The sequence below is a fragment of the Haemaphysalis longicornis genome, unplaced genomic scaffold (assembly GCF_048455015.1).
Source record: "Haemaphysalis longicornis isolate Haplotype H1 unplaced genomic scaffold, Haemaphysalis longicornis Haplotype H1 scaffold_5, whole genome shotgun sequence".
In the NCBI taxonomy this organism is placed as follows: domain Eukaryota; kingdom Metazoa; phylum Arthropoda; class Arachnida; order Ixodida; family Ixodidae; genus Haemaphysalis; species Haemaphysalis longicornis.
In genome coordinates, this window is record NW_027526385.1 from 26,655,404 (window position 1) to 26,716,496 (window position 61,093).

A 61,093-nucleotide genomic window follows, 5' to 3' on the forward strand; every position below is an offset into this window, starting at 1 on the left:
ATTTGATTTCGTCGCTGGCTGCGGCATGTACATTCACATATCTGGTGCCAATGTGTAGGCGTGGTGTTTTCTGGCGTTCACCCAAATGCATCTTTTGGCTGTGCTTGTACTGAAAGGCGAAACATTTCAACAAAATTGAAACCGAAGCAAAGCCTGCCGCGTGTGGTGACGCACCGTGTCTCTTAATCTTTGGCAAGTGGATGTTGCCCATGTAAAATTCGCAAACTCTACAAACTTTCCACATACAATCTCACTCCTGACACTCTTTTCCGTTATCCCTCTGTGGTGCGGAGAAAAAAGCAGACTGCGTTTGGTGTGGCCAGGACGACCAAACGTTTACACTTTAGGTCATTTTCATTGATCCTGCGAACGCCAAGAGTACGCCAAGAACTACAACAGTACTCTCCTATACAGACAATAAAGCTTCACTATGGAAACGTGTAACTTTATTGGGCTCTCTGCTTTGACCTTGATGATGAAGACTACGACGACGACGACGACGACGATGATGATGACGATGATAATGACGATGACGATGAGAAGATCAGAGCATCTCTTCCACATTTTTAAGTTCGAATGCACTTCTTAAGCGAGCCTGAAGCGTCCGTCGCCGTCCGCATAGCAACAGCTGCGGGTGCGCGCGCTCCTCGTCTTCCTTGGCAACGGGGGGAGATGGGCGCGCGCTGCCTGGCCTCTGACATGGCACATACCCACGTGGGGGATTGGCCAGGAATCTCCTCGTCTTCCTTGGCAACGGGGGTAGATGGGCGCGCGCTGCCTGGCCGCTGACATGGCACATACCCACGTAGGGGAATTGGCCAGGAATCGGGCGTGAGAAGGGCTAATGCACCCGCTTAAAGGAGTACTGACACGAAATTTCACAGCTGAGATCCGCTCTAGCAATCAAGTACAACGACAACACAAATAGGTGTCTGTGAATAAATGCATCTTTCTTTCTTTGCAGTTGTGTGTGTGTGTGTGATCTCTCTTTCGCGAACATTACCGAACCGCGCAAATACAACTCGTGCATTCGCACTTTCACATTCTTCCCCTCGGGGAAATGCGGGGAATTTTTTTGTTGGATACAAATCTCTAACCCGCACGCAGCTGTGCATTTTTTGACGCGTACACTTAAAGGGACACTAAATGCTGAATTAGAATTTCTTTTAACTGAAAGATCTTACGTTTCCTAATTCACTCGGCTTTTTTTCGGCGAGCGACGATGGCTTATTAGGTTCAGAGCACTTTGGGGGCCCGCCTTGCCGCAGCTCGTTCCCTTTCACAATGTATAGCCACTGCCGGAATCAGGCGTCACAGCGACATACCGGGACAAAGTAGAGCCCCACGGCTTTACGTCGTAATAGACCCAAACCGATGCTTTGAAAAAGAAGCGGTTTATATTCTCATAACCAAGAGAAATGTCTGAACCGCTGGCGCTTGTCATACATTTCCCTGTTTACCAATAAGAAAATTTCCCCGCATTTCCCCGAGGGGAAGAATGTGAATTGTGCGAATGCAGGAGTTGAATTTGCGCGGTTCGGTAATGTTCGCGAAAGAGAGATCACACACACACACACACACAACTACAAAGAAAGAAAGATGCATTTATTCACAGACACCTATTTGTGTTGTCGTTGTACGTGATTGCTAGAGCGGATCTCAGCTTTGAAATTTCGTGTCAGTACTCCTTTAAGCGGGTGCATTAGCCCTTCTCACGCCCGATTCCTGGCCAATCCCCCACGTGGGTATGTGCCATGTCAGCGGCCAGGCAGCACGCGCCCATCTCCCCCCGTTGCCAAGGAAGACGAGGAGATTCCTGGCCAATCCCCCGCGTGGGTATGTGCCATGTCAGCGGCCAGGCAGCGCGCACCCATCTCCCCCCGTTGCCAAGGAAGACGAGGAGCGCGCGCACCCGCAGCTGTTGCTATGTGGACGGACGGCGGTCAACGGAATTCAGGGTCGCTTATAAAGTGCATTCGCACTTAAAAGAAAAGTGCAGGTACATTCGAGGCAAAATCTCTTTATATAACTCGTAGCTCCGGCGTCGATTTAGTTAGGAACGCCCGTTGGGTTGGTTTTAAAGGTAATAAGCGCAACAAGTGGTTGCCAAAAACGATGTGTTCGAAACTGCGCTGAAAGGGGGCGGCACGTGCGGCTCGCGCTGTTCCAGCAGGGGGTGCGTGGGCACTGCGAAAAACGGGAAATTTGAATTTCATTGCACAAACCCCCGCTCAATTTATCGAGAGTGGAGTGAGACCGGGATGCGAAAAGTGTTGTTGGTGGTAGCAGCAGGCGGACAAAAAAAGCGCCACAGCTCATTAAGGCGAATCACTGCTCTGCACTTGCAATAGCTTTCACGTTGAGTGGAACGGCTTTAATTTTTTGTTGAGAATAAGTAAATAAAGCTGATATTCTTCTCTCCCGCTTTCCTTTCATCTATTAGTGACAGTCACTGTGTCAGAAAATGGGAGCGAGGCACAAGTGTGTTCTAGAGCGTAAACGGTTCACGCTAGGCACTCTTGCGCTGGCGACCGTAGCTTTGACTTCGGTAAGCCATGACCGGCTCCCTAGAAAGTTTCTCTGGCAGATAAAGCTGGCTTGGGCTTTTATTGTTTGTCACCGACGGAACGAGAACTGCTTTTAAATGCTTGAGCGGCCGGTCTGCTCACCGAACCCGGACACCCAGATCCCATCAAGCCGGTTGCGAGCGACGGCTCTTCTGAAGCGAGAAGCGCCCTTTCGAACATCACGCAAGCACGGCTGCCGGGCCAGCGTTGCTCTGGCGGGCACCTTCACCTCACCTGGTCAGGCGATCACAGCCATCTCATAGTATTTACAGCTGCACATCGTGTTGCGCCAGATTAGACCGTCTGATTTCCACATGACGCGGCTTCCACATTACGGCAGGAACGCCTGCTTTCAGCCCTGCGCACAAGACCCCGCTACCAGTCAGTTCTGCTCAAGTGAGCGGTGGCGGCGGCCGCAGCGGGAGCCACTCAGATGAGAAGCAGCCTACTGTGTCTGCAGCCTCGGCGCCCGGAAGCTGCTGGCACACCCATGCGCCGCTGCCACTCGCCGCCTCAGCCACTGGGCAGCGGCTCCTACACGCGTGACGGGTGGTCTTACCGCACGACGTTAGGACTAAAGATGGCGGATGGGCGCGCAACTCTGCTGCCCTAGAAGAGGTATATACAGGAACAGTAGTAATTCTGTTTCTGGTGCGAATCTGGCGTAAAATAAACACTCTTCCCGGCAGCTGTATCCAGTAGTCGCCGTTGCCCGTGCTTCCCTTTTCTCTGGCTCAAAGTCGATGCGAGCTCGGCGATAGCCGCCATGTAAATAGCGTAAAATACATCGTCCGCATCTCATGGTTCATCTCCTGCGCCACGTAACATGTTTGGTGGAGTGTGCGGGTTTCTTTCCGTCCTGGCCCAGGCATCGCTCCGTCTCGGCACCGGCGCAAACATCGAGGGTCCCCGCCGTGATGAGCACATGACGATGGCCCGCCCCGTGACTCCAGCCCATGAGAAGCCGATCAGGAACCGAGAACTGACGAGATGTGACCAGCCAAGACGTGCCGCCCATGCCGTGTCCCCAGCCTTTTCGTCCGGCACGGTTCCCAGCACCCTCGCCGGTTCGTCGTGGCCTAGTAAGCGTCGATGTTCGGGGACCAGTCGACATCGGAGACCGCCACCGTCATTCGCCGTGGAAAGGACATCAGTGTTTATACGCATCAAATCTCTTCCTCACCGCACCCATTCATTGACGGTGACCGAGCGCGACCGGGACGGTCGTCTTTGGCCGGGGGGGGGGGGGGGAAGGGGGGGTGATGTTGCGAACAAGTGGACAATTCCCGAGGTCCCATCATTGACGACGACGAGGGAGTGGCTGTCGTGCAGCCTGGGCGAGCTCAGTGATAGCAGCCATGTAAATAGTGTGTAATACATCGTCCGCATCTCATGTCCTCCAAAACGTAACAATATTATATCATGGAGGAAATAAAAGCTTTCTTTCCTCCATGTATTATTTCCTCCACACCCACACACCGTCACGCACGCGATAGTATAACTCTTCACAATAGTGACAATTTGTGTCGGATCCGCGAGGCGTATCGGAACTTTTCGCACACCGTTGTTCTTCGACCTACTCGACCTCTTCCGACAGCTGCACCGAAATGACCTTCCAGTATCATGGGCCGGTATTGCAAATCCCGAGTATTACCGAGAATGGTGTCGCGTCCGTTATCAGCACATTCCCTTTTAAAAAGTCGGCGGGTTGCGACAGCAGTCCTTGCTTCAGTGCGAAAGGCTATTGCGTTTTCTTTCCACCTCTGCTCTTTCACATCACACGCATGTCCCTTGTTAAGCAACATTTTCCAATATACTGGAAATTAGGCGCTATCTTTGCACAAGTTCGGAAGAGCCACTACCGCCTGAAGCAATAGGTCAATGCCCATATCGTCCTCCCTTGTCAAAGTATTCGAAAAAGTCATGCATCGTCACCGTCAGCAGCTATGCGTGTATTAATACATTCTAACCAACCCGGCTTCATGCCGGGAAGGTCAATAGCATCGAATCTCGCATGTTTTTTAAAATGACATCGGCCCACCAGTGCTCTCTCGCCAACAGGTAGGTACAGTATAATTCGACTGTAGCAAGGCCTTCGCCACTGTTAACCATGCTTTCCTGTTTCGAAAATTGTCTGCACACGGCCTATCCAGTGAGTTATATCAGTGGGTCGGCAGTTATTTAAAAGCAGGTCTAATTGCGCTTCTTATAAAGGCATCACCTGCCAGCCTTTCGCGCTAATATCAGGGGTACCTTAAGACTCAGCACCCTGCCCTCTTCTCTTTAACATTTTTGGTAATGACGTACACCCCGTTATTTGGCACTGTTCGCTCTCACTATGCGGATGATATGAAGCTCTATCGCGCAGTTTCTGCACCGGATGATCGCGTCCTGCTCCGAAATGACATCAACGCAGTTTCGCCATGGTGCGGCAACAACTATTTAAAGCTTAATCTCTCCAAAACTATCGTGATATGAAATACTCGTAAGAATGCATCGCTCATTTTTCCATACTCGCTGCTTGGTGAACCTGCAAAACGCGCTACTGTAGCGCGTGATTTGGGTGTAATGATGGCTGTAAAACCACTATTCCACTCACATGTGAACTACCTGACCAACTCCTGTCTCCGAACGCTTGGCGTGATTTTCCCGGCCACCAGTGAATTCACCACCGATCATGCTTTGTTTCACTCTACCACGCCGTAATTATACCAAAGCTCAAAAATGCCAGTGCAACTTTAAATAGCATAACACCTTCGTCGTTCCTTCGACTAGAAAAGATTCAGAAGCGCTTTACCAGAACCGTATTTTATCGCAGCTTAACAGCGAGCGGTGAGCCTTTAGGTGCATTGTCGGCTTCTCACGCTTCTCAATCTTGATGAGCTATTTAAAAGGCGCTCTAGGCGTGACCGGGTTTTTTTTTAACTGTATATATCCCAAGTCTGTCTGCCCTTGCCTTGAAAGCTCTGTTCACCTGCGAGTGCAAAGCAGACCACTGCGGCTCCATGGCTGCTTCCATGTTGACTGAACACTGAGTCTGGTACCACCCAGCTGATGCCAAAAGGGTATGTTTTTTACCTTCTTTTTTTAAGTGCGAATGCACTTCTTAAGCGAGCCTGAAGCGTCCGCCGCCGTCCGCATAGCAACAGCTGCGGGTGCGCGCGCTCCTCGTCTTCCTTGGCGCACGGAGGGAGATGGGCGCGCGCTGCCTGGCCGCTGACATGGCACATACCCACGTGGGGGATTGGCCAGGAATCTCCTCGTCTTCCTTGGCAAAGGGGGGAGATGGGCGCGCGCTGCCTGGCCGCTGACATGGCACATACCCACGTGGGGGATTGGCCAGGAATCGGGCGTGAGAAGGGCTAATGCACCCGCTTAAAGGAGTACTGACACGAAATTTCAAAGCTGAGATCCGCTCTAGCAATCAAGTACAACGACAACACAAATAGGTGTCTGTGAATAAATGCATCTTCCTTTCTTTGTAGTTGTGTGTGTGTGTGTGTGATCTCTCTTTCGCGAACATTACCAAACAGCGCAAATTCAACTCGTGCATTCGCACTTTCACATTCTTCCCCTCGGGGAAATGCGGGGAATTTTTTTTTTGCAATGACAAAAAACAATACCAGGAACGTGGCTCCAATTGAAAACAGTAGTCAGCATTGACGAGCGCAAGGTTCATTCAGCGCAAGCTTCGTTCGGAAACGCTGATTACTCTGTTTCCAGTTGGCGCCTCGTGGCTGGCCTTGAAGAAACATTTCGAGTGTAGCAGGCGGTGTGATAAGCAAAAAACAAACTCGGGGGTGGCCGTCTGCTCTCGGAACAGCCTAGCAGACGACAGCACCAGCGGCCTTTCCTTAGTGTTCATGCGGCTACTCTCGCCGAGTTTGCCATATCAGTCCACCATACGGCGCTGATCGACCGAACGGTCGACGCTCCTGTGATATGGGTAAAAAATTGGGCGGGTGTACGGTAATGTTTGCACAACGACGAAGAGGGTGTAGGTTGAAATTTCTATTCTCGGATCAGGACGGTATTAAAGGTACTGATCGGTACAATCACTATGCATTCTCACGACCGCTATGAATTTTATGCGAGCACTCGCACATCGCACTGTGAGTGAAGCGATGCTGGCGAAGTTGGAAATAAACTTTGCGCCACCTGACAAACCGCACCGTCACTAAGAGTTTTTTTCGTTACGCTGGCTCCGCTTTCGCCGGCTTCTATGGGCAGGTCCCTATCCATTAGGTCGTGCCCAAAACAAACTTCGGTGCCGCGCGGGTCACACTTCCCGAAGTTGTGAGTGTAAACGAGGTCTCCTCAAAAACTTCTACATTTAAACCTTGATATAACGAAGCTTACAAAAATGTGCATTTTTTTTCTACATCCAGGTTTTCGTTACACGCAGGTTTCGAGTTAAGGCTCGCGTGAATGATGTACAAACGTAGCCAAGCTGCCGGACATGAGGGCCGGTGAACTCACCCTTCAAGGGTTTATTTCACTGTGGAAAACTGAATTTCTCCTGCTGCTCTCACAAATTTAGTCACTACACAGCACTCCAAAGATACATGGTCATTTATTGATTTGATTGATGGTGGGGTTTAACGCGCCGACGCAACGCAGGCGATGAGGCGCGCCGTAGTGGAGGGCTCCGGATTAATTTTGACCACCTGGGGATCTTTGACGTGCACCGAAATCTCGTACACACGGGCGTTTTTGCTTTTCGCCTCCATCAGAAAAGCGGCCGCCGCGGCCGGGAATCGAACCCGCGACCTCGTGCTCAGCAGCGCAACGCTTTAGCCACTGAGCCACCGCGGCGGGTAACAAGGTCATTTACCCCATGACTTAGGCACTCTTGCTTTTGACACTGTTCGGTGCGTTAACGCATTTCAGGGACAAAACTTACGCTTAAAGAACGCGTTCCCGCGAGCTTGATGCTCTTTTCCGCACTCGAAATTTGTGAAGGGGGGCTAGCTGGCCTACGGTACCGGGCAGCAACGTTCATTTTACTCGCCGGCGAAGACGGCCTTTAAAAGAGCGAGCTTGCCTTTGAAAGACAAACTTTTCGGTTTCTGAGAGCAGACATATTCACCGACAAACCGACACCACAGATAGAGGATCGTGACGCGTGACTTTACGTCCATGGGCAAGCCTAGCACCTAACCGACACCGCGCTCACACGTGGAAACGCACGGTAGTTGGCGGGGTGTGCAAAAATTCGCTATATTAGTACACTTCACAGTCAAATTTTCAGAAAAGGGGCAAAAAACAATAGCTGTTCAGCGTAGCGACATCATAACATCAAGGTTACCTGTCGCAACGCCTTCGTTACATACAGGTCGCGAAAATATGGGTTTCAATGGAGCTTGATGTGGGCAATAGAAGATCTTCGTTAAATCCAGGTTTAACTGCACAGCTTTTCCCCCCATAAGCCTCCCCTTTCTGCAACCAGAAACCACAATCGGGAAGATGCGTCGACCGATGAGGAGGCTTACGAAGTCCTCGCGATAACGTCTGAATTGGTGCGTGCACTAGTACAACCTATCACTCGCAGAAGGACAAGTGCTGGCGAGCTATGTGGTTTCAATATGTGAAACCTCCAGAATAACCAGGACCAAGCAGCTTGTGATGAAACCGAACCCATCTGCCACAGTGGCGAGCTACCCGCAATCTGAAAGTTCTCGATCGTTAAACCACGGCTGAACCCCGGCAAGTGACCTCACCTTCTGTTTGATTGAGTGATTGTAGGGTTTAAAGCGCCGACGCAACACACGTGATGAAGCGCGCCGTAGTGGAGGGCTCCGGATAAATTTTGTCCACCTGGGGATTTTTAACGTCGACCGAAGTCTCGTACACACCGGCGTTTCTGCTTTTCACCTCCATAAGAAAAGCGGCCGCCGCGGCCGGTAATCGGACCCGCGTCCGTTCTTTTCCTCTGCGCAACGTCGTCCAATCGCGTTGGGATCGTGCTTGACTAAAATTATCGAGTGCATGGCAAACTTGCACTGTAAAAACTGGCCGTCACTTTTACGGCCAAGTGACCGTTATTTTTGACAAGCAGTCGACGTAAATTGTGAAGACCGTCGTTTCGCCGTCAACTCGATGGGAGAGGGGATAGAACAAGGAGCGAAAGGTAACAAACAAACTGTTTTCGGTAATACAGCACTCTGATTGGCCGCCCCAGGCGGCTCTCGCCGGTGGGGCCTTTTGCTTTTTCTCTTGTTCGACACCGGCTTGTCGAAGAATGCTTCCTTTGTAGGGGACCCTTCCGGGAGGCACCGCTGCCTGTTGCCTGAGTGGGGGTCTTTCCAAGGACGCTTCATGTGTCTCCCGTCGCGGCGACCGCCGCCGTCCGCGCGATCGAGGGGAGGATGGAGGAAGGGACATTTTCCTCTGTTTTCGGAAAGCGTCTGGGTTGATCTTTCCCATGTCGGGGGCGCACACATACTTCTTTGAGACTGCAACGGAGCAAACGTCTCTTTTCTGGTCTCCTTCAGCAAGCAGCCATGCACACGGGGCTGCAGCAACAGAGAAAGTGCATCTCATAGCGGTAAGTGAACGATTTACCGCATCAAGAGATTTCTCGTGCGTCGCCTTCTTGTGCAAAGTACGTATAATTGTTACTCGCGATCGTTGCGTCGCTCCTTCAACTGCGACGGTGCGAAAGTGCAGTAATTTTGTCGCCATGCAGGCTCGAACATGGGTGGACTCGAGCGGGTCTTCATATCAGTCGACGGACACGACAGCGTCACCACAACTAATGAAGCAGGCAGTGCAACCCGTCATCGTGGATTCTTCATGTTCAACGTTTGTTACCCACACGGCCTCCCTCACTCTCACGATGGAGTTTGCAAAGGTAAACGAGTGTGGAACAACTTCATCTCGATAACGGTTAAGATTTTATTAACTTTGTCATCGCTGCGGCCACGTACTAAAGAAAACTGCTGTGACCTTTTGGCAGCTTCCTTTGTTCTGTGGTTACACAGCACGACGTGGCTTATTGAAATGTGTTTTATATTTTTATCTCTTTACGCCATAGTTTTATGCACATACTATGTATACCAAACTTTTTCCAATTAATTTTGCACAGTATTCTTGAATCGCTGGCTTCCTAAAGCTGTTTCGATTGGATTAACATATTGTCATATTTGTTTGCATTGTCCACCACCTGTTTTTGTGTAGGTTGACCCCTTTTTGTTGTCTATGATATGCAATTTTGTCCAAATACCACTAATATCAGGTTGCACCTAATCACAGTACAAATTGTTCTATTTTTCAGGTGCTGTGGTTCATGGCTTTTCAGGAAATCAACAGGAAAGCCGCAAGTCTGCTGTGCATTCCTGCATCCATGCTGCTATGTACCATTCTGCAGCAATAAATACATGAGCACTGAAGCTAATTGTTGTAGCTTCTTTTATCAGTTACGGTCCTCTGCATGTGAAGATTGGGCAGTTCACCCGAAGACTACATTTTATTTACATTTGACGTCTAAATGACGGCTTGCTGTGAAACACTCAGGCCGTCATATTGACGGCCAATTAGTATTTCATATTGACAAGGACACGTCAAAATGACACAATGAAAAGATGTCAGCCCGTTATTTTGACGACTAATTTGTATTTAAGGATGACAAGGAAGACGTCAAAATGACCAAAAGCGCCGTCATTTGGTATTGACGACCACTCGTCACTTTGACAGCAAACCGCTTGGAAATAGAGCTGCCAGAACTTTTCCGTCATTTTGACCAAATTTTTTTTACAGTGTGGTGTCTGGAGGAACGCCGGCTGCTCGCACCGACACAGTTCTTACAATCTAGACTGTGCACGCAAGACGTGCTTGACAAACATTCTAACTAGCCTTGTGCCGTGGTTGGTTTTGAGAAACAAAATTCGTTAAACTTGGTTCCGCCCAATACTGTTCTAACCAAGACCCGAGAGCTCCACATATGCGGGAGGCTTTATAGCATTTTAGCAGCGGTCTTGCAATGCCGCACCTATCAAACCGTTTATTCCTGTCGACCAGCACTCCACACAAAAAATCATAGTGACTTGATCAAGGCTCACTTTTTGCGCCAACCTCTTCAACATTTTTATGCACCGTATTCATTGAAACTTGTAACAGAAGCTTGGCTTAACTATCCCATTTCTGCCGACCACATCACTGTGCAGACAAAAGCTACACCTGGGTCTGAGCCGCGCCGAAGTGAAGGGCGCCGAATTCGATTCGGCAACCTTGGGGCCTTTATCAGGTGCCAAATCGCGGCTTACAAACGTTTCCGATTTGCGCCGACCTCTGGAAAGCAGCAGCGGTGGCCGGGAACGAACCGGCGTCCTTGAGCTCAGCAGCCCAACGCGTCCCATGCACCACCACCACGGCGGGTTCAACGCTTATTACTGGCGATTTCTCTGCTTTATGTCCCGATCATAGATGAGCGCACCGCCCATACGATAATGATTGTTACTGAATAACAAGACGCCTCTACGCACGAATTCACTTCCCGCATCGAATTCGCTTGCCGTCCTGAAGTCCTACAGTTCAAGCAGCTGGTATGGCGCCGTGAAGTCAAGGTCAGATTTTCAGCGAATTAGTATAATTGACGGAAGACAGAAGGCAAGTTTCTATTAAGTTATAAAAAGCGCGAAGTTGGTGTGAGGCGTGTAATTAGGCATTATTTACACCAGTAATAAGAAGAGTGAGGAAAATAATCAATGGCCATGTGGGGTAACGCCTTATGCTTCACACAATTTCTTGAAATAGCCTCAAATACGCACCAGATGCTTTAAGTTAGCACGTGTGAAGACGATATCGATTCAGTGAGGAAAAACAGCGAGCATTACTTAATTACAGCCATTGTATACCAATAATTTCGCTTTCGACGCCACAAAACAAACGCACAGATGCGACTAGAAAACTTGGCTCCGGTAAGTTAATAAGACACGCCTATCCGAGTCATAATTCACCCATTATTTACAGATAAAATACCTCATGTAGAAGATACGGTCTAGATATTTTCCCCATACATCCTGGGGCAAATGCCAAAGTACGCAGGACATCCCAATGCGGGTGCTGATAAGCCTATCGTTCTGCTTTATGAGCCGTAAGTTTTGCGGCGGTAGCACGGAGAAGTCAATGCTTTCGTGCGTTTGTATTCGGATATCAATGTGACGCCTCGCCGTTGACGCTGAATTTCGCACTTCCGCAAGGCGTTAGGCGTAGATGCCGAAAATTCCGAGCTGTGATTAAGTCTTCAAGAGGCGATATTGGGGGGTTCGCTTGGAATTTGAGAGGATATCCTCTTACGGTATATTCGCGAGCAGGATTGACGTAAGGCTAGTAACGAAGTCCTCTGGGAAGCCAACGAAACAATATTTTAGTCTCAAGCCGCGCTATAATGCTGTAATTTTCACTTTCGGGTGCGGCTTTTTTTCTCTCGCGTCGAACACACGGGAAGGGGATGTGGTCCTTCCTTTAGGGCTCCCTATTGCAGTGTTGCCATATTAAACTGGATGAGGCTCGCGGTAGGAAAGGACCCCTACTGTCTGTATAGTTCATTCATACTACGTACCCTCGTTCTGGCATTTTTCCCTGGCTGTTTCTATGCGCTCGTGAGGGACTGACTGTAGCATTAAGGCGTCTCTTGGTGGCTTCAAATTCGTGCGCGAGCTCTGGTATCTGGGGTCGAGCATTGACGTAAAAATACCTAGAACTTAGCCGCTGTGGGCACGCTCATTTCCGTGCTGGGTTCTCCTTTTGGAAGTACGGCGGAGGCTAATTATTTATGCATAAGCATTTCTACGTGCACGTGGCGAGCAAAGCCTTCGGTCCATGTGTAACGCTCGACGTGTCTCGCTTTCTCCGCATACCAAAATGCTGTTTAATGAACCACCCCAAGGCTGCAATATTATCATGTAAGACCACTTACAAGGCGCTAAAAACGAATTCCAACCTATCCGTTTCACAGTAATAAAGCCTACCTACAGCTTTCGTCTAGTACGCTGCCCTCAAAAGAATAAGAAAAATATTTTAACTAGAACAGAAACAAAGAGAAATACGAGAAACATCCTGCGAATGCAGGAGTCCTGTAACACCATGTATCCCCAGACACAGGCATGATTTCAGAACTAAAGGCATTTAGTGGATATAACAATGTAAATGCGGATCATTAGTAAACATTCCAAGCGAAAGAAATTCCCAGTGCGCTCGCTTAAATTGGGAAATTCGCAAAACAATGTTCGGGTAACATTTTACTCAGGAAGCTTCTTACAAAATCTATAAACGGCTTTAAGCACCTTGCAATACTGGAAAGTTGTAACTTTGCGCATCACCCCCTGACATCTGTCCTACAAAATTGCAACTGAAAAATGAAACGAGACTTGAACTTACGTTATGCAAACTTTACCACACACCTCCTTAATCCCTCTCCTCCCATTACTTCGGAATACTAAAATAAAGGCCACGTTCACCTACCCGAGGACGCAGATAAAACATTTTTATGCAGGTTGCATGTCGCCTTGAAACACTTTCATTCCGCATTTGCCCCAAAAGCCTCGACTTTACCCACATACCTTATACTTTGCCCGTGCAGCACACACAACAAACCTGCAATACCCTGCGTTGAAGCTTGGTGCTTCATCTAGCACATGGAGTGCACATAAATTGTACATGGCTGACATTCCCGGCATATTTGTTTCTTTAAACACATCCAGTTCTTGTGACACAATATGTACGGATTGCAGCTTCTTGGCATCAAACGATAATTTGGGGTGAAAACGCGACCAGGTAATTTTCTATGAAGTCAAGGGTATGACAGAAGCCCGTCTGGTCGGCATGCATTTTGAAGAAGAAAGACCAGGACGCCGACCACGAGTTCTTTAGAGTTTAAAAGAAATAAGCGTAAATTTAGCTTTTAAGTACATGCAGCAGCATGTACAGCCGATAAAACGCTTGTCTATAACAGCGATTTCAACTTCAACCAGCTCCATCCGAAAACTGCCGAAACATACTCGTTCCAAACATGTCGGATGCAAAAGCGAAGGGCTGAGACTTCAGAATTCCGCAGTAGTTTTATTCAAATCCCGCTCCGGCGGGGCAGGATAGGGCTGAGAGTACGTACGCTGTGTTATAGACAAGCCTTTTACCGGCTGTACATGCAGCAACCCTTACATGAACGCAATTGCCTGAGAAGCATTCCTGCCGCGTTCATTTCGCCCAGGACAAGCAGAAAACATACCACGCTCTTCAAACTAGTATGCTTCTGTATCAACCATAGTATGCTCCACATTTCCACGGCATTTCAACAATTTGCTACAAAGCCGTTTCACAGCAAAAATGGGAAATACTCCAGGCGCTTCGTATAATGCCGCAGAAAGTCCGAAAACATGCAAGCAAGAATTTCTCGCAAACCACGTAACTAACCCACCAAGTGTGCTACCTTCACCGGACTTCACGAACATTGATACCTGCCGTACACCCTGTAAATCTGTACTTGCTGTGCGGTTTATTTTCATAGCCCATCGGATAACGTATACGTACAACGCTTTCCGACGCCCATTCATGCCGCTATAAGATTCTCCGTGAAAACAGGCAGGAGCCGTGAAGGGGCCGTACCAGTAAAGTGGTCCACGGAAATAGCGCGGCTCGCTACGCCAAGGAGCGTATGAACAGTTAAAGAGTAATGTCAACCACCGTCCGCCGAAGTTAACACCGGTAAATACATTCCACGGTTCCGGGACAGTGCCGGCATGGCGAATCTAGCAGTTTTGCGAAGCATTTTTTGACTGCTTATCACGTTTCAGAAACCTGCCAATGTGGCTAACCGGCCCCTCGTCGCTCGCATACCCCACGTAGCGCCCGAATACGTAAGAAGACTCTCCTTTCCAAATTCTACCTATGCAAACAATGCTCTATACCTGTAGACAATCGCTCAAGCAAAATTTAACGCGTACTTTTTGTTTAGTTTGGGAGCGTTTAGGTGCTAAATACACCAACAGATAGACAAGAATTTCATCGCCCAAATAGGCCATGAAGAATACTCTTTTTTCATACAAGGCCACAACAAGAGCGTCTTGTGGGTGCCTCCGGTCGGGCCTCCCTTAGTCAGTTAAAAGCCTCAAAATTTCAGTTTTTTCTGCAGGTACTTATGTCGAACTACCACGGGTGATTTGTCTATTTTCTGGTGTTATCATTGCTAATTTTTCATCTTGTTTGAGAAAAGAAATCACACAGGAAAGAGCAGATCATTGGTAGGAAGTTTATTTTGCGAAGCAGGTCCAAAGTAGGTCTACTGTTAATAGCAGGATGTTTTTGTTTTCACCCGCAATATTTACGCAGTTTGGTTTTGTACGGTAATACCGATGCAAACGAATGCGTACAAACGGTTGTATAAAACTTGCAATTATTTGTAAACTTATCTTGTATGCGCCAGTTCTGTGTACCCATAATCTGATAAGGAACTGTTGCTGTTTCAAATCAATCACAGGAGCACCTCGAACCTTAGCAAGAGCTGATCTTTCCTAACGTAACCATCACGTTCCAGGACTGTCGAGTCAAACTTGGTACCAAGAAAGCATGCCGGTTCATTGCTGCTCCTTATTGGTCTACAAAAATGCTTCTTGTAAGCCCCATCCCAAACTGCCTGGCCTTCACGATGGAGTTCTTGCCGCGTCTCGGGGTGGATGATGCTGAGCTTCAAAGTTTTCGTAAATGGCCAGTCAAGAAAGTCGTCGTCTCTACCCTGATGCAACTGAAAGGCCAGAAATATGACCACGTTGTCACCCTCTTTTACGAAATTAATTCCCCAAGAGATTAGGTAACGCCGTAGGTATACTCTGTCGCTCCACCTATAACACGAACCATCTTTCATTGCCTTTGCTTTGAGCTCCGCAAGACCAGTAATAACCCTCTGATGCGTTTTTGGATCACTTGCAACCGGTGCCACTGCTGAGGCTACGCTGGTTCTCAAAGATTCAATTTTTTCAGCATAAAAGACTTTCATTTCAGCTAATTTGTGACCTAGGACTGATCCAAACTGCTCTGTTAGTGCTTCCTTCAAATGGTTATTGTTGTGGCAAATTTCACTAAGTCTGTCACTCACAGAGTCACTCTTCAGTGACAGTTGAGCGAGCTTGGCGTCCAGTTCGCGCACTCTCTGTTCAACCTTCTTCTCAAATAATTCCAAATGTGTCCTTTCGTTGGCATTAGCCCTCTGTTGTGGTTCAGGCGCCGCATCAAATGCAAGCGCTGTACATTGAGATTTCAGATGTGCACACACGTCGCGGCTCAGCACCGCCGCTGAGCAGTTGGAGCAGCGGGTCACGTGGTACTGGCAATCCTTGCGAACGTGCTCGGCGATCTGCGAAGATGGGAGGACGACAAGGCAGCCGTTGGCTTCGTTCCAGCAGTGCACCTACACGAGGGATGGAAAAGGAGGCAGCGAGAAAACATTAACAGCGAGCGGTGAGCCTTTAGGTGCATTGTCGGCTTCTCACGCTTCTCAATCTTGATGAGCTATTTAAAAGGCGCTCTAGGCGTGACCGGGTTTTTTTTTAACTGTATATATCCCAAGTCTGTCTGCCCTTGCCTTGAAAGCTCTGTTCACCTGCGAGTGCAAAGCAGACCACTGCGGCTCCATGGCTGCTTCCATGTTGACTGAACACTGAGTCTGGTACCACCCAGCTGATGCCAAAAGGGTATGTTTTTTACCTTCTTTTTTTAAGTGCGAATGCACTTCTTAAGCGAGCCTGAAGCGTCCGCCGCCGTCCGCATAGCAACAGCTGCGGGTGCGCGCGCTCCTCGTCTTCCTTGGCGCACGGAGGGAGATGGGCGCGCGCTGCCTGGCCGCTGACATGGCACATACCCACGTGGGGGATTGGCCAGGAATCTCCTCGTCTTCCTTGGCAAAGGGGGGAGATGGGCGCGCGCTGCCTGGCCGCTGACATGGCACATACCCACGTGGGGGATTGGCCAGGAATCGGGCGTGAGAAGGGCTAATGCACCCGCTTAAAGGAGTACTGACACGAAATTTCAAAGCTGAGATCCGCTCTAGCAATCAAGTACAACGACAACACAAATAGGTGTCTGTGAATAAATGCATCTTCCTTTCTTTGTAGTTGTGTGTGTGTGTGTGTGATCTCTCTTTCGCGAACATTACCAAACAGCGCAAATTCAACTCGTGCATTCGCACTTTCACATTCTTCCCCTCGGGGAAATGCGGGGAATTTTTTTTGCAATGACAAAAAACTATACCAGGAACGTGGCTCCAATTGAAAACAGTAGTCAGCATTGACGAGCGCAAGGTTCATTCAGCGCAAGCTTCGTTCGGAAACGCTGATTACTCTGTTTCCAGTTGGCGCCTCGTGGCTGGCCTTGAAGAAACATTTCGAGTGTAGCAGGCGGTGTGATAAGCAAAAAACAAACTCGGGGGTGGCCGTCTGCTCTCGGAACAGCCTAGCAGACGACAGCACCAGCGGCCTTTCCTTAGTGTTCATGCGGCTACTCTCGCCGAGTTTGCCATATCAGTCCACCATACGGCGCTGATCGACCGAACGGTCGACGCTCCTGTGATATGGGTAAAAAATTGGGCGGGTGTACGGTAATGTTTGCACAACGACGAAGAGGGTGTAGGTTGAAATTTCTATTCTCGGATCAGGACGGTATTAAAGGTACTGATCGGTACAATCACTATGCATTCTCACGACCGCTATGAATTTTATGCGAGCACTCGCACATCGCACTGTGAGTGAAGCGATGCTGGCGAAGTTGGAAATAAACTTTGCGCCACCTGACAAACCGCACCGTCACTAAAGAGTTTTTTTCGTTACGCTGGCTCCGCTTTCGCCGGCTTCTATGGGCAGGTCCCTATCCATTAGGTCGTGCCCAAAACAAACTTCGGTGCCGCGCGGGTCACACTTCCCGAAGTTGTGAGTGTAAACGAGGTCTCCTCAAAAACTTCTACATTTAAACCTTGATATAACGAAGCTTACAAAAATGTGCATTTTTTTTCTACATCCAGGTTTTCGTTACACGCAGGTTTCGAGTTAAGGCTCGCGTGAATGATGTACAAACGTAGCCAAGCTGCCGGACATGAGGGCCGGTGAACTCACCCTTCAAGGGTTTATTTCACTGTGGAAAACTGAATTTCTCCTGCTGCTCTCACGAATTTAGTCACTACACAGCACTCCAAAGATACATGGTCATTTATTGATTTGATTGATGGTGGGGTTTAACGCGCCGACGCAACGCAGGCGATGAGGCGCGCCGTAGTGGAGGGCTCCGGATTAATTTTGACCACCTGGGGATCTTTGACGTGCACCGAAATCTCGTACACACGGGCGTTTTTGCTTTTCGCCTCCATCAGAAAAGCGGCCGCCGCGGCCGGGAATCGAACCCGCGACCTCGTGCTCAGCAGCGCAACGCTTTAGCCACTGAGCCACCGCGGCGGGTAACAAGGTCATTTACCCCATGACTTAGGCACTCTTGCTTTTGACACTGTTCGGTGCGTTAACGCATTTCAGGGACAAAACTTACGCTTAAAGAACGCGTTCCCGCGAGCTTGATGCTCTTTTCCGCACTCGAAATTTGTGAAGGGGGGCTAGCTGGCCTACGGTACCGGGCAGCAACGTTCATTTTACTCGCCGGCGAAGACGGCCTTTAAAAGAGCGAGCTTGCCTTTGAAAGACAAACTTTTCGGTTTCTGAGAGCAGACATATTCACCGACAAACCGACACCACAGATAGAGGATCGTGACGCGTGACTTTACGTCCATGGGCAAGCCTAGCACCTAACCGACACCGCGCTCACACGTGGAAACGCACGGTAGTTGGCGGGGTGTGCAAAAATTCGCTATATTAGTACACTTCACAGTCAAATTTTCAGAAAAGGGGCAAAAAACAATAGCTGTTCAGCGTAGCGACATCATAACATCAAGGTTACCTGTCGCAACGCCTTCGTTACATACAGGTCGCGAAAATATGGGTTTCAATGGAGCTTGATGTGGGCAATAGAAGATCTTCGTTAAATCCAGGTTTAACTGCACAGCTTTTCCCCCCATAAGCCTCCCCTTTCTGCAACCAGAAACCACAATCGGGAAGATGCGTCGACCGATGAGGAGGCTTACGAAGTCCTCGCGATAACGTCTGAATTGGTGCGTGCACTAGTACAACCTATCACTCGCAGAAGGACAAGTGCTGGCGAGCTATGTGGTTTCAATATGTGAAACCTCCAGAATAACCAGGACCAAGCAGCTTGTGATGAAACCGAACCCATCTGCCACAGTGGCGAGCTACCCGCAATCTGAAAGTTCTCGATCGTTAAACCACGGCTGAACCCCGGCAAGTGACCTCACCTTCTGTTTGATTGAGTGATTGTAGGGTTTAAAGCGCCGACGCAACACACGTGATGAGGCGCGCCGTAGTGGAGGGCTCCGGATAAATTTTGTCCACCTGGGGATTTTTAACGTCGACCGAAGTCTCGTACACACCGGCGTTTCTGCTTTTCACCTCCATAAGAAAAGCGGCCGCCGCGGCCGGTAATCGAACCCGCGTCCGTTCTTTTCCTCTGCGCAACGTCGTCCAATCGCGTTGGGATCGTGCTTGACTAAAATTATCGAGTGCATGGCAAACTTGGTGTCTGGAGGAACGCCGGCTGCTCGCACCGACACAGTTCTTACAATCTAGACTGTGCACGCAAGACGTGCTTGACAAACATTCTAACTAGCCTTGTGCCGTGGTTGGTTTTGAGAAACAAAATTCGTTAAACTTGGTTCCGCCCAATACTGTTCTAACCAAGACCCGAGAGCTCCACATATGCGGGAGGCTTTATAGCATTTTAGCAGCGGTCTTGCAATGCCGCACCTATCAAACCGTTTATTCCTGTCGACCAGCACTCCACACAAAAAATCATAGTGACTTGATCAAGGCTCACTTTTTGCGCCAACCTCTTCAACATTTTTATGCACCGTATTCATTGAAACTTGTAACAGAAGCTTGGCTTAACTATCCCATTTCTGCCGACCACATCACGGTGCAGACAAAAGCTACACCTGGGTCTGAGCCGCGCCGAAGTGAAGGGCGCCGAATTCGATTCGGCAACCTTGGGGCCTTTATCAGGCGCCAAATCGCGGCTTACAAACGTTTCCGATTTCGCCGACCTCTGGAAAGCAGCAGCGGTGGCCGGGAACGAACCGGCGTCCTTGAGCTCAGCAGCCCAACGCGTCACATGCACCACCACCGCGGCGGGTTCAACGCTTATTACTGGCGATTTCTCTGCTTCATGTCCCGATCATAGATGAGCGCACCGCCCATACGATAATGATTGTTACTGAATAACAAGACGCCTCTACGCACGAATTCACTTCCCGCATCGAATTCGCTTGCCGTCCTGAAGTCCTACAGTTCAAGCAGCTGGTATGGCGCCGTGAAGTCAAGGTCAGATTTTCAGCGAATTAGTATAATTGACGGAAGACAGAAGGCAAGTTTCTATTAAGTTATAAAAAGCGCGAAGTTGGTGTGAGGCGTGTAATTAGGCATTATTTACACCAGTAATAAGAAGAGTGAGGAAAATAATCAATGGCCATGTGGGGTAACGCCTTATGCTTCACACAATTTCTTGAAAAAGCCTCAAATACGCACCAGATGCTTTAAGTTAGCACGTGTGAAGACGATATCGATTCAGTGAGGAAAAACAGCGAGCATTACTTAATTACAGCCATTGTATACCAATAATTTCGCTTTCGACGCCACAAAACAAACGCACAGATGCGACTAGAAAACTTGGCTCCGGTAAGTTAATAAGACACGCCTATCCGAGTCATAATTCACCCATTATTTACAGATAAAATACCTCATGTAGAAGATACGGTCTAGATATTTTCCCCATACATCCTGGGGCAAATGCCAAAGTACGCAGGACATCCCAATGCGGGTGCTGATAAGCCTATCGTTCTGCTTTATGAGCCGTAAGTTTTGCGGCGGTAGCACGGAGAAGTCAATGCTTTCGTGCGTTTGTATTCGGATATCAATGTGACGCCTCGCCGTTGACGCTGAATTTCGCACTTCCGCAAGGCGTTAGGCGTAGATGCCGAAAATTCCGAGCTGTGATTAAGTCTTCAAGAGGCGATATTGGGGGGTTCGCTTGGAATTTGAGAGGATATCCTCTTACGGTATATTCCCGAGCAGGATTGACGTAAGGCTAGTAACGAAGTCCTCTGGGAAGCCAACGAAACAATATTTTAGTCTCAAGCCGCGCGATAATGCTGTAATTTTCACTTTCGGGTGCGGCTTTTTTTCTCTCGCGTCGAACACACGGGAAGGGGATGTGGTCCTTCCTTTAGGGCTCCCTATTGCAGTGTTGCCATATTAAACTGGATGAGGCTCGCGGTAGGAAAGGACCCCTACTGTCTGTATAGTTCATTCATACTACGTACCCTCGTTCTGGCATTTTTCCCTGGCTGTTTCTATGCGCTCGTGAGGGACTGACTGTAGCATTAAGGCGTCTCTTGGTGGCTTCAAATTCGTGCGCGAGCTCTGGTATCTGGGGTCGAGCATTGACGTAAAAATACCTAGAACTTAGCCGCTGTGGGCACGCTCATTTCCGTGCTGGGTTCTCCTTTTGGAAGTACGGCGGAGGCTAATTATTTATGCATAAGCATTTCTACGTGCACGTGGCGAGCAAAGCCTTCGGTCCATGTGTAACGCTCGACGTGTCTCGCTTTCTCCGCATACCAAAATGCTGTTTAATGAACCACCCCAAGGCTGCAATATTATCATGTAAGACCACTTACAAGGCGCTAAAAACGAATTCCAACCTATCCGTTTCACAGTAATAAAGCCTACCTACAGCTTTCGTCTAGTACGCTGCCCTCAAAAGAATAAGAAAAATATTTTAACTAGAACAGAAACAAAGAGAAATACGAGAAACATCCTGCGAATGCAGGAGTCCTGTAACACCATGTATCCCCAGACACAGGCATGATTTCAGAACTAAAGGCATTTAGTGGATATAACAATGTAAATGCGGATCATTAGTAAACATTCCAAGCGAAAGAAATTCCCAGTGCGCTCGCTTAAATTGGGAAATTCGCAAAACAATGTTCGGGTAACATTTTACTCAGGAAGCTTCTTACAAAATCTATAAACGGCTTTAAGCACCTTGCAATACTGGAAAGTTGTAACTTTGCGCATCACCCCCTGACATCTGTCCTACAAAATTGCAACTGAAAAATGAAACGAGACTTGAACTTACGTTATGCAAACTTTACCACACACCTCCTTAATCCCTCTCCTCCCATTACTTCGGAATACTAAAATAAAGGCCACGTTCACCTACCCGAGGACGCAGATAAAACATTTTTATGCAGGTTGCATGTCGCCTTGAAACACTTTCATTCCGCATTTGCCCCAAAAGCCTCGACTTTACCCACATACCTTATACTTTGCCCGTGCAGCACACACAACAAACCTGCAATACCCTGCGTTGAAGCTTGGTGCTTCATCTAGCACATGGAGTGCACATAAATTGTACATGGCTGACATTCCCGGCATATTTGTTTCTTTAAACACATCCAGTTCTTGTGACACAATATGTACGGATTGCAGCTTCTTGGCATCAAACGATAATTTGGGGTGAAAACGCGACCAGGTAATTTTCTATGAAGTCAAGGGTATGACAGAAGCCCGTCTGGTCGGCATGCATTTTGAAGAAGAAAGACCAGGACGCCGACCACGAGTTCTTTAGAGTTTAAAAGAAATAAGCGTAAATTTAGCTTTTAAGTACATGCAGCAGCATGTACAGCCGATAAAACGCTTGTCTATAACAGCGATTTCAACTTCAACCAGCTCCATCCGAAAACTGCCGAAACATACTCGTTCCAAACATGTCGGATGCAAAAGCGAAGGGCTGAGACTTCAGAATTCCGCAGTAGTTTTATTCAAATCCCGCTCCGGCGGGGCAGGATAGGGCTGAGAGTACGTACGCTGTGTTATAGACAAGCCTTTTACCGGCTGTACATGCAGCAACCCTTACATGAACGCAATTGCCTGAGAAGCATTCCTGCCGCGTTCATTTCGCCCAGGACAAGCAGAAAACATACCACGCTCTTCAAACTAGTATGCTTCTGTATCAACCATAGTATGCTCCACATTTCCACGGCATTTCAACAATTTGCTACAAAGCCGTTTCACAGCAAAAATGGGAAATACTCCAGGCGCTTCGTATAATGCCGCAGAAAGTCCGAAAACATGCAAGCAAGAATTTCTCGCAAACCACGTAACTAACCCACCAAGTGTGCTACCTTCACCGGACTTCACGAACATTGATACCTGCCGTACACCCTGTAAATCTGTACTTGCTGTGTGGTTTATTTTCATAGCCCATCGGATAACGTATACGTACAACGCTTTCCGACGCCCATTCATGCCGCTATAAGATTCTCCGTGAAAACAGGCAGGAGCCGTGAAGGGGCCGTACCAGTAAAGTGGTCCACGGAAATAGCGCGGCTCGCTACGCCAAGGAGCGTATGAACAGTTAAAGAGTAATGTCAACCACCGTCCGCCGAAGTTAACACCGGTAAATACATTCCACGGTTCCGGGACAGTGCCGGCATGGCGAATCTAGCAGTTTTGCGAAGCATTTTTTGACTGCTTATCACGTTTCAGAAACCTGCCAATGTGGCTAACCGGCCCCTCGTCGCTCGCATACCCCACGTAGCGCCCGAATACGTAAGAAGACTCTCCTTTCCAAATTCTACCTATGCAAACAATGCTCTATACCTGTAGACAATCGCTCAAGCAAAATTTAACGCGTACTTTTTGTTTAGTTTGGGAGCGTTTAGGTGCTAAATACACCAACAGATAGACAAGAATTTCATCGCCCAAATAGGCCATGAAGAATACTCTTTTTTCATACAAGGCCACAACAAGAGCGTCTTGTGGGTGCCTCCGGTCGGGCCTCCCTTAGTCAGTTAAAAGCCTCAAAATTTCAGTTTTTTCTGCAGGTACTTATGTCGAACTACCACGGGTGATTTGTCTATTTTCTGGTGTTATCATTGCTAATTTTTCATCTTGTTTGAGAAAAGAAATCACACAGGAAAGAGCAGATCATTGGTAGGAAGTTTATTTTGCGAAGCAGGTCCAAAGTAGGTCTACTGTTAATAGCAGGATGTTTTTGTTTTCACCCGCAATATTTACGCAGTTTGGTTTTGTACGGTAATACCGATGCAAACGAATGCGTACAAACGGTTGTATAAAACTTGCAATTATTTGTAAACTTATCTTGTATGCGCCAGTTCTGTGTACCCATAATCTGATAAGGAACTGTTGCTGTTTCAAATCAATCACAGGAGCACCTCGAACCTTAGCAAGAGCTGATCTTTCCTAACGTAACCATCACGTTCCAGGACTGTCGAGTCAAACTTGGTACCAAGAAAGCATGCCGGTTCATTGCTGCTCCTTATTGGTCTACAAAAATGCTTCTTGTAAGCCCCATCCCAAACTGCCTGGCCTTCACGATGGAGTTCTTGCCGCGTCTCGGGGTGGATGATGCTGAGCTTCAAAGTTTTCGTAAATGGCCAGTCAAGAAAGTCGTCGTCTCTACCCTGATGCAACTGAAAGGCCAGAAATATGACCACGTTGTCACCCTCTTTTACGAAATTAATTCCCCAAGAGATTAGGTAACGCCGTAGGTATACTCTGTCGCTCCACCTATAACACGAACCATCTTTCATTGCCTTTGCTTTGAGCTCCGCAAGACCAGTAATAACCCTCTGATGCGTTTTTGGATCACTTGCAACCGGTGCCACTGCTGAGGCTACGCTGGTTCTCAAAGATTCAATTTTTTCAGCATAAAAGACTTTCATTTCAGCTAATTTGTGACCTAGGACTGATCCAAACTGCTCTGTTAGTGCTTCCTTCAAATGGTTATTGTTGTGGCAAATTTCACTAAGTCTGTCACTCACAGAGTCACTCTTCAGTGACAGTTGAGCGAGCTTGGCGTCCAGTTCGCGCACTCTCTGTTCAACCTTCTTCTCAAATAATTCCAAATGTGTCCTTTCGTTGGCATTAGCCCTCTGTTGTGGTTCAGGCGCCGCATCAAATGCAAGCGCTGTACATTGAGATTTCAGATGTGCACACACGTCGCGGCTCAGCACCGCCGCTGAGCAGTTGGAGCAGCGGGTCACGTGGTACTGGCAATCCTTGCGAACGTGCTCGGCGATCTGCGAAGATGGGAGGACGACAAGGCAGCCGTTGGCTTCGTTCCAGCAGTGCACCTACACGAGGGATGGAAAAGGAGGCAGCGAGAAAACATTAACAGCGAGCGGTGAGCCTTTAGGTGCATTGTCGGCTTCTCACGCTTCTCAATCTTGATGAGCTATTTAAAAGGCGCTCTAGGCGTGACCGGGTTTTTTTTTAACTGTATATATCCCAAGTCTGTCTGCCCTTGCCTTGAAAGCTCTGTTCACCTGCGAGTGCAAAGCAGACCACTGCGGCTCCATGGCTGCTTCCATGTTGACTGAACACTGAGTCTGGTACCACCCAGCTGATGCCAAAAGGGTATGTTTTTTACCTTCTTTTTTTAAGTGCGAATGCACTTCTTAAGCGAGCCTGAAGCGTCCGCCGCCGTCCGCATAGCAACAGCTGCGGGTGCGCGCGCTCCTCGTCTTCCTTGGCGCACGGAGGGAGATGGGCGCGCGCTGCCTGGCCGCTGACATGGCACATACCCACGTGGGGGATTGGCCAGGAATCTCCTCGTCTTCCTTGGCAAAGGGGGGAGATGGGCGCGCGCTGCCTGGCCGCTGACATGGCACATACCCACGTGGGGGATTGGCCAGGAATCGGGCGTGAGAAGGGCTAATGCACCCGCTTAAAGGAGTACTGACACGAAATTTCAAAGCTGAGATCCGCTCTAGCAATCAAGTACAACGACAACACAAATAGGTGTCTGTGAATAAATGCATCTTCCTTTCTTTGTAGTTGTGTGTGTGTGTGTGTGATCTCTCTTTCGCGAACATTACCAAACAGCGCAAATTCAACTCGTGCATTCGCACTTTCACATTCTTCCCCTCGGGGAAATGCGGGGAATTTTTTTTGCAATGACAAAAAACTATACCAGGAACGTGGCTCCAATTGAAAACAGTAGTCAGCATTGACGAGCGCAAGGTTCATTCAGCGCAAGCTTCGTTCGGAAACGCTGATTACTCTGTTTCCAGTTGGCGCCTCGTGGCTGGCCTTGAAGAAACATTTCGAGTGTAGCAGGCGGTGTGATAAGCAAAAAACAAACTCGGGGGTGGCCGTCTGCTCTCGGAACAGCCTAGCAGACGACAGCACCAGCGGCCTTTCCTTAGTGTTCATGCGGCTACTCTCGCCGAGTTTGCCATATCAGTCCACCATACGGCGCTGATCGACCGAACGGTCGACGCTCCTGTGATATGGGTAAAAAATTGGGCGGGTGTACGGTAATGTTTGCACAACGACGAAGAGGGTGTAGGTTGAAATTTCTATTCTCGGATCAGGACGGTATTAAAGGTACTGATCGGTACAATCACTATGCATTCTCACGACCGCTATGAATTTTATGCGAGCACTCGCACATCGCACTGTGAGTGAAGCGATGCTGGCGAAGTTGGAAATAAACTTTGCGCCACCTGACAAACCGCACCGTCACTAAAGAGTTTTTTTCGTTACGCTGGCTCCGCTTTCGCCGGCTTCTATGGGCAGGTCCCTATCCATTAGGTCGTGCCCAAAACAAACTTCGGTGCCGCGCGGGTCACACTTCCCGAAGTTGTGAGTGTAAACGAGGTCTCCTCAAAAACTTCTACATTTAAACCTTGATATAACGAAGCTTACAAAAATGTGCATTTTTTTTCTACATCCAGGTTTTCGTTACACGCAGGTTTCGAGTTAAGGCTCGCGTGAATGATGTACAAACGTAGCCAAGCTGCCGGACATGAGGGCCGGTGAACTCACCCTTCAAGGGTTTATTTCACTGTGGAAAACTGAATTTCTCCTGCTGCTCTCACGAATTTAGTCACTACACAGCACTCCAAAGATACATGGTCATTTATTGATTTGATTGATGGTGGGGTTTAACGCGCCGACGCAACGCAGGCGATGAGGCGCGCCGTAGTGGAGGGCTCCGGATTAATTTTGACCACCTGGGGATCTTTGACGTGCACCGAAATCTCGTACACACGGGCGTTTTTGCTTTTCGCCTCCATCAGAAAAGCGGCCGCCGCGGCCGGGAATCGAACCCGCGACCTCGTGCTCAGCAGCGCAACGCTTTAGCCACTGAGCCACCGCGGCGGGTAACAAGGTCATTTACCCCATGACTTAGGCACTCTTGCTTTTGACACTGTTCGGTGCGTTAACGCATTTCAGGGACAAAACTTACGCTTAAAGAACGCGTTCCCGCGAGCTTGATGCTCTTTTCCGCACTCGAAATTTGTGAAGGGGGGCTAGCTGGCCTACGGTACCGGGCAGCAACGTTCATTTTACTCGCCGGCGAAGACGGCCTTTAAAAGAGCGAGCTTGCCTTTGAAAGACAAACTTTTCGGTTTCTGAGAGCAGACATATTCACCGACAAACCGACACCACAGATAGAGGATCGTGACGCGTGACTTTACGTCCATGGGCAAGCCTAGCACCTAACCGACACCGCGCTCACACGTGGAAACGCACGGTAGTTGGCGGGGTGTGCAAAAATTCGCTATATTAGTACACTTCACAGTCAAATTTTCAGAAAAGGGGCAAAAAACAATAGCTGTTCAGCGTAGCGACATCATAACATCAAGGTTACCTGTCGCAACGCCTTCGTTACATACAGGTCGCGAAAATATGGGTTTCAATGGAGCTTGATGTGGGCAATAGAAGATCTTCGTTAAATCCAGGTTTAACTGCACAGCTTTTCCCCCCATAAGCCTCCCCTTTCTGCAACCAGAAACCACAATCGGGAAGATGCGTCGACCGATGAGGAGGCTTACGAAGTCCTCGCGATAACGTCTGAATTGTTGCGTGCACTAGTACAACCTATCACTCGCAGAAGGACAAGTGCTGGCGAGCTATGTGGTTTCAATATGTGAAACCTCCAGAATAACCAGGACCAAGCAGCTTGTGATGAAACCGAACCCATCTGCCACAGTGGCGAGCTACCCGCAATCTGAAAGTTCTCGATCGTTAAACCACGGCTGAACCCCGGCAAGTGACCTCACCTTCTGTTTGATTGAGTGATTGTAGGGTTTAAAGCGCCGACGCAACACACGTGATGAGGCGCGCCGTAGTGGAGGGCTCCGGATAAATTTTGTCCACCTGGGGATTTTTAACGTCGACCGAAGTCTCGTACACACCGGCGTTTCTGCTTTTCACCTCCATAAGAAAAGCGGCCGCCGCGGCCGGTAATCGAACCCGCGTCCGTTCTTTTCCTCTGCGCAACGTCGTCCAATCGCGTTGGGATCGTGCTTGACTAAAATTATCGAGTGCATGGCAAACTTGGTGTCTGGAGGAACGCCGGCTGCTCGCACCGACACAGTTCTTACAATCTAGACTGTGCACGCAAGACGTGCTTGACAAACATTCTAACTAGCCTTGTGCCGTGGTTGGTTTTGAGAAACAAAATTCGTTAAACTTGGTTCCGCCCACTACTGTTCTAACCAAGACCCGAGAGCTCCACATATGCGGGAGGCTTTATAGCATTTTAGCAGCGGTCTTGCAATGCCGCACCTATCAAACCGTTTATTCCTGTCGACCAGCACTCCACACAAAAAATCATAGTGACTTGATCAAGGCTCACTTTTTGCGCCAACCTCTTCAACATTTTTATGCACCGTATTCATTGAAACTTGTAACAGAAGCTTGGCTTAACTATCCCATTTCTGCCGACCACATCACGGTGCAGACAAAAGCTACACCTGGGTCTGAGCCGCGCCGAAGTGAAGGGCGCCGAATTCGATTCGGCAACCTTGGGGCCTTTATCAGGCGCCAAATCGCGGCTTACAAACGTTTCCGATTTCGCCGACCTCTGGAAAGCAGCAGCGGTGGCCGGGAACGAACCGGCGTCCTTGAGCTCAGCAGCCCAACGCGTCACATGCACCACCACCGCGGCGGGTTCAACACTTATTACTGGCGATTTCTCTGCTTCATGTCCCGATCATAGATGAGCGCACCGCCCATACGATAATGATTGTTACTGAATAACAAGACGCCTCTACGCACGAATTCACTTCCCGCATCGAATTCGCTTGCCGTCCTGAAGTCCTACAGTTCAAGCAGCTGGTATGGCGCCGTGAAGTCAAGGTCAGATTTTCAGCGAATTAGTATAATTGACGGAAGACAGAAGGCAAGTTTCTATTAAGTTATAAAAAGCGCGAAGTTGGTGTGAGGCGTGTAATTAGGCATTATTTACACCAGTAATAAGAAGAGTGAGGAAAATAATCAATGGCCATGTGTGAACGCCTATGCTTTACACAACTTCTTGAAATAGCCTCAAATACGCACCAGATGCTTTACGTTAGCACGTTTGAAGACGATATCAATTCAGTGAGGAAAAACAGCGAGCATTACTTAATTACAGCCATTGTATACCAATAATTTCGCTTTCGACGCCACAAAACAAACGCACAGATGCGACTAGAAAACTTGGCTCCGGTAAGTTAATAAGACACGCCTATCTCCGAACAATATGTCGCAGATCCGCCCCCCCATGCCTCACCTTTCGTCGCAGCAGGTTCTCGGCTGGATACTTCCTACTGATGACATCAGCTGGGGCAGAAACCTCACCATCCAGTGGACAGGCACACTCAGAGGGGGTCGTGCAGCTCTCGTAGCACGGTTCACATAAGGTGTGTCCACACAGGAGGCAATACATCAATCTCGGAATGTTGCCACACGCACTGCAGATCCTGGATGGTGGGATGGGCTCCACGAACTTCAGGGGCCTCTTATCGAGGTCGTTCGAATATCCGACTAGCGCCAACTCTTGCCTGGCATGATTCATATTCAACAGCGTGCAGAGACGGAGAGCATGAGCTGAAACCCTGCTCGTTGCTAGCCTAAGAGAGTACGACGAGAAACCCTTGACTTTGGGCGTCTTCTGTCGACGTAGGTTGTTGCCGTTTTAAGATAAGCGACCCCACGTGTTCCGATGGCGGTACCGTGCGACGACAACGCTTGTTAGATAGGAGGCATTCGTCCGCAAAGTGTATTAACAATCATATGGCATGTGCATGACGGCACCTCCGCCCTTTCGGGTGCACTGCTCTCAGCGTTCTCAGCGCTGTTCGAGATAAGAGCGGCGGATAAGTTCACATACTTCCCGCGACGATCCACATCGCTCGCCGGTCTTGCTGTACAGACCGTCACGACAGCTTGCGTTCGCGCGCTTAATGGCGAGATGGCTGCCCCCCTTAAGGCGAGTACTAATGCGAAGGCCGTTTACTTTAGGGTGTCGAATAGGAACCGAACTGAACAAACCCAATCTTTCTAGAAGTGTTCTTTGTACTGCCATTGCTGGCATCAAATCGAAGATCAAGAGGGCCAAATTTTACTATTTCAAAAACGTCATTTGGAGCTTTATTAAAGCTCGCCCATTAAATTTTGGGACTACCTTAATCCTAAAAAACCTTGCTGCCAAACCATCCACAGGACCAAACCGCGTAACAGCTGAAACCTTGAATACATACTTTACATTTGTTTCCACTATCGCTGATGGCAAACCACCTCACGTTGAATCATCCGACGAAAACCAACTAGAACCAGTTACTGTAACTGAAGCAGTCGTACTGAACCTTTTGCTGAACCTTGATGAAAGAAAAAGCCCTGGTCCTGACAAGATACCAAACCAGTTTCTAAGAAGGTATGCTGAGTGGATAGCAAAGTATGTTTGCGTTATTTTCAGCAAATCTCTTCTAGCATGTGCTGTTCCAAGGGAATAGAAGGCAAAAAAAAATCCCAATACCTAAATCTGAAAAAACAATGATGACCAAAACTTCAGTCCCATTTTTCTAACATGCACGGTATGCAATATTTTGGAACACATAATTCTTAAACATTTGACTACTTACCTTGAACGGAAACGCTTTATGTCGTCGTCCCAACAAGAATTTCGTAGATGGCTATCGACGGTAACTCAGCTTGCTGAACTTATACACGACTTCTCCTCTTGCATTGATAACCAAAACAGGTAGACCTCAATTTATTAGACTTCTCAAAATATTTCGTTCGTTTCTCGCACAAACAATAATTATAAAATTACAATCAGCTATACGAAATTGCTGGGATATTGGCTGGATTAAAGGTTACCACTGAGATAAGACACAGTACGTGAAGATAAACAATGAAACGTCCTCAAGCGCAGCAGAAACTTCCGGAGTACTTCAAGGTTGCGTCGTAGCCCCTTTGCTGTTTCTTATATTTGTGAATAACTTGCCCCTAAGCATTCCCGTGAACGTAAAGCTTTTCGCAGATGATTGCATACTATATAATGAAATCAACTCCCACGACAATCGCATAGCGCTAAACAATTCCCTGGAAGCCGACTCAAACTGGTGCACTAATTGGCAAATGACAATTAAAGCTAAAAAACCCGCTTTGCTGACAAGAAACAGAAAAAACACAGGTCTGAATTTTCCTGCGCCATTAATAACATATACTTGACGCGAGTAGACGAACATAAATACCTCGGTCTTACAACAACTCAGAAACTTAGGTGGGAGTAACTCTCACAAATTAATAGTAACTTTGGCCGCGTTACGGCGATTGATGTTTCTTAGACGACGCCTTTGGTTAGCCCCTGCAGAAACAAAGCTAATTGCATACGGAAGTTTCATCACACCTGTGTTAGAGTACGCCAATATCGTTTGGTTTCCTTTTACTGTCACTCAAATTAAGAAGTTAGAAGGCATACATAGGAAAGTAATTAGGTTTGTTTACAACAAGTACCGGCTATCTGAGTCGCCAGTGAACTTTTTAGAAAAGCTAGAATACTAACAGTTCAAAACACAGACAAACGTTCACGATTATGATTCATGTATCAGTTGATTCATGGCGAGATAAGAATTAATAAACCCAAATACATTTTTGCGACACAAACATGAATAACTCACCACACGCATTCCTAAATGATTAACAATTGTTCCTTTCACACACACTCATTTAGATATTCATTCTTCCTATTAGCAACAAGAGAATGGAACAGGGTAAGTCCTTCCATAACAAACTTATTGTATAATTTTACCGCATTAGTAAAAGAGCACTTACAAGGAGAGAATGTTTAATCAATTCTCCTGCGAATTCCGTCAATTATTCATTTTCTGTACGTCTTTTCATGTCTTTTCAATGAAGGAATATTGTTATTATCGGCTTGTCACTGGTTGCTGCTATCATTGCTGTTTTCATCTTCATATCGTGGGATTTTTTTTTTCACGCTACGTGGGATTTTTTTTTTTGCACCCACTTATTTTTTTTCTTTCAATGTGGAAATTCCGTCCCAACAAACGATTGTCCGGTGTTTCAAAGTGTTTAGTCCTTAGCAGGTAAACCCCCCCCCCCCCCAATTGATTTGTCTCGGAATGAAAAACAGTAATTAAGCAGATCACACATGCAGAAGCGCAGGCCCGGCGCTCATTTTGTCTGCTTGTTCTGCAGCTCTCATTTCTTTTCGGAGGTAGATTTTTACTAAGAGCCCAAGTCGCTGCTTTCCTTCTTTCGCTACTCGTTCAGGAGGGGGTGAACTGCCGTAGACGAATTAAACAGCGTCTCCCCAAATCCGTTCCGTCTCCTGTTTCGGGCGCCATTTTTTCCTTTTCAGTTTGTAATGGTATAATCTGCTACGAGACTCTGCAATGCAGCGGACGGAACGATGGCCGATGGTAAGGAGGTACAATCACATATTCTTCGTCCCACACACTTCCGTGACAGCTATCGCAAAATGCATTCCAGTGGTCAGACCAATAATGCGATGATTGAGAGTTACCTAAAGCCTACTTTGAAAGCTAAAGCAATATTCTAGGTCACTATATAATCGAATTTATCGGAAGCGTTAACGTGGCTGTTGTAGAGTTTTTTTTTTTTTTGTTATGCAACAACTGATACGAAATGTGCGCCAGTGGTAATAAACGCTGGTGTTTAAATGGGCCAGTACGCTGGCCTAAATTTAGAGATTAACTGTTAGCCTGATGGGCGATTTAATAGCGGAGATTCCGATTTCAACAAAAAAGAAATTGTAGAAAGTATAACCCACCGTTATATTTCTTGGCGGTGTATAGTCGCGGGGACAACATGAAGTCTTGGCGGGAAAGTAGTTGCAAAATTGTCACTACTTTATCTGGGTTCCTAATACCTCGCATAAATGATTGTTTACTTTGAAATCGCGCAACTATCATTGGAAACAACAGCATTTTGAGCTTTTCTTTGTACTTTGACTTGATAGTCGTTTTAAAATACTACATTTCTCATTTAAGTGATGATTCATTTTAATGAACCGCACTGTTAAAAATTTTCCCGTAAATCTACGGTAATAATGACCGCTAACTCTTGATGCCGGCATGTATTCGTATTTATGCGTTGCGCTAATTTAACCGTTCCTTCCTTTTACGGCATTTTCACTGTTAGCCCAGAATACGCAACAGAAACCGTAATTTTGTCCAACGGAACAGGAACTGTAGCACACTTGTGCAGTGCAGAAACCGTAAGTTTTGTCCAACGGAACAGGAACTGTAGCACACTTGTGCAGTGCAGAAACCGTAAGTTCTGTTCAACGGAACAGAAACTGTAGCACACTTGTGCAGTGCAGAAACCGTAAGTTCTGTTCAACGGAACAGGAACTGTAGCACACTTGTGCAGTGCAGAAACCGTAAGTTTTGTTTGATGATGCAAAACCGTACTGCATTTTTATGGAAAACAAACCATTATTTTCCGTTACGGTTTGACGCCGTCATGCACTTTCACAAGAGTGTAACTGTAAAAGATCAATACGGCATTTACCGGATGAATTTGAACCGTAAAGCATGCTAACTGTATCGCAACTGTCGCAGCAGTAGCAGGGTTACGGCAAAAAATGAGCGCCTATAAAAGTTTTTTTGAACAAACCACTTCTGCATTTGCACTCTAACCATACGCGATAGTCACATTATGCGGTCTATTCTGTTTGACACAAAACCTGCTTATATAGAAAACAAAAAAAATTTGCCTTTGGGAATGTCACTAGTTAGCCACGGCCATTTGAAATGGCTACAGTTTCTCATAGGCAAAATTGTTTCATTTTCTAAATAAGCAGGTACCACTGGCATTCTTACTGTCAAACAAGATAGACTACATAATGTGACCTTTGCGTAAACTTAGAGCACAAGCACAGCAGTGCAGAAGTTCAGAAAAAACTTTTAAAGAGATGCTCATTTATCATCGTTAATCTGTTTAGTATTTCAATTATGGTTTGAAGTTTAATCACAATCACTGGTACCCTTAATAAATACTGCATTTTCTTGACCCGTTTGACTTTGTTCCAGATTCATTTAGCTTTCTCAGTGCAATTAACTCTTAAGAGGCACATGTGGTACTATTTTTGAATACGCTACTAAAACACAATAGAGAAGAGAAGAAATTCTGCAGTTAGCATGTGACTTCAAGCATGCGCACTGAATCTGTTAACAATTTCCACCCACCACTTTTCTGCAATGAAACATATTTGGTGTACAGAATTTGTGTTGTTTATGACACAAATCGACATAGATTGGCAAGACTGACAGCAACAAGGGTACTTTTGAGGCTATATTGAGAACTGTATAATACATCATTCTGGACTTGCAACTTGCAACTTGTCTCGTATCACTTGACGGGCTTGCATGACGAACATTTCTGGATCAGATTGTCCAGTTGTCCAGTGGACGGTCCAGAAACTAGTTTAGCAGAGCAGCTGAAAACAAAAACAAGAAAGTATTTTTATTTGGGAGATTACCAAAGCCTGGACAATTACCAAAGCCATTACCAATAAAATATTAATTTCATACTTCATTAAAACTGGGTGAAAATGCATGCCGTAGACCTATTTTGTATATTTGAGGACGACCATGAAATGGTACATAAAAAATAAGGCCAAAAAAAGCTGATAAACCTTTAAAACATACCTTTGATTATAACAAGCTACCAGACGTGTCTGCATTTTTTTAGTGCAGAGGCCACCGTACTTACAAATGATAGCTTCCAGTAATTTACCATCATTACCACCAAAAAGGATTGATTAGTCTCTCACAGAAAAGTAGACACTACCTCGTGAATGGCTTAGGCTAATAATTGTATGAGCACATTTTGCTCTGTTTTCGAAATGTATTGAAATTGCCACCCGTCTGCGGGAGATAGCGCGTGCATAAGAATGAGAACCTCGGCATGACGGCACGCGGAGGTGACAGAGGAAGCAGGGAAAGAAGATTCTCACTTGTAAGGGTGCAGCATCTTTATACCATGTAATTATGGTATAAAGATTAACTTGAGTGTGCCTGTCTTGCCTTTGAGATTCACCTTTGACATTCGCCTTTGAGATTCTTCAATGGCCGTTCTTATCAATGTATTCGTGTCTTGTAATATATCCAAATAATGACAGTACCAGCTGCTTTCGTCTTTTCCATTATCAGTGTGCCCTGTTACACTGTGACATGTTACATTGTGAAAAGGGATACTGTAATTTGTATGCAGTTTGCTGAAAATGGCAAGAATTGCTCATTACTATGTGGAGTAAAACACCCTAAGGAGCAATTCTAAACCAAGGGAAAGCAAGTTAGACCCAAATGACTGGGGCAAAAAGCAAGTGGAATTTCAAATTATATGCCAGATTTACCTGTAAGAACGTACGGGTAAGTCAAAGTCATGATAAGTAAGTCATGACAAGTCAGACTAGTACAGTACAGGATATATCTTTAAGGGGGGACACTGCTCTTAAAAAAAAATTTTAATTTTTAAGTAAACTTTGTGAAATTTTTAAGACTTGGTGCTTTCCCCCACTGATTTCTTTACACCTTGGTGGCACCAGTGGCAAGGAACCATTTTGAGTGCCCATTTCAAACACTGAAGTTTAATGGGCTTTAAAATTAGTTCCAAGCAATGCATCAAAAAACTGATTCTCTTATTGCACTCACCAGGGTTCATAATGTTGGAAAATGTAAAGATTACAGTTTTATGACCAACACTGCTTTGTCCCTTGTTCCTCCAAAAATGGTTAATTGCCTCTAATTATCTCGGGAACTAATTGACAAACTAAAAAAATAACGGAATATTTGAAATCAGTGGAAAAGAAGCAGCAAGAGTGACAAGTTTAACAGAGTTTACTTAAAAATAAAAGGAATAGTTTTAGGATCCATCCATGTCTCCCCTTTAAGGAGCCATGAAGACAAAATACAAGTTTGTGTTATTCGAAAGATTTAATGTTTTATAGTGCCCCCAGAGCTTGTCCAAATGCAAACAATGTTTTATTCACTGAGAAATTGATTAATTTAAGTTAAAATTTTAATTTTCCCACTAAATCGAGTGTTCTCGTGGTCCGCAATGACTTCACAGGAATTGAGCGCTCTTCTATGGTCCCTAGAAAGATATTTCTAGGGACCATAGCTCTGCAGCCAATTGGGAGGTCTTGTTTGCCGTTAGTGAACCTAGATGGCGCCACCATACCGTAGCATACCGTTTTCTGCCTTTGGCGCGGAGCAAGAATTTCTTTCTCCGTGGCCTTTGGTTTGTTTTTGACCGTATTTAAACCTGGCTTGGTTTTCTTCAGGAAGAAAATAATTGCTTCGTGAAACATAGTGCTCGCTCTACAAATATGCTCACGTAAAACACCGTTCCTTGCGTCAGTCGGCAAGTGTAGTCTGAGACAACCCCAAAGCCCTGCAGTCCTGTGCAGCTAAACCAAGCATAGCGCGCGCAGTACCAACAGCAGTACACATCGGCACTTCTGTTTACGTGTGCTTCCGAAACTTCCACTGTTTGTCCCACCATTCTTACGGCTTTGAAAAGAATTTGCCCTACATTTAAGCACAAATAGCTCGTTCGGCAAGCTTGTAAGCTCTGCCTAATTTGCGTTTGCTTTTGCCGCCCTCCGCAAATCCCAGAACTGTAACATGTGACGTCATAGGTTCTGCTGCGAGAAATGAGCTAGTGGGTCGCATGGCCATTCCCTTTTTTTCCTAAATATATAGCTTATTTGAGCGAAGTTTACGTTAGCAGTGGTGTCAGTATGATTCTAACGAGGCAATCTTTTTAATGAACCAAACTTGTGTTTTCTCTTCATGGCTCCTTTAAAATATACCCAGATTAAAAGAATACTTATTGGGTGTAGTACTTTCAGTCATATGAACAGACGCAGGGGTTAATCCAGAATTTTGATTTTGAGGGGGTGTCGAAATCCTCCTGAGGGGGTTGTCGTTGTCCTCCTGGGGAGAACGACAACCCCCCATATTGTGTATCCTCTTGGGAGGCTGTGTATATCCCCCTGGGTGGGGTTCTCGTGGTTGTGGAGTCTTTCTTTTTTTTTTGGAGGGGGGGGGGGTATAAGTTCCAGAACAGACGCATACAGTTCACCACACAACTTATAAAGGCCTGCAACTCACATTGCTCCATTTCTTCTTGAATGTCTCAAGCTCTGCGGCGGCTTTCATGGCCTTTGACTCCTCTCCTTTGGGCCGCGCTTCCTCCTGTTTGGTACCTTCACTTGGTGTGATGCCAACTAGGTACCTAAAACAAAATAAACAGATAACAGTCAGTCCAGCCAACACATTAAATTCCTTGCTGGCTTAGCCTGTTCTTTTATTACCACAGTGACGCCTCTTTCTTAAGTGACTTAACCACAGCGACTTAATTCTTTCTTTACCGCACCTATTCAAAACCGTTCAATTTCAAAGATACCTTGGGAGCCCCTTTTCACAGCATTCCAGCCGTTTCTGGAACGATCTGGAGTTAGCTCAGAAAATGCCCTTTCAAAATCCATTTCGTTTTCATTTTTGCAATGAAAATGTGATTTTTGAGAAGCGTTTGCATTACCTGGGTGTGGAAAAGGGGCGTGGTCAACGCTACTGAAGAAGAATACGTGCCACTGGTAATTAGTCTGCATCAGCGTTTGTTTTTCTTTATAATGGTGAATCAGAAGCCGATTTTCCATCGTCAGGCTTGCACTCTGACAGTAATAATCTCAGAAATTGGCGGAAAATGTCAAGCAGTGTCTGTTTAGGTTGTTTTATTCCTCTGCGTACGTTGTTCTAAGGTGTGTTGTAGTTTCACTTACCACAGGACCATTAACGAACAGTTTACAACTGTTTCGTTTTCATTTCTGCATGGCGAAATTCATATAGGCGCTACCACGCAGTTACCCAACTTCAAGCCTTGAGCATCCGCTACTAATCCTTGAAAAAAGCCTGCCGTTCCTGATTTCACCCACCCTAACCCAATTTCTGTGATGAGAACTTCCCAGGCAAGTCAAACGATAGCACCCAGTCACCAGATATCAGTTTCGACGAGGAGAGTGCTTCAAACCGCCTTACACACCGCCTGCCAGTTTCGTTTTCATACGAGGCTATCTTCAGAGTGTAGTGTTGTTTCTTAGTTGAACCCTCTATTCGGACAGTCTCCAATACGTTTTGTACTGTTTCTTTTCAAAAATTTTAGGTGGCACTGCAATGGAGGAGGCTGGTAATGCTGATCTTTTTTTATCACACAACAGCAAAAGCTTGCAGGGCACGATTCTAGCGCATTGCACCTCACTGCTGCAAGCAAGGCTACATTAGTGAGTCAGAACATCATAACTGACGGTGAGCGTCAACAAGCATCAACTTCATTTTGTTTTCAACATCATGCATGTTTTTCCGCATTGCGCGCTTGCCCCAAATACTCTGCTGGCCGGAAATGCTAAGTCGGTCATTGACAAGATGTTTTTATGTTACGTGGGGGCAAATTGCTGCCGCTGCTAATGTCAAACCACCAGATTTCTTCCAGGGAACCGCCAGAAATTGCACATTTTGAAATTTAGGTTGGGCTTCACTGCATGGCAAGAGCACAATGCAAACTAAAATTTTTTTATATATCTGACAAACTGCTCCACGCAAGTCGACATTTTTTCTAGGGCCCGTTTTGAAATGCTTCCCTACAAATTGTATATTCTAATTTTAAGTGCGAAGCACTTCTTAGTCGGGCCTACTCCTGCTTCCACCGCCGTCCTCCGTCCGCAGCCTAGCAACGGAGCTAGCTACCGTGCCTAGCAACGGCGCCGGATTTCCGACGCGTGAGGGCGCTCGCATAGCGCCTCCTCTCCCCCCTGGCCTACTCTCCTAAAGCCCCTTTACTACTCTCCAGCTCGCAACACCCTCTCTCGGCGTGCCAGCCAGGCCACTACACTATATAAAAAAAACAGCATCCGGCGCCAGGTTTCGATCCGAGGACTTTGCGGCCGCAGCGCGACGCTCTACCGACTAAGCCACGGACGCGATTTTTTTTTTGGTAGGCGCGACGCTGATATCAGTGTTAGTAACGCGCCTTATATCTTTAACGCATTCAAACTACGTCGTCAGCAGCGTGCATTGGCGACTCAGCGGCGTTATAGCGGCTTGATAACTGCGTGGTGTACACGTGATACTACAAACCCGCTAGTAGCCGAACGTGATCACGAGGGGGTGTTAATGTAACTAACGGGCAAAATGCCACCAAACTTCAACAAACTCCCCCTCATAGCATCACCCCGTGCTTCGCACTTCCTCATACTCCCCTTCGGGGAAATGCGGGGGAATTTTTTCTTTTTTTATACTACCGGTGGTTTTCTTCAACGAAGGAACGAAAACCAGCGAAAAAGGACGAAAAACACGAGGAGAGACGAGACAACACAACGCTGGACTAGCAGCTGAAATTTAATTGAAGAAACCGACACACTCTGTGAACAGCCAAGTCAACGCATGCGCCAACACGTACGCGTGAACGAATGAAAATGCTATTGTTACTAACTACCTCCACTTTCGTATCGACACCTCTCAAGTTTGAAGGAAGCCGATTTCTTTGTCGCTGAGGGTGATAGACGCAGGTGCGCTAATGCAGTTGCCTTCCTGCTGTTGTCTTATGAAGAACGCCTCCAGTACTTCCCTCTAATTCTTAGTCCTCTAATTCTTAGTCCTGCAGTACTTCCCTCTAATTCTTAGTCACAGGGACCAGATGAAAAGAAGGAAAAAAGGAAGGTTGAAGTAATGCCGTATATACATAAAGTGTTGCACAACATAAAGAAAATTGCTTCGCAGCACGGGGTTTAAGTGGTCTTTTCCGCGCCGTGTAAACTCTCCAGACTGTGCGCGTGCTTTGGAAATATGGGAAAAGAGAAATGCGCGTGTAAGACAAACCATGCCAAGAAATTCGTTAAGTGTGAGCACAGTGTCATCTATAAAATTTTGCTGAGGTGTGGGAAGGTTTACATCGGCCAAACCGGCCGATGTGTCAATGAGCGGCTGGAGGAGCATTGCGCGTTAGTTAGTTCTCAAGGAGCTGGACACCTTGCCTTTCACTGTCGACAGTGCAAGTGCGAACCATTATTTGATAGTGTAACGATCCTTGGAAAAGGCAGGACTAAGAATGAGAGGGAAATACTGGAGGCGTTCTTCATAAGACAACAGCAGGAAGGCAACTGCATTAGCGCACCGTCTATTATCCTCAGCGATAAAGGAATTGGCTTCGTTCAAACTTGAGTGGTGTTGATACTAAAGTAGAGGTAGTTAGTAACAACAGCATCTTCATTCGTTTCACACGTACGTGTTGGCGCATGCGTTGACTTGGTTGTTCAGAGAGTGTGTCGGTTTCTTCATTAAATTTCAGTTGCTAGTCCGGCGTTGTGTTGGCTCGTCCCTCCCCGTGTTTTGCGTCTTTTTCGCTGGTTCCCGTTCTTTCGATATGCACCAACTGGCCCAGCAAGCTGCACTTCTACAGTACTTTTCTTCAACAACTCGGACGCACCACAATCTTTGTTTTGTTGCTTCTCTCGCTGTGAGTGAATGTGTGCATACATTTCCTTCTCGCTCAAAATATGTTTAAGCACGTGGTGCCATTTCACAGCAGCAATTAAACGAAAATTTGGAAGTTTTTCATGATGTGTCTGGCTTGCGCCAGTTTGGTGTCGCTGAAGGCCATCTACAGTGTGCTACTGGTGTTAGCTGAAGGGCAGTTCTTTGTATGCAATGCTCGTAAGACCTCGTTTCAAAAGCGCTGCTATGTGCACTTGTGCTTCTGTACAAAGTGGCGACTTTTGTCTGCAAGCGCCGTGTGACATCTCTATGAATGGATACCCTGAGATGCTTGCTAGCCACCTGCACAGACTGGCTATCAGTACGGTGTGCACACGATTTTCCCATGCTTTGCGCTTGCTTCACGATGAGACGGTCTTGTGAGTGTTTAAAAAGTGCTGCATAAGCAATTCCCTGGTCTGCACCATGGATGACAACCCCAAAGAGTAATCTGAGACGAAACAGGTTGTAGCCTCAATAAACCAATAGCGTGTACCAATTCTTTTTTTTGCATTTTTCGGCTACAAGGTCAGGAGGTCGACTTATATTCCAGTTCGATCTCTATTCCGCATAATACGGTAACAGACACACCTGCTGAATCTGCACTTTTATTCTGCAGTTGTCATTTCTTCTCTTCAAGTTGCTGCAATGAACTGACTTTCTCCTTCATTTTGTGGCATAAAATATTTCATTCAGACACCGCATGCCCCTCTACAGTGCTGCTTAAAGGGGTCAGAAAGAACTAGCCTTAGGTAGCTCGCTCAACTACATTCCATGCTTGAAAGATGTTTTTTTTTAAACTGAAGAATGACAAAAAAAAGTGAAAGATCTTAAAATTTCCGGTTACAAACCACAGAAGTGATGTAACAGCAGTAATACTATAAATTGAGGTAATGGTGTGCTAATTGCACATTACAACTCGAATTATGTCTTGCAACACAACTGACGCACAACTACTATCCCACAGTCATGCTTCATGGCAATGGCTTTAGACTGCAGCCGCTAGTGGCACTAACAAGATGTCATATGAACTCGGCAAGAAAGTGGCAGGTGACATACCACTACTACATCTCTTGCCATTATTATTCAGCTTAGTTGTTGGATGTTTGCATTAAAATTGGCCTCGTAGTGATTGGGTCAATGCAGTACATAATTTGAATTCCCCACAGTTGCATTTTGTCTTCACAGTTTAACTTGATTGGCCGCATCAGATGTATAAGTAGGTGGTATCACGACTATGTTGCTCAGCACCACTGCTTATGAGGATGCCAAGTTTAACAAAATACAGGTATTATCTGCAAGGCTGATCCACCAGAAGGTACTACACCAACAATAAGCAGAGTATTAAACTAAACAGAAAACAACCTACCTTTGAATGAACTCCATTGTCGAAGCAACCCCTCTGGGATACTTGATGTTCAGGCAGAAGTACAAAGCCAAAAGAAGCTCCACCCCAAGCAGGAAGCTTATATTTTCCATGACAAGTGCCCGGTCGACAAACACGTGGCAGCTGCAGTTAAAGAGTGTCTGGCCTGAGAAAGACAAAGAAGTCATAATTGTACAGCTGGAAATATATAATACAAAAGTGCTTGAAGCAGCTGCTTTTTTCTTTTGTTTAAATCGCTCAGATAGTCTCCATGAACATCCCCCAGACAAGTGTTATTAGAATACATCTGAATACCAAAAGCTACATTACAATTCAGACGGTCCCCCGATATCCAGCAAACTCCCATTTAGGCGAATTCGAAGTAACCATGAATATTTGTTCATATTATTAAAAATTTGTCTTAAGCAGACGCTTGCCTAATTTTGTGCATGTGGCAAGAGAGCAAAAGAGGTGGACATTTTACCCATAAAATTCGTCATAACCAAGTTCGTCTCAACGAGAGTCTACTGTATATGTTACAGGCATTTATATGAAGTGTTTTCTTTTTTTTTCTCAATAAACGTTTCGGCTCCTTCTATGCCACCATGACGTACGTGATTCATGCACCTAGTTAGATTTTCCTTGCGAATGTGAAGTTAACTATACACTCAAGAATCGAATTTGATTTTAATTATTGAAATTAGGTGGACATGGAAAACCATTTCTCAAGGTTCCAATTGTTCTGAGCTGAGCTAGCCCAGTGCCACGACAGCCAGGCAGACTTGCTTTGAAACAGAAGGAAGGAGGATAAATGAAGCATCGCGGGCTGCAAGGACAAGAGGAGGAGTGAACTGCCTCAGGCAGCCAGAAAAGGGGTGGTCAAGTCAATCGACACACTCTTGAGCATGCCGTGGCAAAAACACTTACACCAGGATATCTTGTTTTCTGATAAGGTAAACAGGTATTGTCAATTTGGCACTTGTATCTGTCGCATCTGCTTCCTAAAACCAAGTTCTGTACTCTGTTCGTGCTATTTTATGCACAGTTTCAAAAGGTAAAAACTAATTGGCCATACTCAGCCATACAGGCTTGCTAACATGTTGTCCAAGCCAATGTGAGAACGATTTCAGAGGATTGTGCAAGGGAAGTGCCACTTTAGCATACACTTCTGCTAAAATTACATGTAAATCAGTTGAAAAACTGAAAACATGACCCAAGCATTCTACACTTTTTTGTGGTAGAGCAGTCTCTTCCCACTTCATTTATCATAATGGAGAACTTTGAAAGAAAAAAAAAACAAAATCCGCTGAATCAGAGTTCCGGGCTCAGAGTTGTAATAGCAAAACAAGGTGCCAGTACAAATCCTTGTCCTCTCCATGCTTATTCTAGGATGCTAATTTGCTAAGCACGCAAATAAAGCATTACTGTTTCTGTTGCCATCAGGTGCTAAAGACAAGCTAGCTCTCTGGTTGATCTGTCTTCACAGACTGTAAAAGAGTCGAGTGCACTCGGAGTTGTCTTGTTTTAATGTGAAAGCATTTTTAAATCGGTAGGTTGAAAACTGGCACACTGGCAACAAACAAACTGGTTAAAGGCGCAGTCACACTAGCCTGACCATCGGACGATTTGATCGGCCAACACCGTGTCGGCGAGCTGTCGGCAGCCATGTCACACCACGTTGACACCGACCGTTGGCCAATCGTCTGCGTCAGCGAGAAATCGGCGGGGCCTCGGTGTCTGCACGATGTCGGCCGACGCGCTTGTCACACCACGCCGACGACCGCACGGCGACCCTCTCCACTGGGGATCTCTTTCTTTCTTTAGTCAAACATAGAGTATCGTGTCACGACTGCCGCGACATAAGCCGTTCGTGTGTACTCGCGTGTGCGCTGCTTGTACTGTGTGTACTTCTCAACTTCTTGTTAGATCACAAACAAAGATAAAAGAGCTGTGTTCGCTGCTGCCGTGGCAGTAATAATACGGATTTTATGGATGAACCCCGGCAAAAAGACCTCTGTAGCACGTAGAATATGCATCTAAATTAGTACGTACGTCAGCGGAAATTTAATCTCCTCTAATAGAGAAGGCTTTACAGTGCACCATGGTACCGCATTTTTGAGAAACGCGGTGCAAGAAAAGTAAGCTTAACTGTGGCTCCAGACGCCACTCGCTGTTTCGAAGGAAATTTTCCATAACAAAGGCAGTTGCTTCTCAAAATCACGCAGAAAATGATTCGAAAATTGGATACACAGACCATGCTCCTTTACAAACCGCAAAAAAAAAAAAAAAAAAAACCCACCCCGTCAGGAATTGAACCCACAACGTCGAGCGAGCGAGCGAGCGGCGCGACGCATGACACCACTGTGCCCCAACACAAATGCCGACCAGCTGCCAATTAGCCTGTGTACTAGATGGAGGTCCATCCTTCGTATAGTACATCGGTGTTTACTAGCTGGTTTACAGAACTCCTGGCTGGTAAACTGAAAGCAATGTTCCCCGAAGCCCCCACAATAGCTTATCGCCATCAACTCCACTGCTTCGCGAAAGCGCTCGCGAAAATATGTGTGCCCGGCTGCGACTGCGATTTCACACTGCAGGGATAGTGCTTGCCGTACTTTGGTTTTGCGTTTTACGATAAAAACCTTGGCCGATATTTATCCGTTATTACCCAAATTACCCTACGTAACTTTTTTTCTGCATGAAACTGATTTTTTTTTTGTACAGGCGAGCCGATAGCACACACATGTGCAGTTTGCAGTTCGGGAGAGCGGTGTCGCCGAAGAACACGGCCGAAGCATTTAAAGCCAAACTACGGATCGCATTAGCGCTAGTGTTGAGTTGCATGAGCTTCATGGACGTTACTGAGTTTATTACACTCCAGAAACTAACCAAACAGAGCTGCATTCATTGTGGCACGAATGTTGTAGGGGCGCAGTTTTCGCTTCTCGGTCTATTCTCGACGACGCGTCAGGCGACTGGTCGGGCTAACGGTTTTGCTGGCGCCTTCGGTCGGCAAGCCAGCTACACTACGCGCACTTTCCATCGGCCAACATGTTTATGTCACCGTCAGCGTAGTATAACAACGTAGTCTGCAACTGAGCAGTTGGCCAATGGTTCAGCGACTCGTAAACGTTGCCGTCGCATTGTCATCACTGCCGTGTCAGCCAAGTGTGACCGCGCCTTAAGGGATCGAAGAATACAAACCGGGTGGAAAAATGCTTTGCTTTAACATATATATATATATATATATATAAATATATATATATATATATAGTCCAGACCGTTCAAAACTACTAGAACTGCTACCATGGCTCATACATGTCCGCATTGTGCAGCGCAAAGCAAATGTCAGGCAGATTTCACAGAACAGAAGCACACAGTCTTTGTCAAAATTTTCTAGGCCAAGCCAAAAGTGTACAGGCTGCAAAAAAATTTACAAGCTTGTGTACCGGGCGAGGCTGAAATATTTTATGTCGGATATATAGACAAGACACCTTTCTTTCTTACTGTTATAAAATATTTTTGTCACATTTAAAGGTAAAGCCGATTCTTTGAGTCCTTTGTGGTCGAGAGGGCTTAGGATTGGCCTAGAAAAGTTTGAGAAAAGGTGCGCATAAGCTTTTTTCTTTTACCTTAATGTGTAGGTTACCTTACAGAGCAAAAACAGATGGAAGCAAAGAATACATTTGAAATAGATACCATTCTTTCGCACGTATAACCCGCACCAAAAATGCCCAAATTCTAGTGGCAAAGTAGGGTGCAGATAATGCATGGGGTTCTCCCTTTAGTGCAGGTTCACGGCAATGTGCGTAGTGTAACACAGGCTAAGCCTTCGATTACACGAAACATACAAGGAAGAAAACACAAGGATGGCGAATTGTGACTTTCGGCTTGCAGTCAGTGTATTGTACTTGCTAAATATACGCGTTTTCTTTAGTAGTCCGGGAATCAAATGTCCGGGAAATACGCGAGGATATTTTTTTTCTTTTTCGGCATCTCAAAGTGGAGGTGCAGATTATATGCAGGGGCGGGTTATATGCGTGGGGAAATATGGTGTTTTATCAGAAAATCAGTATTGTATTACTACACACAAAAAAAAATTTAATGAGTAATCTGGCAAAGAGAAAAGACGTTTTTCTGGCAGAATACAAACACCAGTTGAATCAATGAAAACAATGGTGCTGCATGTCCACATCGCTCTTTTTGAAATTGATGATCACGATACGTTACTCTTAACAATCAAGGTGGCCATAATATTTACCTGAACCTCTTTTTGATTGACGGGTGGCTAACCTACAACCCAACAGAGTATATGCTTGGCAAATATATGTAATTCATGCCAGCCATTTTTAATGCCCCAATTTCCTGTGCCAAACTTGGAGGCTTGAAATTTATCACATTTTATACAAAGTTTCAACAAGTTTAAAGCTAATTATCAAAACCCTTCAAAAAAATAAAGGGGATAATAGGAAATGAATTGGGAAAGCTTACCCAGCGCTCCAATAATTGGCAATTCAAGGAAGTCTGGTCCGGAATTCTTCTGTAAGTTCTGTTGATGCCTAATACACAATGAAAAAATAGAAGGGCAATAAGAACAAATTTTAAAGATGTCTCCAAATATCTAGAGGCCTTTCATCTATTCTGTTGTTTTACAGGTACAACGGACCTTCTAAATCCTCAGAAAAACGTCTGCTGTAGCCGAAGTATGCAGTATCAGACACGGGAGGGGAAGGGGAGGGGTTATGAGTGCAAAATTGGGTACTTTGACCGATATTGCATATACATAGTACAAACACTGTTGTTTTTACACGCCTGCAGCACCTCAGTGTTTGCCCACGGGCAAAGAATCGCCTAAACATCATTTCCAAAGCTTAGCACCAGCACTTGGAAAAGGCCTACTGCATGCGGTCAAGTCTGTAAAGATTCATGATAAGCAGAACAAATGAAGCAAGAATATAACTAGGAGCAATTATTAACCAGCTACAAAAATCAGTTGCGCCCATCAGAATTAGCTGGGCGCTTTGAATCCCTTCGTGACAAGGCAGAATTCCAGAAACCATTCGTCAGACAAATCCAATCGCTGCCTGACGTTCCCCCAAAGCAGCTTCCACAGTTTTTATGATTTTAGTCAGGTCATTGAAACAGCTGTAATGAAATAATCTGATGATGGACAGCTGTGAAATAGAAAGTTAGACCATTTGGACTGCGCACGGTCACCGGCAGATTGCATACAATCTACGGGAACCAACCCCCCTGAGGCATTTCTTACCTTTTTCACCGAACGAAACGGGATTGATGCATGCATGGGAATAATAAATACGGACCTTCACTGAACCCGGGTTCTTAATTACATAAAAAAAAACTGTGACGAAGGGAAGACTTAACTCCAGGTGCACCACTTCGCGCACTCGTAGCACTGTTGTTCAATCTCACCAGAGTCGCGTTTATCGGCAGCGGCCTCATTCTTGATGGTCGAGCGGACCGTCTGCTTAGACAGGCCTGTACTTCTCGTGATGTCGGCCTGTTTTTCCCAATGTTTGACAGCGCTAAATGGGCTTAATTTATCCGACAGTGAAATCAGCTACCCTGCCACTCATGCCGCTGGTCGCAAACACACAAAAAAAAGACAAGTCTACTGGCACTGGTTTAACTTCGCTACGCCAACTACCCGGCTGCCAACAATGTTGCCAGACATAGGTTTTCTCGCCAAATTAAACAAAGAAAAAGCATGCCGACCCTGCGGAACCCCGATTTAAACATTCAGTCGAAAAATTTCGCCTAAAATTTAGTCTATTGTAGCCGATAGTCTGCTCTAGCCGGGTCCATTTTGAGCAAAGTGGACTCCATTTAAAATGCATGGGGACCAGACAAAGCAACAGAAATGGACTGTTGTAACCGAAAGTCTGTTGTTGCCAGATCCGCTGTAACGAGCATAGACTGTATGTACCTGTATATTTATGTACGTATTATTGCAGGCAGCATGTGTAGCACTGCCAAAAGCTTGGGTGATATGCAGACATCTTATAATTTACTCCAGGTGGTCCACTAATTGTCATGCATGTAAGAGGTGAGAACGCACACGTCACATTTCACGCAACGTTGATGTTAGGCCATCCGGAAGCAGAAAAATTAATTACAATCCCTGTGCATACATCCCCAGGATTGAGGGACACGCGCCGCGGAAACCTGACTGCGCCCCTCTCCCGGCGCTTCGCCCGTCCGGGGCGTAACTGAATGGGGCAGAAAAAAGAAACGGCCGCCGTTTAATAACGAAGACAGCTAGAAAAATCGACTCCGGGATATCCGTAGCACGGCTCTAGCGGCATGCCGTGACAAAATATTGGGCTTGTACGACTAACTCACGAGGTTCCCGGGCCGTCTAAAATTTTTCTGCTGCGGCCTATGAGAACAGGCTGGATTTCAGGTCGTTCCGCAATAGTTAACACAAAATTGTGGCGCTCAGAAAACAGATAGAAAAAACGACTCCCGGGTTTGAGTACTTCAGGTTATGGGCTACAAACCTGTTATTGTAGATTTTTTGCAACGTTGTTTGTGTAGGTTCCCTGCAACACTTTTCATGCCCGGGGTGAGGCGTATCGCCACAAACTTCGAAAAACTGACGCTACGTGGCGCCCCCATCCCCCTCCTTTTTCCTGGAAGGAGTGGAGAGGAGGACCGTCTCCACCCGAACACTCGCCTCTCCTCAGCGGAACCAGGGAGGGTTCCCATCTGTTGTCGCTGAGAGTAACAAAGAGGCAGTCGGTAGTGTGCACGAGGACGAACAAGGCCTGCGCCCCTGGTTTATCCCAAGGAAGTGGGGGAGATAATTGCTGCCACTGAAAAGGTTTGGCTGACTTGACTGTCCCCCCTCCTCATTTTTAGATTGCGCAGAGCAAACAAAGCGTGCTCCCCTGGTTTTTTCGCGCGCGGGGGGGGGGGAGGGGGGGGGAAGACTTTCCAGCACAAGAACTGTGCCTGAAGGACCTACGACGTGTCCACACGCGCTACTCTGTACAGTTTTTGCTTCTTCGTTTTCTTTCTTTTTTCTGAGGTGGCAAATAACGCTATGTTAGTACGGTGTCAAATGTGAAAATAAGTTATCCGCACGGTATCCTGCAGTGATGCGTTAAATGGTGTAAAACGTATATGTTTGCGCGCAGGTATGCCATTTTGTCTTTTTTTACATACGGATTAGTATGAATGTATTTGTAATCTGTTTAGCGTTTTCTCTTCTTTTGCTGTATTGTGTTTTTCTTTTGTATACAGGTAATCATGCCGTCCTTGTTACTGTATATATCTATTCCCACACATGCCTAAGGCCTGGCACTCAGGCTGGAAGTATGAAATAAATAGTAAATAAATAAAAATAAAGCACTATCTTAAAGTTTCTGAGACTGAAATTATGGCGCAAGGGGGGTTGCCAAGAGCTGAACGAGCGCCGCTTTTTTAACGCTATTATATATCGAAGCGGCGTCCGTTTTATCAAAAATCGTTTTCTCGAATGCCGGTTTATAGATTCACCAATGTTCGTTGGTTTTTTTCGTTTAAATTGTTATTTTATTCAATTTATGTACCATTCATCCCAATGCTATTTAAACGCTTTTTACCAGAGGGAATATATTAATTAGAGGTGTGTTCAAGTTTAATTAATTGTTTTTCATCCTTTTGAAAAATTCCCAGTATATTGCCGTAGTTTCGCAGTTTTTTCCCGCAGCTTTTTGTTCAATATTTGTTGCCTTTAAGCTTTCCGAATTTTCTCATTCTTGTGTGCGCTCTAGAGAATGTGTTTGATATTTTGTTAATTGTAAATATTAAAATTGTGGCCGCGCTCCACTGCTTCCAAGGCGCTTCCATCAGAACAGCACCAGTTAAAAACTGATATGCGTTAAAAACGGTTATAAAAAGTATAAACGACGCCGTAAGAAGCATGAATATACGTGAAAAAGTCAATGGCGCTTAACCGAAATGGAAGCAATTATACATTTACAGCACACTGTTACAGTTAAAGTGTCGTGAATTATACGAACGCAATGGTAGTGCTGCACCTTAAATTAACCCCAATGTTGAGCATTGATGTTTGGGATTCCAAGTTACTACTATTTAGACGCCTATGAACGGCCCATTTTAGACGGGTCTAGGACATTTCGATGTACTGGAACATTTCAATGCGAGATGTTATGGTGCAAGCATTCCGGTGCACCGACATTTTCGTACGCCAACTTTTCTGCGAACGGATTTGTGCGCTTATTTGTGTGAAACTTTCGGCAACTTATTATTTGCGTAGGTATTAGGTTATGGATGACTGTCTACGCACTGATTGCATCGTTTGTGTTTATGCTTTGAAAGTTTTCGGTCAGAATTTGAGATTTTTTAGAGCTTTATTTAATAACTCCTTTAGGCAATACCAATTATTATGTATCTTATTTTTTTCTAGGGGCGCGGGCGAGGGTTCAGAAAGTCACAAAAAGAGCAGCTTCTTGCCGCCTTGTGTGGCGCCTTGCATCTGCGCAAAAAGAGATATTTAACGATGTTACGGCACATATAATGTTACACTGACGTCGAAAGGGACAAATTATGCAGCTCTTAAAGCTTTATGCTGTCGTTCATGAAACTTTGTGTAAATGAGCTGAAGAAACGGTTTTCATTAAGACTTGTAACAAATAAAACTTGCTCAAACGTAGGCACTTCCAAAAAAAGACGTCTATTGCTAAGCTTGCGCACCAAGCTTCTGAACTGTGCCTTTTCTGTGCACCCTTCGGTGCCACACACAATAATTGCAGCTCTCTTTCCTAGGTGTAAATTCCGAGGACACCTAAGCACTTTTTTATGATACAGTGATTGAGAAAGCATTAGTGTCCAGTTGCCGAACGTGCACTCTCAATCGTCCTTTTTTCTTTTCTGTCTGTCTATCTGTCCGTCTGTCACTCGATTCAGCCGCTGGGCCAAACATGAAACAATGCTGGAACAAGGAGTATATATAGGCAAAACCGTCCCAAGCTACTGAACCTGGCGGAGTGCATATATTTCTACGTGTCAATAGTGTTCAGAAGAAAAACTTGGCCGCGTATCTGCTCGCTTCGCTGCATATGTCGTCGAAAGGCGATAGTCTTCTGCAGCCCCTGCCGTCTCATACATTCTCCTCCCCCCTCTCTCACTCCTCGCGCGTCTGACGCGATGGAGGTTAGCTAAATTAAATCCACTTTTCCCGCGCTGCAGAGCTCGCACGCCATCTGTTGGAACCTTTGCTACTGTTCGGCTTAGGGTTGCGCTCGAGCTCGAGGCTCGGGCGCCAGCTTCTTTTCGTATTTTTTGGTCAAACCATTGTTTTAACGCCTCTTTTTTAAATTGCTATCGTGAAAACCAAGGCCATGTCTATGCTTATTTAAAAGAACGCGCGTAATCCCGGTTATGTGCTTACATTTTGCCTCAAATGTACCTGGGGTTTCCTTCGCGCCATATTATTGGGACATGTATGACAAATCTTGGCAGTTTTAGAAGTTTGGAACGGTTTTGCGTATATAAGCGTCTTGTTTAATAATATTTATAACTTTTGAACCGGTGGCTGAATCGGTGCCGTCCACCGGGCGGGCGCCCTAACATCTGCGCTTCATGCTCGCCAAATAAAGATATTGTGAGCGCGAGACTCCGAAGCGTAGGAAATCATTTATTTCACTGCTCCATTATCCGCATCACCAAACACATCGAGGAACGCTTCGTCTTCTACGAGACTGAGGATCATCATCGTTGGTTGCTGGTCCGGTGTTCCAAGACGGCTTAGTCGTACAATAAACGCCTTACCTCACCGAGTAACCAAGGCCCTTACAATATATCAATCAATCAATCGCGTTTAAGTAGCCCAAGAAAGACTATCGTCTTTAAAAAAGCATTAGGCATAATTGAGGCAAAACATTAGTGCATAACTGGCCGCAGCAGCGTTCTTTTATTCAAAAATAGACGTGCGATTGGTTTTAATAAAAATGCGGTAAAAGACGGTGTTAAAAACAGGCCAGATAAAAGTAAATATAATAAAAGAAAGATGTCTCCTCAAGAGTGAGAGAGAGAAACCTTTATTTGGGGCAAGGCTGGCCCTAGGCCTGTTGGGGGAATAGGATCAAAGGAATGGGTAAGGAAGGGGAGCAGACCGGCCGTTCTATACAGCTCGTGCTAGACCGCTTGTGACTGCGAATACAGCAATCTTGTGAAGGATGGGAGTGCCCACGGAGTGAGGGTCTATGGCTATCGTGGGATCGTTGGTGGGGGCAGAGAAATTTCTATAGCGAGTTAATTTGGGGCAAAACCAAATGAGGTGGTGCAGATCAGCTTTGGTTAGGGAGTGGCACTTGTTCACGAATACCTCAGCAGCTCTTGGAAGCGTAGGTAGAGAAGCCAGGAACCCAGGCGGGGTGAGGTTTTTGAGGCGCTGTTACAAGAACAATTGAAAGAAAAGGTCCCAACAGGTGGCGCGCGAACCAAGAAAACGAGGGAAAATTGAATCTAATTCATCAAACTTCAATTGCATTAATTATGGGGGAGGCAGGGGGAGAAGAACAGCGTGAGGGGGAGAGGGGAGGATGTTACGAGGCGGGGGCGGCCGAAGGCTATGGTATACATTTGCAGCGAAGCAACCAGATACGCAGCCAATTTCTTATCTTCTCCTCGTGACTATGACTCGGCACATACCCGGGGAACGTACTGTAAATAAAAATACTACTTACAGTACGGTAGCATACCCCATTTCAGGTAGTATGACGGACAGGGCGTTTCACGTAAGAGCGCTAGTCCAAGAATATTGTTCACTGATCATGTCGCACACTAGCCGGTGGTTGGGGCGGGGAGTATTAAAATATTTTAGTGTACGTCTAAAAGAAAAGAAGAACCTACCCACAATCAGTAGCACATTTCTCTTCTTGAGCAAAGCTGCCTCAGGGGCTAGCGCGTGCAAGTCGATCCAGCACGTGCTCTTTTCAGAAGCGTTCTCGTCGGGCCGGCGTGCGTCTTTTTTAGCTTTGGAGGCACCGGAAAGCCCGTTGAGCGGACGCGTCCCACGCAATAGAAAACATTCATAACGTGTTTTTCTTTTACTTGCCGAAGACTTGCATATGCTCATCTGCTTGTTTTGGCACTGTCGCGTTAATTGCGTATTTCTTTGTTTTCCGTTACTCGTAATGTTAGTATACTTGCACCTCAACCTTAACGCAAAGTAGGTAAGGGTTGAGGCATTTGATTTTTGGTTTTTTATGAACCCCGAAATAATAGATTATGATCTTGCTCTACCGCTTGTGCTTTGCAACAATAACGCGAAATGTTTTTGTGCTGCAAATTATTTGTCAATGCAAATATTAGCATAGGAAAAATAATTTTCCTGAATTCGGGTGTGAATGTTCGCGCGTAGAAATTAAAAGCGAGCAGAAAAAGAAAAGCTCGTTTCGTTTAATTGCATGCGTCTTCAAAAGACGCCCACATATCAGACACCTGATTAATTCTAATGTACAGTCGGGGACTTAATTTTGCAGACCACGCGAGCGTGTGGCAAAAGCCACCGATGCGCGCTCTGGAGGCCCAGCGCCTGTTGTCGATACCGGCGCGGCGCGCATGCGCGTCCTGTTTTACTCGCAGGCACGCCGATTTTCTCGCTTACTGCAGCGGTGCTGCAATGGTCACTCAAGCACCGCATAGCGACGCCTTTGTAGCATTCCTTTCTTCGCGATGGCACATTTGGGGCCTAACGTGACGATTGCGACGCTTTCGCGCAAGGGCTCTTGGCGTCCTGATGAACACTTCCGCGGAATGTTTTCTTTGTTTGATTTGCGCTTTATCGTGTATAGACGATGAGACTAGCGGCTTGCGAACGGCGTCCCCGAATGAAGCGCGTACGAAGCACAGTCTAACGGCACCGCGCTACCGACGACTAAATGCCAGCTGTATGAATAGCCGACCTTTATTCACCTTGTTTATTTTGTAATTTGTCCACTGAACCTATATTTCAGCTCGCTCTCTGCTGCCCATGAAGTAGGTGATTTGCAAGTTTGATAAAAGAGATTATTTCAGTGTTTTTGCTGCCTACTTCATTACTTAAAGATGATAGAAATGCGTACCCATATAAATTGTCTGTTCGTTCTGCGCGTCGGCATTATTCAAAACGACACCTCAGGTTCCCATCGAGAAACGCCATAACATTATTCACTACTTTTCGCCGTGATATTAATCACCACTTAGGGCCTTTCAAATGCTTTTGTCACTAATGAACGGGTGTTCAACCACTGAAAAACAATCAGCTCCTTTTTCGTTGTTGACCTTGTCCTTCCGCTCCGCTGGGCATCTGCAAGGTGGCCCTTTTCTGATGGCGGCAAAAAGCGAAAAGGTTCAAGAGTATTCGGGGTTTCGGTGCATGTTACACGTCCCCAGATCAGCAAATTTAACCTCATAATCAATCAATGCATGCCGACCTTGAAGAATCGCTCCGGCCTTGGAGCAATTCATCCCCGTAGGCATGAATTCCTCCCCTAACAGCAGCTCTTGGCCTATTAGTAAGCCGGCAAATGTCCCTTTGAAAAACGTATTCTCAAAAGTAGCGAATAATTTCAATTCAATGGGAACCCGAGGTACCATTTTTACGAGTGCGACGGGTAGAGCGAACAGACAATTTATATTGGTGCGCATTTCTATCATTTTTAAGTAATGAAATAGGCAGAAAAAAAACCGAAATAATTTCTTTTATTAAACTTACAAATCGCTACTTTATGGGCAGCCGAGAGCGAGCTGAAATATATGTTCAGTGGACAAATTACAAAATAAACAACGGGAATAAAGGTTCGCTATTCATACAGCTGGCATTTAGTCGGTGGAGCGGTACCGTGAGACTGTGCTTCGTACGCGCTTCATTCGGGGACGCCGTTCGCAAGCCGCTAGTCTCATCGTCTATACACGATAAAGCACAAAACAAACAAAATAAAACATTCCGCGCAAGTGTTTATCAGGACGCGAGGAGCACTTGCGCGAAAGCGTCGCAATTGTCACGTTAGGCCCCAAATGTGCCATCGCGAAGAAAGGAATGCTACAAAGGCGTCGCTATGCGGTGCTTGAGTGACCATTGCAGCACCACTGCAGTAAGCGAGAAAATCGGCGTGCCTGCGAGTAAAACAGGACGCGCATGCGCGCCGCGCCGGTCTCGATAACAGGCGCTGGGCCTCCAGAGCGCGCATCGGTGGCTTTTGCCACGCGCTCGCGTGGTCTATAAAATTAAGTCCCCGACTGTACGAATCAATGTACCAACGCAATTTGTGCAAGTTGTTCAACAGCAAAAAAAAAGTTCGGGATGTGCCAAGTGCGAACAAGTATCATGCAAGCGGAAGGAAATAAAAATGCCCTGTGACAAATTGAACAGATGACCCCTTAATGTCGAAAAGGTGACCCATGGGACCTGAAAGGCTTTCGGAACCGACGTCCCCCAACAACACGTTTCATTCCGTGAAATAGCCAGGACACCGGGCTGGTCGAGCGGCGCGGTGAGCAGACGATGCGTCCGTAGCAGACGACAAGACGACACTGGCAAAAGTTAACTCATTAGCGACGCTGCAGTTGACCCGAGCCTGCTCGATACGTACTAACGCACATTGTTTCACAAGTCGAAAGAAAATTTTACCCGGGTCTTTCCTTCGAGTGAGAAATGCGGCACGAGCGCCACGAAAAAAGCAGGCGTCCGAGCGGGGCGAGCCCTCCCCGTCCACACGGGTAAGGTGCCTCGATGCGCGCCCGCAGAGCGGGGGCGCATCGAGGCACCCTACACACGGGGGAACCGCAGCCCATGCGGGGTCGTTTTGTGAGGGCTCCCCTCTTGTTTTTTTGTTTTTTTTCCTTCCTGGTTCGGCGAATTTCAAAGGCGAAAAGCTGGCCTCTTTGGGAAACCGTCGCGAGCGGCTAGACCCTGTGTGAAGGCCCTGCTTCTCGCACCGCGGGGGAGAGAACAAGAGAGAAGGAATTGTGTCTTCAGGTCGCGACGCCACGTTGTGTCAGTTTTTCGAAACTCGACGCCGTGTCCCGAAATCCTGGCCATGATGTTTCGGTGACACGTTATAGCCCCTGTCCTGCAGGAAAGTCCTCGCTACTTGTAAATGTATATGACTGCAATGCAGTAGCCACGCATTGGGAGAGCCGAACTACACGAATTCCTCACAAGCAACAGAAAAAATTATTGGGTGAACTTTTTAAGAATGTGAAAGCCTACTTGGGCCTTTTGTTGAACTCTTGTTGAAATTTGCGGCTGCACCCTGTCACATATATTGCATCTTCAAAAGCTCATTCCACTCGCTCTCTATTGCCAGGAGCGTCCTTGTTAGTCCCCGTCCATACATTTACCCTTCAAGGCGGCTTGTATAGAACGTGTGGCAGCCCCCCCACACTCCTATGGTGTTCCACTTTCTTGAGGCGCGTTCAATTCCTCCTTCTCCCAGCCCTCCTTCAAACCTCCTCCTGCGCTGCTATTTCCCTTTTCTGGTATGTGATCACCAGCTTGCACTTGCTCTGCCCACAGCTTCCACTTTTTTGTACCATTACTTTTTGGCACTTCACGCCGTGTGCGCTTGGTACAGAGATATCTAAAGCTTTCATCCTAAAATGTCAAATAACAAGTTAGACTAAAGCTTTTAACAGTTCCCACTACACAATCTGTGGGATGTACATGGTGCAAGCTTAGATGAGGGCCTGGAGTGAGAGTGTTGCCTGGTCAAGAAGGTTGTTGGTTATTGCTAGTGACCGAGTCAGCTCAAATGTCCTAATGGTGGACAGGTAAGCAATGGTCGTACTGAGGTTTCATGCAGCCAAGAAACAGTTCCTAGGTCCTGGCTAAGGTGGAAACGCATGGCCTCTCTTTAGTGTTACTGGAGTCTTGAAGTTTTGGGAGTGGTGAAGAAAATGCCCGCATGTGGTCATTGGAGGATTCAGCTAGCCACATTCCAAACATTCGAAGGCTTGTTAACGTTTATCAACCACTCCTTCTTGTACCAGAATTATTCTTCTCTTCTCTACATCTCACTTTTGTGCCCAAGGACTGGTGCATTTCCGTCATCCCAGCTTTTTAAGACATGCCTATACTTCTTACATGATATCAGCCCCCACATTTTTCTGTTTCATCTAAAACAGTGCCCAGTAGGGGTGTAGCCTGGGGGGGGGACGTATATTGTTTGGGCAACCAGAGCAGTCACACCTTTTTTTTCCTGTTGGTGTATCACACCTCTGAAATATTGGTCTGCCTACGCCACTAGTGCACAGCATGACAGAAAAGAAAGTGGGAGGTGTTTTATGGCACGACGTCAGCAACACATAGCATTTTGCTTAAAGCCAACCTGTCAGATGCTGCTACGAGCCTGGGTGAATGCCAGAGTGTAGAATCTATAACACCTATGTTGAAATGAATTTCTGCCACACCATCTTGGCTGCAGCATATCACAAACTTCAAAAGTTATCTGACAGTATTAACACAGAAACATGGAAAATCTTTTTGTTATTAGTGTAACAGCATTTTTCTGTGCATGCAGGAGAAAACAAGCTGAAGAGTATTCAAGGCACTTTTGCCTTGCGTCAATGCAACAGGAACCAATAACAATATTTGTACTTGGTATATATCACCCCAAGTGCTTCAATATCGAAGTGCAGTTATTGGCTAAGGAACTGAAGCTCCGAAATCCCAATTCCCACCTTCCCATCCATTTTGGTGAGCAAAAAGAATGCCCGCAAACTGGTTAGAAAAAACAACTTTTACCTCTCTGAATGAATGTGGATCTGAAAACAAAGAGTGCTCTACTGCAAAGAATGTTTTACTCATTTACTTAAAACAATTACCAAGCATTCCTGATGGATTGGCACTTATTAAAATTTTCTCGATTGTCGTGGAGGGTGCAGCAGAAGGTACCACTATTTACCGGCTGTGCTAATTGGAATCCTCACACCCAAAGTTGGGAGAAGAAATTTCTCCCATCTCACTTCCACCCTCTTTTAGCTGTAACAGATAAATATCATTAAAAGGTTACACTTAAAAAAGTACTATGCATTGCCTTCTTTGTTTTGTATAGCTGAACCATCACTGCACACAGATATACAGCTACAATACAAGACATGGGAGCACTCTTACCTCGTGCAGCTGCATTATCTTCTCCAGGTCGTCACCAAAGTAGGACACCAGCAGTGGGATCAGGCAGATTGAATCAGCATTTTCCTTGCCAAGCTTAGTTCCAGGCTGTTCCATCTTCAGGGACCACTCCAGAACGCACTCGCTCTTGGAGGAGGACCGAATGAACAACACCAGCTCAGCCACTTCCTCTTTTGGCACGCCGCAGAGCTTCCCCCTGAGGCTGACACCTGTGAGCCTAAAGAGTTCATATAATAACATGGCATCAACATTCAATAACACAAAATTGCATTTACCATTGGAGTTTTCTTTCACACGCAAGGCATTTATGCCTAGCTTGAGCTTACCCACTCGAACTATACAAAACCTTTGTTCTTAGGTGATTGAGCATACTGTACTTACTCGCGTAATGAACCCACTTTTTTTCCAGAAAATTCGGCGTGAATTTGGGGGGAGGGTTGATTATGCAGGACAAAATTGCCACAGTTTTAAAGGTCGAAATTTCATACAATAAAATTGCTCAGAGAAGCACTGTCAGAGCCTTGCCATTTTCGTGGAAACACGTAGGTAATTATGTAATCAAATTTCTTTTTTATTCCCAACATGCTAGTGGGTTCGTACTCGCCATGGAACTATACCCTCCTTAGTAAAGTTGCTTGCCGCCTCACATTTGCTGTCGGCCCACAGCGCACCGTCTTGCGTGCTATCAAGGCACTCAAAAACTTCTTTTCCGACACCGGGAAACTTCCCTTCTTTAGACCCACGAAACACACGGCGATCCCCCTGTTCCCCACCCGGGGGCAAGGGGTCAAATGAATGAAATATGCAGAAAAATGACAAAGGCTCTGTGAAAGAGGTCTCTTTAACGCCATCTCAATCTTCATGCGCTGCGTATTTCAACCATGAACACGGTCTGACTTGAAAATGTTATCATAAAAAGATCACACACGTATATATATTTCAGAGATCGTGTTTTTAGCACATGCACTGTCACAGGAAAATAATATGTAACTTAGAAACCCAAGCACGCTTCAGAAATAAACTGAGATAGACAATAACAAATAAATAAGTGCTCCTTGCATTTTGCCATAAAAGAACCAAAATGTTATGTTGTCATCAGGAAATATGCGGCTTGGGATCGCGATGCAGATTAACATTGCTCTGAAGCAGGCCTGGGTTTCTAGATTTTTTTTTTGAGTGGCCAGCTACATTCTGGTTGTGGGATTTTTACAATAAAATAAAATCATAAATAGACATAATAGCATGCTTTTTGTCTTTCCACTTGTCCCCATCTGTCGTCACGCTGTCGTCACAAACCATCTGTCGTCACAAACCATCCTTACAAACATATTCTGAACTGCAAACATAACTTGCCCCTTTATAAATTGCAAAGTCGCATTAAGCTTTACATAGGATATCCCATTTTCTTTTTACGTAATTAGGTTTCATTGTTGAGATTGAATACGTTGAAGTAACTAATCTATGGGTGCATAGTAATAGAGGGCAGCAAATTAATGATTGGGGTGGGGATCTTTAACGTGAGCGAGATTTCAAGACAGGTATTTTTATTCCACACTTCCATCCCAAAAAGAGCTGCGCCCCTAAGAACCAATAAAGCGACGCGGCGAACGTCTTGGCTCCTGAGTAGAATTACATGTTCCATAAAACAATTATGCATGATAAAAATCATAAAGCCAACACTGAAAAACAAGCACTGTAATAAAATTATCATACATATTAATGTTATCCAACACTACTATACTTACCAGCAGAAATGACATTGTTCAAAAATTTTTCAGAAAGATTTTTTTGAAGTTACATCTATTTCGTGAAGTTGGTCTAGATAAAAATTGCGTAGTTTAACTTAATCTTAAACACCAGGCAAAAAAAAAAAAAAGCCCCATAACATCCTACGCTCTCATTTTTCGTTGCGTCAAACCCAGCTACAGCTTTCCCGCATAAACTAGATGCCTAGCGGTGAAGGCTGAGTCAGGACGCAGCAGGGGGAACAAAACGTGCAGCTTGCGTAAAGTGCATGGCATATTTCTGCAATACAGAACGCGCTATATCATACTACTGCATCAGAACTGCCCACAACGCAATTTTTAAATTAATTTCGCCTCGTACAGGCTACACTCGCGAGTAAACTAAGCTGCCTTTTGTTCGTTGCCAACTGGCTGTTTACACGCTGCGTATACCTTATTTACAGTAACACCGTGCTCTTTATCTCAAGAGACGCAATGCGACCGCGTATACCTTATTTACTATAACGCCCAGCTCCTTATCTCAAGGGACGCGATGCGACCACATGTAGTCTAATCTCGCATCGCCAAGCTGCCTGCGCTAGGGTTAGCTCGCGACCTTCAGTCAACCGTTCGGCGGCGTTAAAACGCTCGCGACATGGACAACTTACACCAGCCAAACAATTCTAAATCATCCACGTTCACGGGAGACTTCTTACCGTGGAAGCAGTCTCGTGGAAGCAGTCTCGTTGTTCCAGCGTTGGCAGCGGTCAAACAAATCTCGAAACTATACGCCGGTGACGAACCTCGCTGTCATGGAGCCCGCAAGCTTCCGAACGGCACGGACGGCGCTAAAAAAATTTTCGTTGGGCTGTCTGCGCATGCGTGTCTCGCTCCGCGATCAGCCGCGTGGTACCCGCTTGGTGCTCCGGTCACGTTGCGCCGAGAAGAAACGTAGAGACGAGAAATTTGATGAGAATGTTGCCGAAATAAAGTGAAAATGCTGGGTACGTTGCTTATACGCTATGGAAATGTCTGCTAATAATTGAATGAAGCAGAAATAAGGGGCCGGAAGGCCTGAACGTCCGTATTTTGAAGATACGGTACAGGTACCGTAAGCGGGAACGTACGGTTTCGCAGCGCCTACGGCGCGTTTACGGCTCCAGTGGCGTAAAGTTCGCTGTAATTTTACGGTTTTTTCTAACAGTGCGCTTCGCTAACCGTTTCAAGCTTTCTGTGCGGTCCGTACGTGATTTTGTCGAACTCAAATTGAATCCCAACAAAAGCAATGCCTGAGCCCGAACCGTA

The 61,093-nt window shown here is 46.2% G+C and overlaps 2 protein-coding genes across 4 annotated transcripts; both read right to left on the reverse strand.

Moving 5' to 3' along the window:
* Positions 1-23,656: 23,656 nt before the first annotated feature.
* LOC144137980 (uncharacterized) lies at positions 23,657-29,714 on the reverse strand. Of its 2 annotated transcripts, none has more exons than XM_077670015.1 (2): positions 29,259-29,714; positions 23,657-24,771 (listed from the first exon to the last, which is right to left on the reverse strand). In XM_077670015.1, exons 1-2 carry the CDS (start codon positions 29,541-29,543, stop codon positions 23,893-23,895), a joined length of 1,164 nt encoding a protein of 387 aa, XP_077526141.1. In that variant the 5' UTR covers positions 29,544-29,714; the 3' UTR covers positions 23,657-23,892. The 2 variants fall into 2 exon arrangements, with proteins under 2 accessions (XP_077526141.1, XP_077526139.1); XM_077670013.1 differs by having other exon boundaries at positions 23,657-24,825; positions 29,259-29,710.
* Positions 29,715-34,299: 4,585 nt separating this feature from the next.
* LOC144139115 (uncharacterized) lies at positions 34,300-60,579 on the reverse strand. Of its 2 annotated transcripts, XR_013316056.1 has the most exons (6): positions 60,505-60,579; positions 58,047-58,281; positions 46,412-46,479; positions 41,924-42,086; positions 37,138-37,261; positions 34,300-34,457 (listed from the first exon to the last, which is right to left on the reverse strand). XR_013316056.1 is itself a non-coding variant. In XM_077671578.1 (5 exons), exons 1-2 carry the CDS (start codon positions 58,302-58,304, stop codon positions 46,435-46,437), a joined length of 303 nt encoding a protein of 100 aa, XP_077527704.1. In that variant the 5' UTR covers positions 58,305-58,475; the 3' UTR covers positions 34,300-34,457; positions 37,138-37,261; positions 41,924-42,086; positions 46,412-46,434. The 2 variants fall into 2 exon arrangements, 1 of the variants encoding a protein (XP_077527704.1); XM_077671578.1 differs by lacking the exon at positions 60,505-60,579 and having other exon boundaries at positions 58,047-58,475.
* Between the last annotated feature and the right edge of the window lie 514 nt (positions 60,580-61,093).

Excerpts from the sequence above, each read along its gene's own strand:
- LOC144137980 (XM_077670013.1), bottom strand. The coding sequence starts at position 29,543 with ATGAATCATGCCAGGCAAGAGTTGGCGCTAGTCGGATATTCGAACGAC. Across the intron at positions 24,826-29,258 it reads AGAACCTGCTGCGACGAAAG|GTGCACTGCTGGAACGAAGC; the intron begins GTGAGGCATGGG and ends TCCCTCGTGTAG.
- LOC144139115 (XM_077671578.1), bottom strand. The coding sequence starts at position 58,304 with ATGTTATTATATGAACTCTTTAGGCTCACAGGTGTCAGCCTCAGGGGG. Across the intron at positions 46,480-58,046 it reads AGATAATGCAGCTGCACGAG|GCATCAACAGAACTTACAGA; the intron begins GTAAGAGTGCTC and ends ATTGTGTATTAG.